The 72,089-nt window shown below is 37.3% G+C and overlaps 2 protein-coding genes and 1 long non-coding RNA gene across 3 annotated transcripts in view; 1 reads left to right on the forward strand and 2 right to left on the reverse strand.

Moving 5' to 3' along the window:
- The window catches only part of LOC311089923 (HHIP-like protein 1), a 29,143-nt gene extending 25,229 nt beyond the window's left edge, over window positions 1–3,914 (reverse strand). The window contains exon 1 of the mRNA XM_084124959.1: window positions 3,397–3,914. Coding sequence (XP_083981085.1) covers window positions 3,397–3,675 — 279 coding nt within the window. The 5' untranslated portion in view covers window positions 3,676–3,914. The remainder of the gene's footprint in view (window positions 1–3,396) is intronic.
- A 4,975-nt stretch (window positions 3,915–8,889) lies between these two features.
- LOC311089063 (uncharacterized protein C14orf132) lies at window positions 8,890–36,161 on the reverse strand. The gene is made up of 3 exons (XM_084123498.1): window positions 36,027–36,161; window positions 11,735–13,916; window positions 8,890–10,253 (listed from the first exon to the last, which is right to left on the reverse strand). The coding sequence occupies exons 1-2, from the start codon at window positions 36,108–36,110 to the stop codon at window positions 13,707–13,709; spliced, it is 294 nt and encodes a 97-aa protein (XP_083979624.1). The 5' UTR covers window positions 36,111–36,161; the 3' UTR covers window positions 8,890–10,253; window positions 11,735–13,706.
- Window positions 36,162–60,785: 24,624 nt separating this feature from the next.
- On the forward strand, window positions 60,786–67,290 carry LOC311090111. Its single transcript, XR_014607836.1, has 4 exons — window positions 60,786–60,885; window positions 60,987–61,121; window positions 61,556–61,696; window positions 67,167–67,290. It is a non-coding gene; the product is annotated as an uncharacterized lncRNA (long non-coding RNA).
- The last annotated feature ends 4,799 nt before the right edge of the window (window positions 67,291–72,089 follow it).

The raw sequence follows: 72,089 nt of genomic DNA on the forward strand, positions 1-72,089 counted from the left end.
TCGTGGCGCAACGGTAGCGCGTCTGACTCCAGATCAGAAGGTTGCGTGTTCAAATCACGTCGAGGTCAAACAATTCCTAATTTGACCATAAGTCTTTTTAAAATGAAGGAATTCTTACTGCAAGACCCTAGAATTGCAGGGCAAATTCCCATATGTGCAGGACCTCGTGGCGCAACGGTAGCGCGTCTGACTCCAGATCAGAAGGTTGCGTGTTTAAATCACGTCGAGGTCAAACAATCCCTAATTTGACCATAAGTCTTTTTAAAATTAAGGAATCCTTACTGCAAGACTCTATAACTAGCTCAGCAAATTCCCAGAATTGCAGGGCAAATTCCCATATGTGCAGGACCTCGTGGCGCAACGGTAGCGCGTCTGACTCCAGATCAGAAGGTTGCGTGTTCAAATCACGTCGAGGTCAAACAATCCCTAATTTGACCATAAGTCTTTTTAAAATGAAGGAATTCTTACTGCAAGACTCTATAACTAGCTCAGCAAATTCCCAGAATTGCAGGGCAAATTCCCATATGTGCAGGACCTCGTGGCGCAACGGTAGCGCGTCTGACTCCAGATCAGAAGGTTGCGTGTTCAAATCACGTCGAGGTCAAACAATCCCAATCATACTGTGTGTTTGTGTAATTATGGTTTTCCCTCTTTATGATATCAGGACAGTCATAGTACACTCTTAAAAATAAAGATTCCAATATATATATATATTGTTCTTGCATGGATATCATAGAAGAATGATTTTGGGATCCTCAAACGGTTGTTAAAAAGCCATTTTGTGTGAAGAACATTTTAATAATTAACCTTTTCCCACCTTCTTCATAGAACCATAAATGAAGAACCTTTATTTTCAATATGAATACATTTTGAATATGTTTTGAATAAAGAACCTTAATTTTGAAATGCATGAGTTGCATTTTTTTTAATAAATTGATAGATCCATAAAATAAAAAAATAGCGTCTTGTCATTGGCCCATAAACACTGACTTGCTGCCATCATCAATAAACCTTCAGTTAACCCTATAAATGCTCAAATAGCTAATTCATCCGAAATGTATTTGCTGTGTAAGCCTTTTCATTTCCATCCTCCTCATAGTCTGGCAAACGTGGCAGTCTTGCACGTATTCACTGCTGTCGGGATCCCGGGATTCAATCCAGCAGCTGGTGATGATGATGTGAGCTATAAATACAGTGACTTTTGGACATTTTGGACTATCCAAGCCTTCATTATGCCTTAGCCACAACACCACACCCATCAGAGGACTGAGCCAGCCTTGGCAATGAGACTGCCAGCTCGGGACTGGAAATCATCTGAGATTACTACAATGACATTAAACAAACAATGGACCAGAAAGTGGTTTGGATCGATGGGGTATCTCGCTCGTAACACATTGCAGAATTTGTAACGTAGCCGAGATGTAGATGAATAATCTTTCAGGTCTCTCTAATGATGTTTAATTGCAATTCAAATGAAATATAAACCTATTTTATGTATTGTGGGTTATGTGGTATAAATGAGTCCAGCATTTCCTAAACAACACACATGGTTATGTAATATCCTGCAAGCATAGAGAAAAAAACTCAGAGAAACTCATGATTTCTGAGGACATGTGGTAAAATATCACCCTCAGATGACTAATAACAGACTTATTCATCTGATTTTACTTCATAGATATCATATAAGATTAGTTGAGGTGTTACATTGAATGTTTAAACTGCATGCGAGGTTATAGTAAACACTTCAGAGTACAATACCAAGTGTCTACTTTTTTAAAACAATGCTGAAAAAAGCACCAATTCCCACGCTCGCTTTTCTTCAGATGTACTATCCATACATTCTGATCCTATTGTGAGTTTTTGTCCAGTCATTGCCTTCCTCTTTTTCTGTCCCTCAAATAATTTTGTTTATATGGTTCTGTAATTATGAGACTCTGTTGGAGATCACAATCTCTGTTGTTATCAAACCGCTGATGGATTTGGTTCAACAGATGGTCTCAGCAGGGTTTCACTCATCAACACATTTGCCCCACTGCATCTCAAATCCATTAGCTTGAATTGCAGCCAATATCAGCAACGTTATTGAGAGTGTGATATTGATAAACTCACTTGTTATATAACACTTCAGTAAAAAAAGAAGGTATGTAACTTAGATTTTCGACACAATACTTCCCAGATTTTCCCAGTACATCTCCAAGCAACAAACAGTTTTTTTTTTTTTGCACGAATCGGCTGAGTGAACAATTCAATGACTCACTCATTGCATACTTCCCTACTATATAGTAGGTGAAAAACTGTAAATAAAAAAATAGTTACGCCAGTCACCGCCTGCGTCTGAAATTGCATACTTTCCTTCAGACACATGGCGCCATTGACTGGCGAAAATCTGGTGTTGCAAGCAGTTGTCCATGAGGGGCTGCCACTTTTACTGTTGTTTTGTTTTTATTTATTTTAAATGTTAAATGTTTGCCGGTTATCGCCTCCTTCTTCCCTGAATTACTAACCTCGTTACATCTGGAAAGCACAAACAAGCTTTCCTACTCTTGTTCTTTCTTTCTCTCTATATATATATTTAATATCATTGTTGCCCTGACCTTTGCACAGGAATATGATACATCCTATGCCTAGTGAGAGGAAGCATATATTTCCCTTCCCTGCAGGTTGGAGAACACAAGCTCCCTGTATCTGGGATAAATGTTCCAACAAAGGCAATCATTGAGCTCAGCTTCACCACTAAGTAGTCAAATAAATCAGGTGTTCCCTTTGCCAACCTAAATCCCACTGCAATCTCAAAACCAAATGTTCAAATATCATAATTTAATCCCAGCAGCCTTGAAGTGTCAATTATGTAAGTAGGTGACTACATAATTGGCATTCAGGTGTGTCCTGAATGCCAACACTCAGATAAAGACACATATCAACTGTGAGATTTCAGTTTTGGTTGACTTCGACTGATCATGTGTGGGGTTTATTTTTAAGACTGAAGAGTAAAATTCACATGAAATTTTCATAGATATCTCACATTTTATACTGATGTCATCATTCCTACAAATAGCTCAGTCATTACTAATGCAGAAGTCATCCAGCCTCTGAAAGCAAAGTCAAAACACAAATGATGTAACTCACGCAATGGTGTAACTTCCTCTGTATACAAACACTGATGAATGAGACAAAATCTCATCACTTACATCAAAACTGCATGAATAATTCAATTCATTATTAACATTTGTTCTTAATTATCAAGTTATTTATTCAAAATTAATATAATTACGTAATTTATACAACAATCCTGTCTTATACGTTTCTACATTCTACAGAGAATTTAAAGGGCTAAAGTTAAAATATCCACATGCTGTAATTTAATTAAAGTCAGAATTACGCTGACCTGAGACTCACCTGGCAAAGAATACTGCGGATGTACTTCCCACAGGCCATGAATCCCGAATGATCGAAGTAGTCCATGATCTGGTAGAAGCGCTGGGAAATTTGGTTATCCCTGTCTAAGTCACAGCATCCAAATTTGGCATATTCCTTGCAGAAGAGCAGGGGCTCGGGAGGCTGGAATGGAGGCTTGTAGTCCAGGCACTGCGGGTGGGCATTTCCCAGTGGAGAGATCAGGATCAGGAGCACCAGCAGACTCAAGCATTGAGCTCTCCACACTGTCATTCCTCTCATTGCACAGGCGAAAACTCACACGTGTCTGCGTACAAAGGTGGCTTGTGCTGAGTTTGAGAAACACCAATGGTGTGGTGGAGTTTCTCCGTCAGTTAGCGGTTGCCGGCGGTCTGTATCCCGCAAACATGTGCAAATGCACACACACACAAACACACACACATGGACAGCTGGAATACTGCTACACAAGGCCCACTCATTCAACAGCCATGCTACACACACATACACATCTTTACAAACACACACTTCTCTATTCCCTCCCTCTTTCCACCCTGTCTCCTCCTCTGCCTTTCCCTCTTTTCCCTCGCTTTCTCTCATTCTTCGGCAGATGCATTCCTTCTTCTTGCGGCTGGCCTGAGCGCTTGCAGCCTCCCTCCCCCGAATGAACCCATGCCTCTTTCTCTTTCAAAGCATGGTAGTCCTTTCATTTCGCTAAGTAATTGTCCTATAAATCCGGTGCATGTGACTCTTTGATTGGCTGTGTGAACCTTCAACCAAGCTTCTCAACCTCTCATGTTACATTTTGTGTTAAAAGACATTTTTAGAACGATGCAACATCGCTTTCTGTGTGTTCATAGGGTTCATGAGGTTTGTCTCTACAGGATTCGGGTCTCCAGCCTTCTGATTTTACGGCTCTTTTGCAAACACACTGTCTGATTTGATTTTGCATCCTAACAGAAACTGCTACTCACTGACCCATTGACCTATTTGGAATAGCTTTCATAAACTTGTAGTGAACTTCAAATCTTTGAAGTGTATTTAAAAAAAAAACTGTGCTTGAAGATAATATAAAATAATTGAAAAAAGTCCACTTAAGTGTATTTAAGTGTAACTTAAATACACTTAAAGTACTTAGACTTTCTTAGTACACTTAAGTACACTTTAAAGAAGTGCACTTTGTAATAAGGAAGTTTTGAAATGCTTGTCAGTACATTCGCCAGTACATAGCCTACATAATAGAATAAATATAAAACTACATATAAAGAAGTCTTACATAATTGGGTCAAAAAAGCATATGATGTCTTAAAATACTGTATAATAGGCAGCTTGGTATGAAACAGAGGCCATGTTCGGCGGCTCTGTTGAAAACCTCTGCACAGATTTTCTCTCTGCCTGCACTAAATATATATATGTTACCCAGATGAAATGCGAATGTGTCTCTCATCTGTTTTTGATTCCCACGTGAGACAGCCATGAGGAGCATCTGTTCTCTCACGTATAGCACAGATCAAGAGCTCGAGGTTCCTTCACTGCATCAGCAGTGGTTACATAAATCACAAAATGACCGTTGAAGGCTGTATTCTGGTGTGGGATAAATGTTAGTTTAATTGTGATTTTTTTCTTTTCTGTTGGTGGTTTTGTATGATTCTTTATCTGACTGACAGTGGAAAAACTAGACCTTGAAGTTAATCTGTCACATCCTTGAAAAGTCCAGAAATCACTCATTTTGTTTCAGTTGAGATTATATGACGCCTTGTTTTGAGCTGTTGATGTTCAGTCTGAGAATTTTGGCACGTTAAAACCCAGTTTCTTGTTTCATATGATCAGATTGCTCTGAATACATATTAGATTTGTCTTTTGGAAATTAAAGTACGCATTGCATGCTTACACTCTTAAAAGTAAGGGATCAAAAAAAATTATTATTTTTTTTTTCAATATTGCATAGAAGAACCATTTTTGGTTCCCCAAAGAACCTTCCAGCGAAAAGAACCATTTTTCTACAACATTTTAATAATCTAAATAACATTTTCTACTATAAAGAACCTTTTGTGGAGTGGAAAGATTCCATAAATGTTCATCATTGAACCATTGATGCCAATACATTTTTAAGAGTATATGTAACTAATAAAATAGAAGACTATATCATTTTAATCCTGTTGTTCCAGTTGCTTTGAATGTCTTTGCCAATGAATGTCTGCCAAGGACTTAATAATCTTGGACTCTTGCTAGAAGAGCATAACAAAGTTTTGATCCATATCTCACTGTGTCTGTGAGAGGCAAAAGAGCATTCGTGGAAGGAAGTCCAGTAAACTGAACCTGGTGATTCAGTGCCACACCATGTGGAGTCCTTCTGGGAAACTACGTCTTATGGGTAACTTAATCACTGCTGTCAACGTGACCTACACTCCCAAACACAGCAGATAGGGAAGATGAACGTGGCAGTGGTGTGTTTTGGCCAACACTTAAAGAGCAGCATTTCAAAGAATGACTTCCTGAATAATACGACTTTTAAGAGCTGCTCAGCTTCGCATTTGTGTCCTTATATCTGGAGTATGTTCATTGTCTAGTCATGAAAAGCTTTTTTTTTAAACTAGTTTCAAATGGGTTTGCTCTTTGAAGCCACTCCTGTGATGTTATGCCAGCATTCACTTTCTGTAAGCTACTTAAGACAGGCCTAGAGTAATAAAAATCACATACATATTTTAATAAGCAAACAATGCCACAACTTTTGAGAAAACAAGGCTCCCAATAAAACAAATGATTAACCGTTGCTCTGCAATATTTCGAGATGAAATCAAATCATTCAAATCGAAATCCACGTTATCAGGAGCTTCGCGTGAGGATGAAAAAAGTATATTTTTCCCACCTATTTTGCATCTATTCAAGTTGGTCACATGAATTCGCTGCACCGACCAACAGAAAAGCTGCTTGGTTTACATCGCTACTGTAAGCCCGTCTAGATCGGTCCAAAGGCGGCATCCGATAGAACGGGTGAAGGTCTCTGCGTGTTACTGTCTTTCAGTGTGGCAAAGTAATTTAATTCCATTCAAGCTTTTATCTGACTCCATTTTATCACGACCTCAAACTTAGGTTAGATTGCCAATTGGTTATTGGTCAATTGCATAATAGTTTAGCAATGCATTTGATTGTTCTATTTAACTCTATTGTTCTAATTAGGAAGCTATGTCGCGCAGAGGTCCTCACGCCTTGTTTAACGTGGGTCTCACGATCACAATCTCGCCAGCTTCGGTCACTAAACAGCGGTAATTGCTATATACCTGAGATCAGTCGCATTCACGCTTATACGATCAAAGATACTTTGGTATAGCCCCCGTGATTGCATATACTTGATTTATGGTTGGTTATAAACCTTGGTTTCCCCACATATACTTATCTAAAATAACATTAAATTAAAACAGAGGTAAGACACACCCAGATTTAGATTGGTCAAGCAGCACGTTTGCTGCCCTAAACGGAAATTCACGTCTTGTCTTTGCAAAACACGTACACTTGAATTAGTGCCAAATATTAGTCGTTACTTATCTGACACAAAACTTGCGGTAACATACGAATCTGTTTAATCTTCTTGGGAAAACAATTTCAGAGTCAGTCAGAATAAAATCAAATGTAACAATTTATTATGCCAGGTAAATTTATCATGCCAATTGGATAATCAGTTCAAAGATAATAAATACAAAACATCAAATGCCTGCACACACTCAGCATCACGGGTTAATCTGAGTTACAAATCGGCATGTGCCTTCTTCAGCATCTCCCTAAATACTCAGACCAAGGCAGAAACCTCTTTTCAGATGTAAACATGAGTTCACAGTGGGAATTTGCATTAATCACTGTCCCAGACTTACTGGGGACAGAAGATGATTTACATGCGGGCACACCCACAGCTGTTAACAAGATATCTCGAAATCTTTGGATTGAGACCTTTGTACCAGTCGCACTGAGACATTTTAAATGATACCAAACATGTATAATACTGTATGATAATTGTTCATATTAAACCATATAGATGTTTGGGTGAATTCAGGCAGGGATAGGTGAAGGGAATGTGTAAATTGGGAGGTGATCAACTCAAGTGTGATCATGTCTTGAATGGGGATAGTAATATAGCAAGAGAGTTCAAATGTTAATTTCCTTTGTTCTCTCAGAGAGTAGCCCTCTCTTCCAGTTCTTCCAGTTTTATTGGCAATATACAACTCTTTTTGTACGCGAAATGTCACTAATGTAATCGCACCTTAATTGTTCCAGTCTGTGGGCTGCATGAACTTGAACGTTATCATAGAGATTAAAAGGCCCTGTAGAGACAGACCAACTGTTGAGTCACTCTCTATGTTATGACGAGAAGTTCAGATGGTCCTTGAGGATGGTGAATAAACAAAATATAGTGCATAATAAAAGGCTGGAGATAAAAGGGTTTTGAGGTCATGATGACACAAAGGCAATGAGTGTAGAATGGAAAAGAATCCAGCTGTTGGTTCAAGTAAGTTCCGTACTCAGATCGTTCCAAACATTCTAAAAATAATCTTTATGCATTTTTTTTCAAAGAATGAATGAAAACTCAATTAATGACAGTACAAAAAATAAATCCAAACTTTTTATGATTTTTTTTTTTTGGGGGGGGGGGGGGGGATTCACAGTTAAAACACATTTAAATAGAAATAAGTGGGTAAATAATCTCCTTCTACCCATCAATAACAGGTTAACTTGTTATGAAAATCAGATAAAGATAGTAATCCTCACAATAATCCTCAATCACGTTCAAATTAGAATTGGCTTCCGGCTCTATATTTAGTAGCCGTGTGGAAAGACAGATTCTGTGATTACACAACTCTGTGATTAGAGACAGCAGAAATGACTGTAGTTTAATGGCACTGCACACAATCAGAGAAGATTGCATCCTTCCGTTGATCCGTTACCAGATGACCGGGTCTGGTCCAGCATTTTACTCAAACTGTCATGGGTAAATTAGAAGACAAATTTGAGAAGACAATGTGGTTTGGCTGGTCACAGCACGGTCCAGTTAATCCCTGCTGACAAAACCATTGTAGTTTCTTCTGGGGCAAATGGAAATGGCTCGCTTTTCTTAGATCTTCTTTGGAGGGCAATGAATGCATCTATGTGTGAGAGGGAAGAAGAATGTGTGATAGAGAGATTAAGTGTTGCATAACTGAATGCTTCTTATCAGTGATCTCTGGCTTGTTTGTAGTGCGCAATTACGATTTTGTGGCCATTATATGCAAAGATAGCAGATGGTCAAGCCTCCCAGAACAGCCAGACACGGACACAGACGGGTCACTCCAGGTCAAAGGTGCAGTAAACACAGCACAGTATGCACTTGTTCCCAACGAACACTAGACTACTCAGTGTGTTTCAAATGTATAGAAAAACATCATCACTTAAGAGTATTTAGACACTTGATACGAATAAACAAACTGGTTCTTGTAGATACTGTAAAAAAAAAGACAAAAGGAGCCTTGATAAAACTTCCTTAAATAGTTTTTTTTTTTTTAAAGCTTTTACTACAGGTTCAAAAAATAAAAATGACAAATAAATAAGCTTTTTTGGTGGTGTCCAATATTAAATGGAAAAAAAGTACTGTACTGTGAGTATAACTTATTTTACAAACATTGGAAGAAAATACATGGAGGAATCCATTCTTTTTACACATTTTGTATGTACAGTATAGACAATGATACTTGCATAAAAATAACAGCAGAGGAGAGATATTGCCAACATGCTAGTATCACTCACATCGAAACACTGGATTCAGAAGTGGCTGGATTCATAAAAGGAAATCACATTTGTCACTTTATCGTCATACAAACAAAAATGGCATGAATTAAAAGGGTACAATTATCAAGATTTTTAAAGTGTGCATCATGTGCTATAATAATGCGCTATAATAATACTATAATATAGTTAAGGTAAACTAATGATAGAGGAGGTGATAGTTCAGATCACTTTGAATCCAGGTAAAGTGAGACACATTCTGACACTTCATGGCTGTTGTTTATAAGGTGACAGAAGTAATTTTCAATAAGTTTTTTTAGTAATTTATATAAAGATAGATGAGCTCAACTGTCCCCCGCTTTCCATGTTCTTCTCACACATTTAACAGTGCAATCTGTGATGACTTTAACTGGATTTTTGCGTGTGAAACAATGCTGTATTGTTGTGCTGGCATCAGGTATATGACAAAGATCGTCCGGTGTTACTCATTCATTCACAAATTTCAATACCAATAAGGAGCAATGAATATGCAATGTGTGAACAGCTGATGTTTGAATGAAAATCTTAATGAAACTCTTCTAATGACCAGCATAAATAAAGTGCATCTTCTCCATTCATATACAGTTTAATTTACTATGCATTTATTTCTTATTAACTTCTAAATGCATATAAAAAAAATCAACAATTAGATGTATATTATTATTATTAAAACTATATTTTGTGTCAATGACAGTCCTAAAAAAAATATAAAGTTGTCTTTTTTTTAAATTGGTTGTTTCCTCACTTTGGAAGAGATTCTCAATCAAACTGTCTCCAACACATGCAAATAACTCAAAAGTAATGCTTAACCCACATATGCATATTGTTATTCAACTGTAAAACAAACAAAACAAAAAAACATTTACAGATATTCAGAGCATGTTGAAATTATGAATCTGCTTTGTTTCCCCAACAGGAATTCACTTGATCATCAAACAAGCTCCTTCACTTCTGAGTGTCTTTAAAGCAGGTTCCCATTGTGCCGTTGCATCAAAGTGTCTCAAAGCATCTTATTATTGTGAGAATATGCTTTAATACAAGCAACCTTTAGGCTGCAACATGTTCCTTTCAATCTGAAAGACAAGAGGAGACGTGTTAAAGGGTCAGGAGAGACCACAGACATCTCCTTGCAAACACAGCCTCGGATATATGATGCATAATAATAGTGTCAAGATGTTTTGAATCATGGGCAAAAATCATAAAACAAACGCATGCAGAGGACTCCAGATCTCTCATCTCGGCCTTGCTCTTTAAAATCATGTTTTTGAACTGTGGATATCTTTTCTTTATTGCAGAATGGATTCAAGGCCAGTGCAATGGTTCAAAGCAAAAATGCAAGAAATCATTTTCATGGTCATTATCACAAATTACAGACACATGACTGTACATTATCTCTCTTGTTACACAGCTACATATCAATGGACATGAAATTGAATGGAACTTATTTTTTAAAACTAGCAAATGGCACCAATTATTATTACACAATTATTCAAATATACACTATTGGTCAAAAGTTTGGAATTTCAAAAGTTTTTGAAAGCTATTATTCTCACAAAGGCTGCATTTATTTAATCAGAAATACAGTTCAAACAGTAATATTGTGAAATATTATTTCGATTTAAAACAGCCGTTCTCTGTGTGAATATATAATAAGCTGTAATTTATTCCTGCGATCAAAGCTGAATTTTCAGTGTCACATGATCCTTCAGAAATCATTCTAATATGATGATTTGATACTCAAGAAACATTTCTGATTATTATCGATGTTGAAAACAGTTGTGCTGCTTCATATTTTTGTGGAACCAAATCAGCATATTATAATGATCACAGGAATAAATGACATTTTAAAATATATAATATATATTATATAAAAAATAAATCATATAAAATATATTTAATATATTAAAATTGAAAACAGTTATTTTAAATTATAATAACATTTCACAATATTACTGTTTTTACTGTACGATTCAAATAAATGCATCCTCGGCGAGCAGAAGAGGCTTCTTTCAAAAACATCTTAATTATTTTAAACTTTTTACCAGTAGTGTACAGTGTAGAAATCATTATGCGTAATTATGTGATGCAATTGACCAGTCAGAATCCCAGCAAACTGTGTATTAATGTTGCATATCTTTATAAGATTATAATCCTTAAAAATCCTTTAAATAAATAAATAAATATAAAAGAAGTTCCTTTCCTTTTCCCTTAATCCTCCCTTGTCTGGCTTATGCTACTCTGAGCAATGCCTGCACTTTGTATTTTGAGCACTTCTTGCATTGTTTTTCCCTCTTCACGATGACTCGCTTAATTTAGTCCTAATTTGTAAGTCGCTTTGGATAAAAGCGTCTGCTAAATGACTAAATGTAAATGTAAATCCATTCCCCGTCCATCCTTTGGTCTTTACATGAATGTAACATGCTCCGCTGTGAGTCCAAGCCGCACTTGATGTCTCTGAAAGCAGAATCCGTCTGGTTCTGCCTGAGGTCAATGCAGAAGAGCCGGCTGTAAATGAAGCTTAAAATTGACTATAGCGAATTTAAAGAAAACTCACCTCCAAAATGAGACCGATCATTCCCACTGTGTCCACACCGGAGCGCACGGATGGGCAGCATTATGTTCCCTAAGGCACATTGCGGTGTAGTTGAGTGTGTGATGGACGCCTGCGTCTCCATTGACCCCGGGTTCAAGCACACTAATGGTGTTTAGGCTGTGCCACATTTCTGAGATCAAACTATGGCCAGAAAAACACCACAGCCCTGTTCCCAAACTCCTGAAGGAAAACACAGGCAGAGGGTTTCTACCCTTCAGCCGGCTTCACCACAGAGCAAAGCGGAGCGATGGATATCTGTAAAGATGTATAGACTGGCTTCAACACAGAACTTCAAAAGTTTTGTATGCTTTTTTTAAAGACGTCTCTTCTGCTCACCAAAGCTGCATTGATTTGATCAGTAAAAACAGTAATATTGTGAAATATTCAAATTTCAAATATCTGTTTTCTAAGTGAATATACTGTAAAATATAATTTATTCCAGTGATCAAAGATGAATTTTCAGCATCATTACTAAATACAGCATCATTCTAATATTTACATTTAATCATTTAGCAAACAGTTATGAATATGCTGATGCTCAAGAAACATTTATTATTATGATCAATGTTGAAAACAGTTGTGCTGCTTCATATTTCGGTGGAAACTGATTTTCTTTGATGAATAGAAAGTAAAAATATTGTTTAACATTAAATGTCTTTACTGTCACTTTTTGATACATATAAAGTCAATACTGTGCAATAAAGGGTTAGGACTGTCAGAGAACACTATCTATATCATCTCTGAATTAAAGCCCTGAAATGAGCCCTGAAACCCATAACTTCGACTCGGGCGAAATAACACAGAGCGACGGCATGCTAAACCTCTGAACCTGAACCTCCTCCAACACAGTTTGATTAATCGTGCTGGAACAAAAGTCTCAGTTCAGAGATCCAGCAGACCATTAGTAACTGTGTGACCAGAATAAAGACTTCTGGGTGTTGAAAAATGAGCTCTGATTGAATTAATGAGGTGGCATATCTGTATCTGTAACTCATAGATGAGATTCAGCATCATTCATGCACTTATATTATCTTACACATTCTCACACACTAAACTATGAACTCGGATTGAAGCTGGCAGGGCTAATGTTTTTACCAAAAGAGACTGCATTAAAACGATTAAATAAGTGGGTTTGAGTGGCTCTGCGCAGGGAATCGGTTGGTGTTATAATAGGAAATTTACAGACGATTTGGTTTTGTTGTTAAAACACTTATCCTATCCTAGCTTAACGTGCAGAGACTATCAATAAGCCATTTTCTGAAAAATGGGAAACACTGATTTCAATGCCACTTTCAACCAAAGAGTCTAAAGGGATGTTTTCACGACAATGATGTACTAAATATGTAAAGGTTTTCCTTTTGTGTTTCTGACAAGTTTCACGTGTACGTTCACATTGCTCACTTCAGTCCTAGATTGCCTAACAGTGGGCCAAAAGAGTGTTGACTCCATTGGTAGAGGTAGAAATAAAGAGGAATGGGCAAAATCAGACAGAAGCAGTGTGAACTAATGCCAGTTAATGCATAGACTCGTCTGACAACCACCATCTGTCTAATTTAGCATGCACCGACCCTCAGAAACATGCACACGTATTCGAGTCCCATCCATGCATGTCCCAGGGATTTACTTTATCATGTTGATCAACACCTGGACAGTTGACAGATGTTACGCAATGCTGGCTTATATAACCAAGCAAACTGTAGCCGACCTATTTTATGAATAAAACTAACAAAACAAATCTATTGAAGAATAAGTGCTGTCATTAATTTAAAATAAAAATAAAATAAAAAAGATCATTCAGCTGCCTTAAAGTTCGCTCAAATGCATCTTTGGAGAAAGGAGACAGAAGGTTGTTGCTTGCATACTAAATACTGTGCTAAGGTGCAAACGGGTGACGGATAAGGAGTTCAGGATGTGTTCTTGAACACTACTGGGTCTAAAAGGCACAGGCGCACACCACTGCTACCACCACAATGTTGGAAACGGTTGCAATGACAGCCACCCACAGCCAGATGGTGTCGGTGGAGTACTTGGCCTCCTTTACCGGCTCGGCTGGTTTGGCGTTGAGGTTAGAGGTGGAAGTCTGAAGGGACGCGTTGCCATTATGTGGAGTATCCATTAAGGCCCCGCTGACGGCTGGAAAATGCTGTGAGAAAAGGGAGAAAACATGGAGCATGCAATTATTCTCAGTCCTAAAGTCAACATGACATGCTAAAATGACCCCGTTTACTTTCTTTAGGGCTTCTATCGTGCTGTTTTCCATGTTTAGAATTTCTTTAGTGTGTAATGTTGCTGTTTCAGCATGAAAAAGCTCTGCAAATCCATCCAGCGGGAGTTCCCTTTCAGTCGCTCACGTTCGACGTAACGTCTCCCGTTCCCTCCTTCAGGGAACGAGGGTTAAATCAGTAACCGAGACGTTCTTCTCTATATCAGTGTCAGTGTTTCTGAACTCCTGAAACGCCTCCATTGTAGTCTTGAGTTTCTTCCGGGAACGAACACGTCACAATATCCCTCATTTAAAAAATTCATACGCAGAATAAAGGGACGGTTATGGTGAGGGGCAGGACATTTCCCCAAACACACTCGGAGTGCTCGACCAATCACAACACACTGATCCAGCCGACCAATCAGAGCACAGTGTGCTTTTCAGAAGGAGGGGCTTTATAGAGACAGGAAGTAAACAGAGCGTTACTGACAGACTGGGAAGAGAGGAGCTGCAACAACGGAGAATATGGGGAAAACAAGGTGTTTGAAAAAAAGGGCATAATGGGTCCCGTTCCTGGTGCATGATTTAATGGTGCATGTTAAGTAAAAAAAAAAAAAAAAAAAAAAAAAAAAAAAAAAATATATATATATATATATATATATATATATATATATTCACAATCCAATCAGATTCCAATAAATAAAATAAAGTCCTACTCTCAAAGTAGTAAATTAAAATAAGCCAGATAATGGAAATAAAATTGTTGGCAAACGGCATTTTATACAGACTTTAATAGTTATGAAGTGTCTTGGATAGCGTTAACAAAAACTTGTTCCTGCTATGACCTGTTTGATAGTCAAGGTTACTTGTATAGTGCTTTACACAATACACGTTGTTTCAATGCAGAAAAGCATGATGTTAATGTTTTTAAAATTGTCATGTTTTATAGTCAAATTAGTAGATTACAATTGGGTGATAATATAGTTTGCATTCTGCCATGTCAAAAGCAATCAAGCAGTTGAGATTTGCTATATATCACTCCTCACATAGTCTGTATGTTTGCAAATAAAGTAAATACATACTTATATATCTAACTTTATATAGAGAGCTGTGCAATAATATAATTACATTTGAGGATTTACTATAGAGTTTATATTGCTTTCTGTGAGTATACTGTATGCAAAAAGATGGATGAAATATATATCCAACATTTATATAGAGAGCTGTGCAATAATATGGTTTACCTTTTGGTATGATATAAATCACATAGCCGAGATTTGCTGTATAGTATATATTGCTTTACTCACATATATTGTATGTGTGCAGGTAATGTAGGCTACAGTTGTATTCGCAATTATTCAACCCCCATTGCAAATCAGGTTTATTGGCAAAATGTACAGAATTTCAGCTGTTTGCAATTAACATATCAAACAAAAATAACTGAAATGGCTCAACACAACAAATGTTTCAAGCGGTTTCCCCAAATTTAACTGAAAATGCAACTTTTAATGACTTCTGCAGTCTCAAAATGATTCAACCCCTTCACGACAAGCATGAGCTGCTGCAAACGAGATGTACTGTATAACCAGACACCAGCTTCTGCCAGCGTTTTCTGCCGCAGGAATCTTAGCCCATTCCACATGTGCAATGGCCTCCAGTTCAGTGATATTCTTGGGTTTGCGTGCTGCAACGTCCTCCTTCTAATCCCACCAGAGATTTTCTATGGGGTTCCAGTCAGGTGACTGAGATGGCCACTGTAGACTCTTCCAGGACGACTTCTGCAACCAGGATTGATGGGATTTGAGGTATGCCTGGGATCATTGTCCTGTTGGAAGGTCCAATGACGCCCAAGCTTCAGCTTCCTCACTGATGGCATGATGTTTTCTCCTAGGATTTCCTGATACTTCAATGAATCCATCTAGTTTTCCACACGCTGCAGGTTTCCAGTGTCAGAGGACGTAAAGCAGCTGCAGAGCATCCCCGAGCCCCATCATGCTGTTCTTTTCAGCATATGCTGCATTCTTCTTCCTCCAGACATACCACTGATCCAGAGGGCCGAAAAGTTCCAGTTTTGCTTCATCGCTCCACAGAACAGAATCCCCAAACTTCTGTGGCTTATTTACATGATTTTGAGCACTTTTCTTGAGCTTTTGAGTCAGTAGTGGTGTACGTCTTGGAGTTTAGTACATGCCTTAAGGCCATTGTACACTGAGTCCGAAATTCGCATCCGAAATTTTCTCATGTTAAAAAAAAAATGCGACCTCACGTTATGTCAATCACGCTTGCACACTGTCTACGAAACTTTCGTCCGTAAAAAAAAAAAATTCGGATTGGGTTAGATTTTCTGCGTTTTTCGCATCCACAGCCAGTGTTTTGAGAGGTTTTTTGAAAATTCAGAGCCACCGTACAAGCGAACGACAAAATCCAGAATGACGTCTGACAAGTTGATACACTATTCGTCTCACAGCACAAGTACTGTATGAAAAACAAAATGCGGATTACAAAGACACTGAATAAAATATAACCTGTATACAGCTGTTCTGTCTGCCCAGCGCTTCCGCCGGTGTGTGTGTGTGTGTGTGTGTGTGTGTGTGTGTGTCCGTCCATAGACATACTGTCAGTCTCTGTTCAGGATCGATTGGTTCACGGAAATTGGTGGTCTTCTTTTTAATATGTGGTTCCAGTATCGCTAGCAAAGCATCAAACTGTTCCACTGACATTCTGAGGTAAATTTTGAATCGTTTGGGATAATTTCGCAACTCCTTGATAAGGAGGTGAAACTCTCCTTCCTCTCAGCGCAATCTCAGGATTGGATGGACCCAATATTTCCTCTTTCTTTTTTTCTTTCTCTTTTTAAGAAGAAAGAGGGCAACAAATTCATCCTCACTGCTTGATAAATCCATTTTGTATTTTTGGCGTTTTTTTCCGCAAAGGTTTAATAAATACGCATCGGACTCAGTGTGCAAGGTTTCTGTGCGTGACGAATTTTAAGGCTGACAAACACGAAAAAACGCATACGAAAATTTCGGACTCAGTGTGCAATGGCCTTTACTGTGCAAGCTGAAACCTCAGTGCCTGTTGCCACCAAGTCTTGCTGCAAGTCTTTTGCAGTCACTCAAGGGTTTTTCTGACCCTGCCTTCTCAGAAATCTGGCTGCAGCCGCTGGTAGCTTCCTTTTTCTGCCCCGTCCAGGTAGTGAAACCACTGTTCCTTTAACTTTGAACATGCAAACTATGATTCCAACTGTGTCTCTAGGAACATTGCATCCTGTCAGGGGCGGTTCTAGAGGCGGGGCCACAGGGGCCCTGGCCCCTGCTGAAATCTGATTGGCCCCCGTTCCTAGGGGTGGAGGAAAAAATAGATTCTTAGATGTATCGCGATGCGGACGTGGACGATTCTGAATCGATTCACAAATGTCAAAAATATATTTTCTAAAAATATATCTTTTTTTTTTTCTAATAACGTAATATTGACGGAACGCAAAAGGCGGAACTCTAAAGCGGATGTGCAGTGCGCGGACAGTCTGTGGCGCGCACATAACAGAGTCGCGCACATGACAGACGCATGATGGCTGAGCGCCAAATTCGAACGGCACCCTCTTCGTTAAAAGCTAACGTATGGAAAATTGGCAATTTCATTGTTACCTATTTAGTATTTTTTGTATGAGACCTGCTTTCTGTATTGTTTAGTTTTCACATCAATATGCTGTAAACCGATCTGTTATATGCAAGTTACGTTATACTGCCCTGCAATATGTGCAATGCCAGTCACAAAAAGTTACTCTCTGCAGATGTTCATTCAAAGCTGTTTTTGATCGTGGTATACAGCAAACATTTCAAGTCATATCTCTTTATTATTTAGTTGTGATTAAGAGCGGCTTTGTATGTTACTAATTATTCAGAATATGCGTATCCACAAGCATTATGTTTGTATGAGAGCTGCTGGTACATAATTCTATATTTATGTTAGTGAATTTGCTTCAGCAAAATGTTTTTGTTTTGTTTTTTGTCTTAAGGATTATATTGCTCATTGGAAATAAGAGGATGTTGGTTAGAAGTCTATTATTAAATGCTAGAGATTCAGAATATGCTGAAGTTTGTATTAATTTACTAAGTTTGCTGCTAGTACAGGCACACATTTATTTTCCTGTTGGTTCTTTGCAATGTTGGGACAAATGCTGGCAAATGTAACCTTACAGTTGACTTGCCAAATCACTTCCATTTGTTTTATAATAAAATTAATATAGGAAGTAAGTTCGTTATGGGTCATCATAAATACTTTGCTTTAAAAGTACCAAGTAGTAAAAAAAAAAAAAAAAAAAAAAACGTTAATAATCGATAATCGTTACCCTCTGAATCGTAATCGAATCGTGAGGTTACTAGACTAGAGATTCCCACCCATCAATCGTCGACGAGAAGAGCAACCGGAGAATTCTTCATAACGATCACAGATGCAATTCCACCCACAAGCAATTAACAATAATTTACTGTTTATAAGCGATGACATGATTATGAAACTTAAAAGGTGGAATTCAGAAAGAAGTGCATTGTGTCCTTTATGCACAGTATAAATAAATGAAAAAAATCATTAAGAACTTTACTGGCTCATAATTGTTTATTAGAGCGTTTGAAAAAGGAATGACTGCTGAAATGTATTTGCACCGTACTGAATAAATTATTTTGTGTGCTTGAATGTACCCTGTATTTGGCCCCTGAATGTAACATGTGGCCCCTTAATGGCCCCTGTTACAGAAAAATCCTAGAACCGCCACTGCATCCTGTTCCTTGTTTGTGAAGGGCAATAATGTCTTCTCTTAACCTTTTGGACCATTCTTTTGACTTTGACTAACATTCTTTTGACTACTTTTGACTTTCCGATATTTCATGTGTTCTAGCTCAAGCACACCTGGTGCAACTAATGAAGCCCTAGAATAGTTGCATCAGGTGTGCTTGAGACAACACCTGTTTTGCAGATGTGTGCTGTTGTGAGGGATTTTATTCAGGGGGTTGAATAATTTTGAGACTGCAGAAGTCATTAAAATTAGCATTCTGTTGAATTTGGGGAAACCACTTGAAACATTTGTTGTGTTGAGCCATTTCAATTACTCTTGTTTGATTTGTTCATTGGAAACAGCTGAAAGTCTGTACATTTTTCCAATAAACCTATTTTGCAACTTTATGTGCTATCTTTCATTTTTAACTTTAAATGTATCGCAGGGCGATAACATTACATATTTTGAGATTTGCTTTATAGTACATGCGCTTCACGTGACTGTCCTGTGATAGTAGCATCTGGTTTAAAAAAGCATCTCTATTTATCATGCAGTTTTCTGATTGCTCCCATCTGGCGTATGATGTCACCAGTCGGGAGGTGTACAGGTGCATTCTGGGTAGTGACGGTCATTATGTTCTGTTGCTCTTCATCACCTCATTGCTGCTCTAGCTCCATTCATCAGATCCAGACTCACTCATCGCTCTTGCTCTGACCTGATAGCAGCTGTTTGAAGGTTGGAGAAGAACTCACACAGTTAGTGTGAAAGTTAATCTGCTGCGTTGTGGATAAAAGCATGAGCGAACATGTAGAATCCCTCTTACTCTTAATTCAAATTAATGATGTGTCACTTTGAAACTAATTTCAAGTGATATATAGTTTTCTCTCATTATCTTATTAAGATTACTGAATACGCTTCATTACTGCTACTCAAGTTTTGATATGATTAAATTAATAGCCAAAGATATTCAAAGTTCGAATCAAGTCAATAGAATATTCCAGCTAACAGGGAGCATTGGCAAAGTTATGAACAAACGTTTTTCCAATAACGTTAACAGAACATTCGTTCAAAGTCATCTGGTATTTAATGATATTCTCGAAATGTTAGCACAAAAACATTTATGCATCATTTGCTTTCCTGAATAGTTTTAGTTGGATCTTCATCAAATTTTTTTAAACGTCATACTTGTTAATTTTGAATGTTCTTTAAAAATGTTACCATACTGTTTTTCAAAATGATCCAATGGAAAGTCCCCTTAAAGGTACACTGTGTAGTTTTTGAAGTATTTTATTAGCTAAAATCAATGTCTTTATTCATAAATATGTCCTCATTGGTGTAAAATGACCTCTGCCAATGATCCGACTTATCCTGAAGAATTTCTTATCTTTATTTACATTGTACGGGTTAGTCCAAGGAGGCTTACATGTCGTTCTGTCTATAATAGCAGGGAGGGACAAAAAGCACTAGCCTACCTCAACGCGTTTCCGAATTCAAAAAACGAGGGTAAATATCGGGAATATCCCAGGTGGAAAGATATGGAGCTTAAAATATGACAATATGATTTGAATTTGAATTGTGTAAATTTGAATTATTTACAAGTGAAATCTAACAAAATTGAATTTTAGGTGGTAGTTTAAATAGTTCTGAATTTGATTTTTTTTTTACGAATATTGAACATTTAAAATTTAACAAATTGAAATGTTTTTATGGCTGAATTTTATAGACATGTATTTTCAAACAGCTAGTTTTTTTGTTCTGAATTCGTATATTGCAAATATTCAGTTTAAAAAAATACAGCATTGGATTTGGATTTGTTGCACTGGGAAATAACTTAATACTCTGTTATTTATAGTCATACAGATAATATGACATCATCCGAAACAGTAAAATGTATATTTTTATTTGTGTACATTCAAAATGACTACAAAATATCATGTCATTGAAAAATAAATAAAAAAACATGATGCGCTTCTTTAGCGCGTCTCGGTCTCTTTAGATCTTTCTGGCGCTCACCAAAAATGAACCAAAATACAGAGAATAGCCTTCTTGGCGCGCCTACTTTTGAAAGTCAACATTTAGATTATTTAACGTTAAATGCATTATATATGCCTGAGTCACTTTGGAATAAATCACAGCGTGTTTCATGATAAAACGTGACTTAGCCTATACAGTCCAGAAAATAGGCTATAGGTTATAGCAAATTCAGACCAACTGCTGGTCTACACAAAGAAAAAGCCCTTTCTAGGCTCTTCTGTTGTACCGAGCCATTCGTTAGTCTAGTTGTTTGATGAGAAAATTAAATGTAGCCTATAGTTGCAATACACGCGTTTTGTAAGCTCCGTGCAACTGCTGCAGCGGACTATTATTACTAGAATATTATAAATTTAATACTCAAGCTGTTTTCTCATTTTTCTACTCTTAATATTAAATAAAAAAATGACTGAACGAAAGATACACGGATTCTCTTGAACCACCACCGCGTTTGCGGCAGAAAACTACTGCAGTGCAGCCAAAATGCTCTGTTCGACTTATCTGAGATCCTTTACTCTTCCCTGTGGATGACCTGTGACCTACTTTCTGTAAGATCTGAATTTCTGAACTTGAATTTTTAAGATTGAATTTTAGAAAACTTCTTCATCTTGAAAACTTGAATCTGTATTTTTTTAAACTGAATATTTGCAGTATACGAATTCAGAACAAAAAAACTAGCTGTTTGAAAATACGTCTATAAAATTAAATTTGTTAAATTTCAAATGTTCAATATTCGTTTAAAAAAATCAAATTCAGAACTATTTAAACTACCACCTAAAATTCAATTTTGTTAGATTTCACTTGTAAACAATTCAAATGTACACAATTCAAATTCACATCATATTGTCATATTTTAAGCTCCATAGAAAGAGCTAATGAAAGAGAAAGACTTTGAAAGGGACGCTGAAGTTGCCTGCTTTCTTCTCGACAGATAAGTCAATGATATGGTGTAAATTACAAGCTTTTTTTCATTGCTTGGTTGTGTAATTCATTATATAGGCAGCATAACAGTAGAACATGTACAGTTAAACTTGATGAAGTGCTATTGGAAGACATGCTGTCATAGCTTCTTGGTACATAACGGCTACCGTAGTTGCAACACGCATTTGAAAAAGTGAGGCGCTAGAGAGCACTATTCGTTTGAATGCAAAATACAATTTCACCACTAGATGGGAGAAATTCCTACACAGTGTACCTTTAACATTCATATAACCAATAAAAAACTTTTATAAATCTTTTTTTTTTTAAATCTGAGGTTTTGTGTTTGCTACAACTAAAGGATGTCAGCAGTGTTAAGCAGTGATGTCCTCTAATGAGGCGTCCTCGCATGTATCCATGCTTTAGTTCAGCAGAGATTGTAGCAGCTGATAGATATATCTGCATGCTCATAAGAACAGCCATGCTTTAAGCCTCTGTCATATAAACTCTGTGTCATGCTTCACAAATATACTGGCTGCCCAGTGAGTTCACCAGCGGGAATACACACGTCATTAACCCACAGCTCTCACAGCAAAGCCATAAAAAAAAATAGGATTTGAACCATTCAGTCTGTTATTGTAAGCCTCTGGAGTTTACAGTAAAGATCTAAACCAAAATCAAATCAAACTAATGCTGGGTGCAATCCAGAAATATAAGTTTAAATTAAATATGATTAAAAAGAATATATATATATAATTTTTATTTTTTTTTAATAACTCAACGAAGGTTATAAAGTTCTGAAATCAAAGACAATTCTGTTTATAGGCAACAGCTAATGCTCAAACTCACAGGAAAAGGACCACAATCAACAGATGATAGTAATTTATGACCGGTTTTTGCACAGTTTGCTTTAAAATCATCATGAGTCTCTTAATATGTATATTTTTAATAAATAATCAGGCCTTTTTAAATAAGATTGGTTGCCCTCCAAAGTTCCTTGTTTTTGACCTCGTCGCAGGACTCAAGCTGAGGAAGCTTTCCAGTGAAATGACTTCATTATTTCCAGCCCACTGCAAACCAAACTGAAGATGCACAAAGCAAAACATGTAAAGTAAAATAGCCAACATTTGTGCGAAGCACTAGGTAAAATGACATTATAATCAAATGAGGTGAACCAACTGAACATTTTGCTCCTGAAGTCATGTGCATAATCAGGCGTCCCGCTGCCACATGTCGGCACATTTGGATATTAAAAGGTCAACAGGCACATGTGACCCACGCTCATGTTCACTAATGTGTGCTGTCTTGACCAATGCTGACCTCACTTACAAGTATGAGCTCTAATAGAAATAATATATATTTTAAAAAATAAGATCATAAACAAATTTGTTCTAGCGTTCCAATTTAGTTATAGAAACATTATTTCTGAACATTCTCCAAACCTCCAGTTTTTAAACGTTTAAAAAATGTTAAGAAAACATTCAGTTTTTATCATTCTGCAAACATTACAGGAATGTTTTTGAATATTCTCTAAACATTCTAAAACACATATTAGCATTTGAAAAACATTACAAAAAAAAAACATTCACGAATGATGTATAGATAATGTTTTTTGCGCTAACGTTTTGAGAACATTATTAAAGGCCAGAAAACTTTTAACAAACGTTCTATTAATGTTACTGGATGAACGTTTGTACATAACTTCCCAGTTAGCTGGGAATCTCAAAAGTTATGAAAGTAAATAAATAATAAAATGTTAATTTGGGAACATGCTACTTAAATCGTTTTTTACAGCTGCTATGATAATAAATTTACCTGGATAAAACAACTTAATCACAATTTGACCATCAAACCACGTTTCCATTCAGCTTTAAATCACACATCAAGACACTGATGGACAAACACAGGAAGGTCATGATCGACTGTGCAAATATACAATTCATGAACCTGTTCCTATCAGAGCAATTTAGGCAGTATAATATGTTAGATGGATGGAAAGATTGAGAGGCACGATGAAGAAAAGACAATTAGATGTTGAATGATGTAGAAGGGGAAGAAGAAAAGAAACACATAAAGAGAAAACTGAATGAGTACCTCTAGCTTTCTGCTCCAGAGATGACTGACGGATAAATGTCTTTATAGCAGTCACATCACTCACACTTCACCCGGATTCACTTGTGTGTGTGTGTGTGTGTGTGTGTGTGTGTGTGTGTGTGTGTTAGAGAGAGAGAGAGAGAGAGAGAGAGAGAGAGAGAGAGAGTAATCTTGCTGAGGAGGATTAGAGTTGGTCTGAAATGATCTGCTTCTACTCTCTCAGCAAATCAGACAATTCATATATTATTCAGATACTGGCAATTCCAAATATTGCAAATATTTCTGCTGCTGTTCATCACTCCATCAGTGTCCGAGAACATTCAAGCGCTTGGATGTGATCAGTAATGCATACAAATGTGTGTGTTTCAATCTAAACGTAAAGCCTTTGGGTCTTTAGCATGCAAAGGATCACGGATAATGATGGAGAACATCTGGCCATGATCAGCACTGACCTCCCTTATCTCTTAAAACTCCAATTTACATGTAACATTTTTCTATGAAATCAGTGTTTATTTTAGTATTTATAATATATAGTGTTTGTTATTATTTAGAATTAGCTTCTTCTTTTTTTTTCAATTTAATATTAGTTTAAGTTTTAGTCATTTTCTTTAAAACTTCCTTCAAATTTTGTATCAGTTTTTGCTTTTTTTGTTGTTGTTTTTTCTATTTAGCTCTGATTGATATATATATATTTAAGATTATTTCACTTATTTACAAAGGCAACATTTTTAATTCCCGTTTGAGTTTTTTAAGGTCAAGTTTTTCCATCTTAACCTTTTACACAACGATTTACTAAAACTGGAAAAGTTTTTCCAATGACTGGGTTGTCAAAATGATCCCTGTTCACGCAGATCCGTGAAAACTATAAAAATACTTTTTTATTTTTCATTTTTCTGCAACCTTTTATCTGTTTATTAGCTCAGATCTCCTGAGAAGCTCATCAAATGTCATCCATCTTTCTATGGCACAACCAGAGTATTTCCATTAAGACCACAATGCACTCAGACTGCAAGAGGGAATAAGCAAAACATGAAAAATCAATCCGTCTTCAGCTGTTCTGACATTCGCATTACAGAAAATATTAGCCTTAAGTAAATCATGCAGATCTTGTGCTGCCCAGACATTTGACTGGTGCACAACATCATTAAACTCTAGATAATTCACCCAAAAATGCTAATTCTGTCACCATTTATGTTCTTAAGTCATACAGGTTTGTGAGGACATGAAAATGAGTAATAGCATCGTGAAATCAAATGCGTTGTTCTCACACTTTCCTCTTTTATGTCTGTGACAACCGTTGAGTAGGAAACTCTCACTTTCAGTAACATTTGTTTTCAGTTTCAAACAGCTGTTCTTACACACATTCCACAGCTTCTGAAGAAACTCTTGTGATATAGCTAAAGATATTTACTTTTATGGATTCAGCAGACAATTCATAGTTTTCAGTCACGTGACCAGCGTGGTGCAAAACGTCCACAGAACTGCAGCACAGGTTTGTTTTAAGCCGTTCATATTTAAATCACCTTTTAAAAGAAGAAAAACACAAATATCTGAACTGAAAATATCATCTGAAATGCAAGTTTTGGGCACTTGTGATCCATTCAAGTTCAAGTGTTACTCTTGTGGCGTAAGTCGATACGTACAGCCGTCTGCCGGAAGCTAGTTATTATAGTTGATAAAGTTTTAAATATGGATATTTTTCTTACACGAACGCATCGCTTCACTTCAGAAGGCCTTTATTAACCCTTGAAGAGCCGTGGAGGACTTTAATCATGAATAGATGCACTTTGATGGACTTCCAAAGACATACAGCCATTCACTCCCATTATAAATCTTGGAAGAGCCAGGACATTTTTTAATATAACTCTGATTGTATTCGTCTGAAAGGAGAATGTCATATACTCCTATGGCTTGAGGGTGAGTAAATCATGGGCTAATTTTCATTTTTGGGTGAACGATCTCTTTTATGCGTTAAATCGGCAGCCCTGATAGGTGTAGGGCCTCCTTTTGTGGCCAATACAGTGGGGCGCCGCTAGCAATTTTGGGCCCTATGAAAGAATATGAGGTTGGGAAAGAATGAAATCGATCTCTAGGGGCCCCAAAAAAGGTCCTTCGAATCGTCCGAACTTCCCCCCCTTAGCGGCGCCCCTGTTTGAGCCATTCCTCTTCCAGAACAGTAGCCAGATCACTATATGATGCTGGTGGAGGAAAATGTTTTCTGACTTGCTCCTCCAAAATACCCCAAAGTGGCTCAGTACTGGCCAGGGGTGGGTTTCCCGAAACCTTCTTAACGCTACGTCGTTCTTAAAGGAGAAGTTCACTTTTAAAATGAAAATTCTGTCATCATATAATCACCCTCATGTTGTTTCAAACCTGTATGAATTTCTTTCTTCTGCTGAACAGAAAGGAAGATATTTAGAAGAATATCAGTAACCAGACAGTTTTTGGGTCCCATTGACTTCCATAGTAGGAAAAAAATATACTATGGAAGTCAATGGGACCCAAAAACTGTCTGGTTACTGATATTCTTCTAAATATCTTCCTTTCTGTTCAGCAGAAGAAAGAAATTCATACAGGTTTGAAACAACATGAGGGTGATTATATGATGACAGAATTTTCATTTTAAAAGTGAACTTCTCCTTTAAGTTACACCTTAAGCTGTACCTTATCGATAATACGTGATTCCCGAAACGTTCTTAGTTAAGTATACCTTAACTAATACGTTCGGAAGGTTGGTCTGGACCACTCTTATGCTGCGTTCACACCAAACGCGAATATGCGTCTAAATTCGCGCCTGCCGCGTCTAGTTATACGCGTGACCACTTTGTGTGCATTCGCGCGTCAAGAGCGAAATTGACGCGCGTAAAATCAAAAGTTTGAAGCGAAATTTACGCGCGTCAGAGGCGAAAGTTTCGAAACCTGTTGGCGGCCATCTTTTTTTTGTTTATCGAGCATTAGCATTAATCGAGAGAATCACCGCTCGTATATACTCTGGAGAGCAGAAACAGCTGCGTAGGGGACATCGTCGCTGTACTCGGGTCCACCAAACCCTCCGGAGGGTTTCAGGAGTTTCACAATTTGCTCCAGGAGCTAGGTTTGGTGGACCTAACGGTGAGGACGCTGACGAGGACAGCGTAGGCCGTATAAGCCTCGGCCTCGAGTGGTCGCTGCCTGACGAGCCCGCGCTGTACAGCCCGGCGCGAGGTTCACCCTCGACCGCACCTAATCTGTGATTTATTTTTGTTTTGATAATAAAAGGAGCCAGCCTTCAAAAGTGAAACCTGTCCTGTGATTTTTGTTTGTTTTTATACACTAAATTGTGTTTGTTGTCTTTACATTAGATTAATAATGTTTCATATAATCTAGAATAGATATGGAATAAATAGCATTCAATACAAAATGAGTATCTCTCATATATTGAAATCGAGTTTTATGTTTTTATTTGCTTTATTGTGCATTTTAGTCATATTACAAAATAATTTATTGAGGCCAAACATAAAATAACATTATAAACTGTCACTTCACCACGTGACAGCAGCATGCAAACAGGCTCCTGATTGGTTAACGCGGCGCGAATTGACGCAGAAGTTCAGATTTTTCAACTCGGGCGGCAGACGCGAATTCGCGTCAAACGCCTGAATGCACAAATAGCACTAATAAAATCATTCGCGCGTAACGCGCTTAACGCGCCAGACGCTCAATTCGCGTCATTCGCGCGAATTCGCGTCTACCGCGCCGCGCTAAACGCCTCATTCGCGCCGCAAGATCTCCAGACGCGCGTAAACGCGTCTTACCATTGACTTAACATTGAAATCACTCGCGCCAGACGCATATTCGCGTTTGGTGTGAACGCAGCATTAGCTTTACCTTATCACTGTTGCAGGTCTATATGAATATAACTCTGAAGTTTTAATACACAGACAGTGTTCAATTAGGCTAATTCAAGCAAAGAATAAAATTGTCATTACACTGATTGTTGTTAGATTTTTAATTATATTATCCAAAGGTACATTAGCTGGCAAACCATTAAAGGCTTGATAGTCTATTTAAAGGGAATGATTGTGGTGGGGAGTTTGCTCAAACTATGGCAGCGATACAGCGAATAGTTGTGCTAAAAGACGACGCCGTCCGCGGAGCGCTTTCAGAGGCCAGTGGAAGCATAGGCTACTGTCAGTTAAGTCCTATATAATGTCAGTGTTTTTTCTCACCCAACCCGCGTAGAAATCCCCGGCCAAATTACCTATTGTTTTTTTTTGACAATCAGGTCGTGTGGTGATTTAAATGCCGTCTGAATCCACATCTCTGAGTTTACAAGAAGAGATTCAAAATTCACCTTTTAAATCCTTTTTGATCACTGCCGAGCACCGTACGCAAGATGTACAGTTTTATTACTGAAATGCTGGAAAGTATTTACAAGAACAATATTTCATCACAGCTCCACCTCAGCGAACAAAAATGGGAAAGAGAAGAAAGTATGTAAAAATTTGAAATGGTTATTATGGCAGCAATATATAATACAATTTTTAAATATGTAGGCTAGACTATTATAGTTTGGATTATTGTTTATATCCTAATAAATGCAATTTCAACTATTTCTGAAGTGCTTCTTTTATAAAGAACATCGCTTTCTCACATAACGCAGTGAAGCAGCCCCTGCACGAGAGAATAACTGATTCTTGAGCCGTCGATATCAACCAACTCAGCAGCATCGCCACGGACAGCACCGGGTAACGTCGCACGTAAGAAGGAATATCTTAAGCAGCTTCCTAAGGTATGGTTCGGGGAACACGCCTAGAAATGGTACACCTTTAGTTAAGTTATACCTTAAGAGTCTACGTAGCGCGCTAAGAGACAACGTTATCGGGAAACGCAGCCCAGATCTGGTGACTGTGCAGGCCATGGGAGATCTTCAACTTCACTTCCATGTTCATCTAACCATTCTGTCACATTATCATTGTGCATTATCATGCTGATACACGGCAGCACCTTCAGGGTACTATGTTTGAACCATTAGGAGCACATGGTCCACCAGGATGGTTGGGTGATCCTTGGCAGGTCATCAAGCACAGTCAGGAATGCCATGATACTGAAGCCCAAACCATCACTGATCCGCCCTGTGCTTCACTCTGGACACAACAGTCTTTGGCGTTTCTCCACACTGTGACTCCCACAGATGTGAGAAAGACAGTGAAGGCGGACTCATCAGAGAACAAGGTTTCACATTGTCCACAGTCCAAGATAGGCACCTCTTGGCACCAATGAAACCAACATTTGGCATTGGCACGAGTGACCAAAGGTTTGGCTACAGCAGCCCAACCATGAATATTAACTTGATTTTGGTGGAAACCGGAGAGTCGAGGTGCAAATTTAAATGTGACATATTATCCTTTTCACAAGATGTAATATAAATCTATGGTGTCCCCAGAATGTGCCTGTGAAATTTCAGCTCAAAATACCCCCCAGATCATTTATTATAGCTTGTAAAATTTGGCCTTTTTAGGGTGTGAGCAAAAACACGCCGTTTTTGTGTGTGTCCCTTTAAATGCAAATGAGCCGCTGCTCCGCCTCCGTTCAGAAGAGGCCGATCCTTTACATGTGCTTCAGATACTCCAGCAATAACAAAACATGTGAATTTCAGTCAAATTTCAGAAATAACAGTAGCGAGTGCAGCCTTACAGAGAGACTCAGGAAGAGGGTGCAACTTTTAGACGCACCTGGACGTTTCTGAATGGTTAGTGGATACATTTATGTAGTTGTTTTGAGTTACATTGATTCAGTACATGCTTAACTTTTACACAAGTTGCCACACAGTTCCCTGAGGTCTTTATAAGACAGCTGTGACATGTTTTGGTCAATAGTGTTCAGTGCTCATCTCTGCTCAACCACAGAACAGTTTCATGCTTTGCTGGATCTTCTGCCATTGCATTAGAACTGGTCTCTGTTGTCGCTTGCGAAACCAAATGCCGTGCCGTGGGTGTAAACGTGCAGATTAAGGGCCGGTAATATTATAATAAGATCCTCTTCTAACGAGCAAAATCTGATCTGCTTTTTTTTTGGCATGCTTGCAGAGAAAGACTCACCAAAACAAAGTTGCTGGGTTTCACTTTTCACGTTTTCTGGGTTGGCAGATGCAACGGGAACCCGATTATAGCACTTAAAGGACAAATCCAGTGAAAAATGAACTTTATAAAGAAATACTTTATAAAGACAGTACATTACGCGTTTACATGCAGGATCCATCTTGGAAAACAGTCTCGACTAATCAAGTCACGAACACCGTGCTACGTTAGATTTCACAAACGTAACTCCTGTCGACCAGCTATCCTATCGACGGCGTTCGTGACTCGATTAGTCGAGACTGTTTTCCAAGATGGATCCTGCATGTAAACGCGTAATGTACTGTCTTTATAAAGTATCTTCTTATTAAACTGTCTGTACACTTACAAAGTTCTCAATGCTTCGGTTTGTATGTATGGACCCTCATTATGTTACCGTGTTAGTGTGAGGCTATTTTGAGCCTTGTTAGTGGTATTAACTAGCGATTTATTTTTACTTACTCTGTGCCCCATATACTACTGCTATGAGCTATACTGTTTTTAAAGATAAAACTCTATACATTCGATTTTCATGAAAACGCATCGCAGGGAACGATCGACTCGGTAACCATGTGTTAATTACCCCTAGGTTCATTTTTCACTGGATTTGTCCTTTAAACATGGAAAAAGTCAGATTTTCATGATATGCCTTTAAATCTCTTACTGATGGAATGTAAAATCAGTGAAGATTGGCCACCAGGCCGCGCATATATAGGCATGAATCCTCCAACACTATATTGGCCAGTGTTTCAGTTACATTGTCTAAACCCTGTATATGACCCCTATATCTATACCCCTATTCTCTCTCTCTCTCTCTCTCTCTCTCTATATATATATATATATATATATATATATATATATTTTTTTTTTTTTTTTTTTTTTTTTTTTTTTTTATTTACATATGTATGTATGTATATTTATGTATGTATATGTCCACGCCGATAATTGTATTCAAGTGTTTGCACCAAAACAGGAATAATTCAGTTTTGTAATTCTAATTGAGCTATGACACACACTGTGTAAGCAAAGCATAGTATGGTAATGAAACCTCAGTACATATAATACTACTCAGTGACATGTATTAGCATTATCGTCTTTGCTTGAAGTTTGCAGCCTCCTCACCTGTGCAGAATGAATCACCTGTCAGACTAAACCCTTCCTACACACACTCCATCTCATCTCTCACTGTGTGATGCTAGTGTGTGTTCTTACTGTCGTTTCATCTCAGAGCTTGCTTAAGAAACTCTGAAGTGCCTTTCATGTAAACTTGAAGGAATGTGGCTTCTAAAGGGCTGAGTGGTGTTCAAGGCCTTGAATACGAGACACTTAATACGAGTCGAGAACCTATAACTACACTTTTGATTCACACATACACAAGAAACGCCTAACCTCACATTACCTAGCCTACTTACTGAGATTGTTGACTGTCGACTCGAAGCTGTGAACAGCCTATAAATAAATAAATAAGTAACCTAAATGGTCATGAAATATTGATATGAGTTGAAATTATTTATTACCGTATGTTTAGAGTTTTGAAAAACAGTCAGTTTCACAGGTCAGCGTCATTATACAAAAATATCTGACCAATCAGAATCAAGCGCTTCTGACAGTCGTGAAATAAAATCATGTTATTTGTATACAGTGTCACCAATGCTTCACACACACCGGCTAACAAAAAATATGTTCTAAGAAACATTATTTCTTAATGTTCCGTTTTTACAAACATTAAGGGAAGCTTCCATTTATCATTCTTCAAACATATTGGGAACATTACTTTTGAACGTTCTCCGAAACATTAACAAAACAGAACTGTTAGGGTGTACCGTCGGTGAAGGTGTAAAATCAATGACGATGGAGAAGAATTTTCAATCCAGGGTGTTTATTTTGGTGCAAAAATGATTCCCAAACAAAAATATATACAGTAACAAAAAATAAGGCAAAAGAAATATATATATAAATCCATAAGAGGTTCACACGTATTCTGGCGATGCCAATATCCAGGCCCAAAAATACAAGGAGTGATGCCAGACTCCAAACACTCTCCTGAAAATGGCTACCAGGAGCCCTTTTATAGAGTTAGGCTCCTCCCACTTCTGGGACATACCATGTATAAATAAATGATAATTTTACAGCAAGATAAAACTACACAAATATTTTAAACAAATGGTATTAACATGCAACCTATGCATCACACTATTAATTACAAAATGATGTCTCAACATTGCAAAGAAAAATGCCTGAGAAATGATAATTTCCCTGATTTCCCCCTGTGATGTCACTGACAATGAAAGTGCCCTTCCAATTGGGCAATTAGAAGCAGGGCTGCCAACTTTTGAGTTTAGCTTGGAGTGAGTTTTGGTATGTAAAAACAAATATTGCATCACAATAAGTGTAATTGTGATTGTCAAAACATTTGGTAACTAAATAGAATTTTATGAAGTTTAGTGACAACATGTTACAATGTTTACATTGTACAATGACTGGTATAGGATACAGTTTTTATTATTGCTTGACAAAAATTTCAAGATTTCAATTCCATTCTTGTGATTTGATTCCGATTTTGATTCAATATTGACTATTTTGGATACATATTTTAAATTTTATTTAAAAAAATAATCTCACCTAATGCTGTAAACATAGAGGGCCCAATCTGCTGGTATTATTAAAGGTTCAAAATAATATTAAATTAAATATAATGCAGTTTTTGTTATAATAACAATTATTTAATGACATAAGTAAAAATATAATAAATATGTAGTATATAGTGCTCAGCAAAATCTCCTCTCTAGCTATTTTTTCTATTTAATTAACATGCTATGGTCGTTAAATGGCTTTTCTGAGGTAAATGTAACGTTATGTGACATAATTGTTCTCCTGCTGTTATATTGACCTCTTTCCGTGGTTGAAAAACACTAATTGGTCGATATTATGTATACTTTCGGTAAGTTGTACTGCATCTTTAAATAAAAAAGTAACGGTTCACGTGCACTTGAACTGAGGCGCTCAGCGATCTGTCACGTCACATTTACAAGCGCCAAAGGTATTTTTGTCTGAATTTCGTAATAAAATTGACGGAATCTAAGAGCTGAGAATTAGTTTAATATTAAAAGTACCTCTTTGCTCCACAATTTCTGTGCGTGAGAAAATGGATGTGTGGCGTGAGAGCGTGTGAAAAGTGTCAATTGCGTGAGTCTCACGCTCAATGCGTGAGAGTTGGCAGCCCTGTAGAAGCTTTAAAATGGCAGCCGTTGCTGCACATGGGTTTGCCAGTAGAGAGGTGACCCACAATGTGAGTATAACAGTATTTTATGTGTACATGTTAGTTTGTTACAGGGGAAATAAACATTTGTAAAAGAGTTTGGTGTGGTTTCTTTGAATGTTAAATCATATAACAAAACAAAACATTTAGCATTGAGACAAAACAAACCACCAACAAAAGAAAAGAAAATTATATTAAAAAAAAAACATGGAACAAAGCAGAGAGCCTATCACACCACCTAAACAGAAAAATAACCACACATCTATTATACGATGTTAATTTGCCGGCATGTAGATTGTGTGTGTATATTGGTGTAAACTGTGTATGGGTGTACATGCACTTCAGCAGTCCTTTCAAAATAAAAGTCCTTTTAGTCTTAGGTCACAGGCTCTCTGTGACAAGAACTGGGGTTTTTTTTAGTTATGATCATTTTTTTGTGCTAATGTTTTGAGAACATTATTAAAGACCAGATAACTTTGAACGAACGTTCTATTAACGTTACTGGAAGAACGTTTGTTCGTAACCTTGCCAGTTCTGAGAACGTTCCCTGTTAGCAGCAACTGTTTTAGAAATCGGAGCTCTAAATCACAATTAAACGGCTTAAATGAGGACACATGGCTGTCCGTGGTCACGTATTTCCATCAGGACTGTGAGTTTTGGAACAGATGTGACCGTTGGCCAATTCTAATTAACATTTTAACACTTGATGATAAAGTGCCCAAAGAAAAGCAGGATGATTAATCCGCTTCATCCCCAGATGCTTCACTACATGACTCTCACTTTTCAGGTGTTATTTATTATTAGCAGGGTTCGACATTAACACCCGTCAATTCGCCAAATGCGTTTGAACTTTATATATAACATATACCTTTTTCAGTTGTAGTCTTTTAAAAAGTCCTCTGAAATAATAAACTAAGTGCAATGTAGTGTTGTGAAAAATGTCATTTTTTCGATACATATTGATACTGAAATATCTGAAACACTTCCAATACATTTCCCGCAGAATAGATATACGACAGCAGCTGCTCTCTCTCTCTCTCTCTCTCATCTCTCAGAGAGAGAGTTATACCCGCCTCTCCTCACACACTCGTTTCATTTGCTCCGGATGGATATTGTTGCTGTTACAGGGCATGAATTTCTGCGGGGGATTGCACATATTGCACATAATTGTACTCATTCCCGCAGATGTTGAGCTCACACCCAAAGTGCACACAAATAAAGCTGGTTTTCGCTGCTTACTGGACGATTAATCGCAATGAAACCGCACGCGATTTGGCAAAGGCTGTGATATTTTATGTGCAGCTTGTCAGTGCAGCGGCTGATCAGTAGTAAACGCTGCTCCCTCACACACACACATCATATCTCTCTGAACACCAGAGGGCGTCTCACACACACACACACACACATCATATCTCTCTGAACACCAGAGGGCGTCTCACACACACACACACACATCATATCCATCTGAACACCACAGGGCGTCTCACACACACCTGCCAAATATGCCCCACCGCAGAAGTACGATAACACACATAATTCCAGGAAATCCCCATGGGCATCATCACTGTGGCTGAATAAACAGAAGATTGAAACGCTTTGATTGATTAAACACGACTAATAAACACACGACTGCCTTATTCTGTGTCAGAAGCTCATCATCTCCCAGAAGGAGGAGCTCAACTGTCGTTATGAAGTGAGTTCGGAGTAAAATCATGTTATTAAATGTTGTCTTTTGTTGGACAAGAGGCTCATAAATGCTTCTCATGGTTTGGAAAGATGTTTGACGCGTGTTGCTTTTTCAAATGTAGGTTATAAGCGACTCAAACTCGCAGTGCTTTCAGAGTGAGCAGCGTTTACAGAGCCGTACATCAATGACGAGCTGCACATAAAAAAAAAAATTGCAGCATTTGCGATTAATCGTGCAGCCCTGAAGACAAATGCACACAAAATAATGTCAAAATGCTGGTTTAGCCAAGTATTCACGTAAGCACAGTCAGTCATGTTTTAAGTGAACGTAAACAGTTGAGAAAGAAAACACATGTGTAACAGTATATTGGATCAGTGTGTCAGGTCTTAAAGTATTATACCTGCTGCCAAATTATGAGATAATATTAAAAATATCTATATGGCTGTTTTTCCCCATGGTATCAATGTCAAAATTGTGGCCAGTGAAAAGTGGCTGGTGAGCAAAAAAAGTTAATGTCAAGCACTGATTATTATGAATAGGTCAGAAATTATTTCAAATTATTTTTCAATTTAAAATAAATTAACTGAAACTATTTAAATGAATGGAAGGCATAATATCAATCTTATTCTATTACATACAGGACTGTACTGTACATTTTTTATAGGTAATTTATCATATTTGTTTTTTTATTTTGGCTTGATTATTATTATTTTATCTATTTTAAATGGTTACTCAGACAGGGCTTAGATTAAAACAGGATTAAGCCTTAGTTAAATCAAGACATTTGAGTAGGTTTAATAATCGTGCATTAGAAAAAAAAACATTACTGATGTGCATCTTGAGACAAAACAATGTAGGCTAAGTGACATATTTTAAGATATTACATCAGTGCAAGTTGCGTTCAGTTAAAACAGCTCAGACTTGCATTTTAGTCTGGGACTAGCTTAAGCTTTTCCTGTGAAACCAAAGGTTTGTCTATAAATGTTTCATTTTCACTTTCTTTTGAAGAATATAGTTAAAACACTCGGAACACCAGCAACCAAAAGTTAGCCTCTACAGTGAGAATCAGACTGATGAGAGAGACAGTCAAGCAGTGTCGCACCACGCTATTCCACAGCAATCTGTGAGTCAACTAATTACCATTAATTATACATATAACAACATTTTATGACCAAACCGAGGTAGTTAATCCTACCTGTGCTGCCATCAGAGATAACTCCATTCCCTTCTTCTCTGCAGATGTGATGTTGTTGTGTTGAGCTGAACTGAACTCTCTCATCCTCGCGCCCGTCGCTGTTGTGCGCGCGTAACTGTGCTCGGCTCGGCGCGCTTCTGCTGACGAATTCAGCTGCAGGCATGCACGTGCACGCAACCCTTAAAGAATTATGTATGCAACTTTTTTTTAATCTTTTACAGTCAAACACACTGACACTTGAACTGCCTACCACCTATTAACTATTAGTCTGTAAACAATATTCCTTTTTTTAATTTTGAATTATAGTTAAAGCACAAAGGGCTAAATCTGACTGACTATAAGGTTTGGAGACAAAAGTCCAATCACACAAATATCTGTGTGCGGTGAGGCTGATATCTAATCAATAACCGATGAAACTAAACTATTGCGCAGTTAACCTATTATGAAACACCAATGAGAACACCCTGAAATCTTAAAATAGCCTTGATAAATATTGACCCAATTAGACTTAATCTATCCAAACACTATAACACAACTATAACACAACACTCGTCAATTTTGTAAATCAACAGAACCACGATATATGAGGGAAGTTGCCCCCCCCCCCCCCCCCCCTTAAGAATAATGTGCATTTACTTTTAAATTGTAACATATTTATATATAAATATGATTTAGATATAAATATTTAGATATAAATTTAATATATTTAGATATAAATTTAGAAGTTTAGCATGTCCAGAATGATGATGCATCAGCCGATGTGTTATTATAGTAAATGAATAGAAAAAAATGCTATTTAAAAAATGTAGAGGTTATAGAACAAAATGTAAAATTATTCCAAGAGGCCAGATGTCTGAAATGTACATCTTATTCATGGAAATACTGCATAATAACCCCATTAATTACAATACTTTTTACATATAATAACAAACATTACACTTGGTGCCTTCTGTGCCAATTCTGAGTGGCTCATCTTACCCCAAATGGTTCTAATTGTATATTTTTACTTCAAAATAATAAATAAAAATTATAACTTTTACTCCACAAATCTAAAAACATGAATGTGTCCACAAACCCCTCATTAACAAATAGACACAAAAAACTTAGACATTCAACATAATACAATGTCAATCTCTTTTTTCCAGAGACACAAAATTAGATCAGTTAACCACAAAACTATTTCGACTGACTAAATCTCACAAATGTTGATATTCAGATGAAATGACTCTTCATCTGTTTTCAGAATCAGGTTGAATGACGCACTAGTGTTTTTATTTTATTTATTTTTTATGATTTTTAACTGATTGCTTGCTTGAATTACATCTTATTTGGCTAAAAGCTCTTTCTGGACACAAGAAAATGCGTCATCTGACACATTCAACCGATGCAATGACGAGTAATGAGATGAGCTTTTATGCAACACCCTCGGCTATTGCACATGTATAGCCATAGACCTATATTTTTACATCATGTGCTTCTGAAGTATGCACATTACTATGCAAACTGATTTAAACAAACAAACAAAACATTATTTAACAATAAACTTGATTTAAACAAAAGGTGGCTTAATTTACCAGATGTTAACACCTGAAACTCCTGAATAATTTGTGTGCAAACAGTTAGAACAGTTAATAAAAAGCAATAATGATAATAATATGTTTAAGAATGACTGTTCAAACAGTCCCGGTTTCACCGCATCAAGATTCATCGTCCAAGATGACATTTCTACTGAATTATTCACTTTCTGAATGTTCTCGCTTCCTCTTTAAGGGCCAGAACATCATATTACGAAATCTTTCAAATTATTAAAAACATACCATTACCAGAGATATTCAGAACTCTCTGTCAGGCAGTATTGAGTCGATGCACTGTGATAAAAAGTGCTTTTTAAAACATATGGCACAGAAAAATAGAAATACTCCAATATCGAGAGTACCATTCTGAAAATGATTAAGTACGTAGGATGTGCATTGATGCTTTTATTTAATAAAATAAAGCTTCTTCTGTGCATGAAGAAATGATCAGTCTCTTTGATGCAATCTGTCATTCACTGACGTCGTATTGCTCCCAGCCTGAAATCACTTAAAACTGTTAGATATTATTAACCTTCTGGCTGAAGCTATTTTTGAACATTTGCTATATTAAGTGATAACAAAAGCTGAGGATCTGCTTGAGGCTGATGAGAGCAGATGCATCACGTGCATCATAAAGCCATGATGAGTGTTGAAATGCAGTGAAGAGAGAAAGACTCACATGTCCTGCCCCAAAGCACAGGAAAAGCCGAACACAAACTTTAGACTTTTGTCACCCTTTATTAGTTTGCTTAATGGCTTAAATGCACAATATGTAAGATGTTTGGATATAAATATCCAAAAACCAGTAATTTTTGTTACTGTTATATATTTTGTACATTATCCCAAATGTTTCCAATAAGGTTTAAAGGGACTATGTGTAGGAATTTCTCCCATCTAGTGGTGAAATTGTATTTTGCATTCAAACGAATAATGCTCTCCAGCGCCTCACTTTTTCAAATGCGCGTTGCATAGGAGTTGTACACTTTACATAATATATTTATATTTAGTTTACTTATAATAACTGTGTTTGTTGACTTGAAATGTTTTTTTCTATTAAGGTCCACGTAATTATGTCTCAACTTAACAGTACAAAATCCTAACGTGTGGTCTAAACACAAACCATTTATGTTAAGTAAAAAAATTCTTACATCCAGAGGGTGGCAGTATAGTGCGACGCCAACTGCCATTTTGCCCTAACTTAATTTGATTGTGTTCAATCTGCTTAATATGTAAAATTTAAGTTTACTTAATCCGTTTGTGTTGGAATACATGAATGATTTGTGTTGCATTAACTGAAACTGGGCAGTGCTTGTTAGTTCCCAGCATGCTTTGCATATGGTTGAATTAAGAGAGAATAAATGTTAAAATTAAGTGTTATTTTATGTTTTTTTGAGAAAATGAGAAAAGGGGAAGACTTGATAGTGTGCAATTGTGTTTAATGTTCAATTACGTTGGAATTATTAGAACCATTTAAAATACAGTGGGTTACCATTGTGGAGAAGTGTGGAGCATTTTGTTTGGCTGTGGACTGATTTGGTTATTTTTAACTGCTTTGGTTGAAGGAGCATGTAAATCTTAGTATTTAAGATGTTAATATGTGCTACTGCTAGCAAATAGCTAGCTATAGTCTATTCATTTAATTATGTGCCACTAAAATAAATAAAATATGAATGGGTGAATGAAAATAACAAACACATAAGTTGAATGCAAATTAAGTAAATTAGTTGGGCTGACACTATTAAATTAAGCTGTGTCCAACCATAGTAAATAAGTTGAATCAACCTTAATAAATTAAGTTGACCCAACGTAAGTACATTAAATTGGAATAACAGAATTGCATAATGCTGAAATAAAGCAAGTTAATCATGTGGAAATCATTTCCATGATTTTTTTATGTTCATTCAAAGAGTTATTTTTTTGAGTGTATGTACCAAAAAGCTATGACAGGATGTCTTATAATAGCACTTCGAGTTTTTCTTCGGGTGAACAGGTTTGTTATTTAAAACAAACTGAAACTTGAAACAACGAAAAAAAGAATATTACAGTATGAATTACTGACTGTGACAAACATTAACTATGGTAATTAGTAGTAATGCCTTCTTTACTTGTTATATTTTTTGAAGTACGTGCATTGTTAGATATCATCATCATCATCAGAGCCTTCTCTAACGTTACTTTACTCAATAGCTGCTTTTCATCAAAGAGCCTGTTTAACTTTTAACTATAAATGTTGTACTGTCTATATAATAAAGTACACAAACAAGCAGTGAAAAAAAAAGCTTAATTAAGACCGTAACATTGACTTTCCTGTCGAGAAGAAAGCAGGCAACTTCAGCGTCTCTTTTGAAAGCTTTCTCCTGCATTAGCTATCCCGACATTAACCCTTGTTTTTGCAATCTCCGGTCACGTTTCCTTTTACGGTCTATTCTGGACTTTTTCGACGACGAGGACTCCTTATCCTGTGACTCAGCATATGTATGAATGAACGGTGTATAAATAACCGTGCAGTGCATCCTTTTAAACTTGCCGGGGCAGTGACAAGCGCCTCTCTCTGCTCTGCTCCTCCGCTTCTGCTGGCTTCAGTCACGTGACGCTGGATCTGAATGCTATTATAGTCCCTCTCTGCTATTATAGTTTTTCAAGATGGCGGAACTACATGGAAGCCTCCGTGGACCTACCCGTCCCATGTATATAAAGATAATAAATTCTACGTTTACGAGGATTAGTTTGATCATTGGCATAGGTATTTGTACACCATTGAGGGCATATTTATGAATACAAATATTGATTTTAGATAATAAAATACCTAAAAAGCTACACATAGTCCCTTTAAGTCTAGATAAATCAGATATTTTAACCTGTGTCAATGTGTCTCCTGTCAATGACGTCATAACCGCGTTACCCTCGATTTCTGGTTTCAAGATGCTTTAGGCCCTGTCCCAAATGGCACACTCCGGACTTGTGGACTTCCTCAGAGTCCACACTTTGGTGACGTCATGTAGTGCAGACTCATAGGGCCCTTGGCACGAGTCCACGAGGGCACGTTGAGAGGTATTTTTGGGACAGACTCGATCGCCACGCTGGAAATAACGGTCTGGTTGTTGTTGGACAGGAGAAGTTCACATTTCAGATGAATTTACAGGTTTCAATATTCATACTACGTTTACATATGACTCAGTAAAGCCTTGACGTTCAGTTCTATTTATTTAATGAATCATAATGGGTTCGTATTATTCAACGCACTATTATTATGTTTGAGACATCAACCACTGGTCGATGACCATAATGTTTGTATAAACTGTCAGTAACAACTGGTAAAATGTACATCTAGATCATAAAAGCCGTAATATTTTCTTCTCAGCCATGTCAACAATTGTCCGTGAGTGAAATCTCCTCCCATCCGTTGTCTGACTGGCCTTTCGCAAGGATTCCTGGGTAGTTAAAGTGTGTGGAGCCTGCATGTGTGCGGAAGACCGCTTCAAGGGTATGTAGGGGGCGCTGCTGAGCACACTCCAGAGCGTTAAAATGCTGAATGGGACGGCCTACGGACTCGTAGACTCAGCGAGCACACGCAATTTAAGTCCACGAGATCGAAAGTCCACATGAAGTGTGCCATTTGGGACAGGGCCTTAAAGGGATACTCCACCGTTTTTTCATATTAAACTATGTTATTCCCTTAACTAAGACGAGTTGATACATACCTCTCTCATCTCAGTGCGTGCACTTAATCGCTCTAGCGCGCGGTGACACTTTGATAGCACTTAGCTTAGCCCAGTATATTCAATGGTATCTAACAGCAATGCATTTAGAAGTGACCAAACACATCAACGTTTTCCCTATTTAAAAACAGTTACACGAGTAGTTATACAACCAAGTATAGTGACACAAAATAAAACGTGGCGCTTTTCTAAGCGGGTTAAAAAGGATAACTATAATGTATGGCGTAATAGCACTTTTGCAAGTACTTCGACTCTGCGCAGTAAAAAGTCACGCCTGATCCTCTTCCTCTCACTTCTGTCAATAGTGGAAAGAGGATCCGGCGTGACTTTTTACTGCGCCGAGCCGAAGTACTTCCAAAAGTGCTAGAGTGATTAAGTGCACGCACTGAGATGAGAGAGGTATGTATCAACTCGTCTTAGTTAAGGGAATAACATAGTTTAATATGAAAAAAACGGTGGAGTATCCCTTTAATATATTACGGCCTGGTTTCACAGACAACGTTTAGATTAAGCCATAATGGGCCTTAGTTCAACTAGGACATTTAATTAGCTTTTATAAATGTGCCTAAGAAAAAAAAAACATTACTGGTGTGAATTTTGTGACAAAACAATGGCAGTGATATATTTTAAAGATATGCTTTCCGTTAAAACAGCTCAAACATGCATTTTAGTCTGGGACTATAGGCCTAAGCCTTGTCTGTAAAACCAGGGGTTTGTGTTTTACTGTAAGCAACTGTTTGGATCAACAGAAAACTAAGCTCAACACGGTTAGTCCCTTGTTTTATTGATTTACTGCAAGTAACCTGTTTGAACCACACCTCAGAGACAATGCTATTTTGTTAAAGGGCTAACACAGCGTAATCAGAAAGAGCTTTATTTATAGTAACAGTAATACGGCATTTACCATACAATATATTTTAAAATCAACTGCATGCCATTTAGCCATCCAGCAATCCAGCTTTTATTAATGTGATATTCTAATGTCAATCTAGCTTACTGCTATGTGCAACAAGTGTCTCATAGTAGCCACCGAGTGACATTATATCATAACTTTCAACACACTTAAATGTATATTTTAGTATAATTGTTTTGATCAATTACAACAGCACTGAGTTACCTCACAATTTTAACTGGTCAAGTGAACTGTATGAGTATACAATTCAGCACTTGCGGCTATTTCATTAGAATGAAATAAAATAATGCGAATTAAAGTGATCAAACGTAACTGTAACAAAGTTCAAGTTCAGCGAAGAAGGAGGCGGACGTTAAATATAACTTTAATTGTTAAATAAACATCAACAACAAAACGAAAGGAGCAGCTCTGTCCGACAGCGGCATATAAACATAATAAGCCCCGTCCTGCTTCATTCCACTGTAACGTTAATAAAGCTTTAATACATTAGCTCAGTGGTCGTCACTATTTTTTTCATGAGAGCCGCACTGATAGGACAAAGTCAGTAGGAGAGCCATTTTTACCGCAAAGTATAAAAAGTTACATCTAGTCATTAATACCATGCTTATCAATCTGTCATCCCTGAACAGTCAATATGCAATGCAATAAATACAAAAGGGTGAAAAAAAAACAAAACATTCTTTATGATTTACCAGTCAAATTTGTAACTGAGACAAGATGATTTCCCTTAATGACAAAAAAGAAGGAGGATTTCCAGAATATATTCATCACAGAATGACCTTTAGTTATTTTTTTCTACATTAACCCATCATGTATCTAACCATCCGCTGGAAAGATCGCCATAACTGGCATTTCCGCAGAGACTGGATATGTTTACATGCACAACTTTTGTTTCAATCGGACTGAATTCATTCCGATTGATGAATTTGAATGTATTGTAGTTTACATGAACGCTAAACATCGTGATGTGATACATGATCGGGTTTATGTGCGCGTTTATAAGTCAAAAGATTCAAATCGGAATAGATTTTTTGACATGCGCACACTGCACAAATATACAAAGCTTCCCGCTGTTGTCGCTTATTCTCCTACATTGGTTCTTTATTTGTTTTAAACAGCAGACTTAATATTTATCCAATTTTGGTCATAATTTGGAGACTATGAACATATGAACCGTTGTGCCGCGCTGTTTGTATTTATCCCGCAGTAAAAATGCCCAAAACCAGTGGTCTGTGGATGAGAATCTGAAACAAGGACTGGTGAGCCGCTGTCCTGCTTCACTTCACAGATGCTGAGTGAAAGGAGAATTAATGAAAGACAGGACACTCATTTATGTGACACTTTATTCATCAGGAGAACAGCTCGTTCAGCACGTCATACGTCCTTTCAGTTTCGGTTTTCAGTCGATCAAGTGTTTACATGTTCTCTCGATAAACCACCCCTTTCAATCCGATCAAAATGATTTGTAATAGAGCTGACACTTTGAGTTTGTAATGGGTTATGTTATAGCCCTACTTGTTTTTAATATTTTTATGAAATATCTGTAGTGACTGCATGATCATTTCACGTATTTTTTACCGCCATGCGAGCCACAAATTAAAGCTTGGCGAGCCGCACAATGAGTAACACTGCATTAGCTCATCCATTAACATGATTTCTGCTTGAGTCATGATCTGATTGCTTTCCATCAGCTGTGGAGGTGAAGACAACAACTCCCATGATTCCACGCTCACTCACAGACGCCTGTTATTGTTTTGAATAAGCGACCTCTAGTGGCCAAACTTACACACTGTGCCTTTAAGCACTAGAGGGCTGTACGTCTATACACGTCTGAACTAATGCATGGATAAATAGTATTCAAATTCAATAATATACAATAAAACACACTCTACATTATATAATGTAACAGTTGGCAATAGATTTATTTTGTTAAGGACAGAATTAAGCCACACTTGTGTCCCCATGCTCACTTCCGTCTGTATTGTCTCGCAGTGCGGGTCGCCTGAGCTGTGCTTCACCTTCACAGCGTTCATTCAGATGTCATACAGTTTTAATCTCACGCTCAGAGGTTCTGGTTTTGAACATGACAGCGACGGCTTCAGGCGCCGGTGTGTGTTTTGATCCCGCATGAGGAGACCAACTCTGGTGTGTGAATGTGTGTGTGACAGAGATAAATGCACTTGTAACCTCGCTGGTTCAGGTCATTGCAGGACTTCTTCTGACAGCAATCCTACTTGCCTGACAGCTCCATCGATATGTCTGTCACAAGAAAAAACCCTGCTTACAAAAATATGTTCTAAAAACGTTTTTCTAATGTTTCAATTAAGTTATCCTAATGTAATTTTTTTATGTTTTTAAAAAATGATTGGTTACAACAAGACCTTTAAAGGCCCTCTAATCAATCATTTTATTCCTTAAAACTCATCTCTGATCAAAAAAATTACATATTAAAAAGTTTTTTCCTTGAAAAAAAAAAAAAAAAAGTCTTCATGTATGGAGGTCCGTGTACTTTTTCGTTCATTCATTATTCTATTTCGGAATGAAAGATGAAATTTAAAAAAAAGTGCAGCTTGGTTTTTTGTTTAAAAGAAAAAAAGCAGAAATGGCTGTATTTCGTTTTCCAAATGTTGTTGTCATCAAATAATAGTAGCCTAGCCTATTAGAAAAATGGACGACATTTCCGATCGTTTTTTAATTTGTAATATTTATTTGTACGTTTATTGTATTTCATTTGACTGATCCTATCTTTACCCGGAAGTAAATTACACCGTCGTGCGAAGTCTTAACGTGTAATTAAACGTTGCATTCATATTCTGTGCTCATCTGATTTTTTGTACATAGCATAGCCTACTTTGTTATGATTTTAGTATCATAATGATTAATAAATGCACGCACAATTATCCGTGAACTTGATTTGAACAAATGCCTTTCAACTTGTGTGTGCAAAATTCAGAATTAAATGAATGTGCAGCAATTTGTACAAATAGAGAGTCTGTAGGCCTACTATACTGTTGTAGCCATTAAATAGGTAAGCGCATTTAGTTTCATATTTGTTTAAATATTAATGTTATTTTTTTTCCATTTATGTTGATTTATGAAAAGTGAACAGCACGAGTTATGCGCAATATATATCGAGAGACATGGAGCGAGTCAGACATGATTTTGACCACTTCATTACGTTTTGTTTTGTAGAAAGCCTTTCTTTAAAGTAAATTTCGTTTTGTATAAATTGTATCTTAATTTTAATACATTTTTCATCAACCAATTTCCTGGATTTAATAAATAAAAATTATCAAACAAATATAACAGACAATAATAATCATGGAGGCGCCCGCGCGGTCAGTTGCATTGCAAGTGAACTGGAGCGCATCTCATCATACATCCTGAGCGAAACTCAGTGTATGCCTCACACAGACATGAGAAATACATCAAATAGCCTACACAAAGCTTGAAATGTCTTTAAACGTAAACTAAATAATTCAAAACGACAAGAAAAAGGCTACTCTCTGATTATGTAATCCATTATGTGCATTTCTCTCTAGGCTATAGGCGCGTTCACTACGAATATGGCGATCGTCAACTTCATCTTTGCAGCCGAGTCGACACTGTCATTGAAAACACTTGTTTATTAATAAAAATCAATACACGCGTCACCGATTTATAAATGCACATCTTGCTTGTTGCACGGTGTAATTTACTTCCGGGTAAAGATGCGATCAGTCAAATGAAATACAATAAACGTACAAATAAATATTACAAATTAAAAACCGATCGGAAATGTTGTCCAATTTTCTAATACTATTATTTGATGACAACAATACATTTGGAAAACAAAATACAGCCATTTCTGCTTTTTTTCTTTTAAACAAAAAACCAAGCTGCACCCTTTTTTAAATTTCATCTTTCATTCCGAAATAGAATAATTTCACAGACCACTATGCACTGCAAAGATGGATTTTCATTTGATGATTTAAAGGAACACTCCACCGTTTTTTGAAATAGGGCTTATTCATATTCTTTCATACATTTATGAAATATATATTAGGGGGAAGCACAGGCGAAGCACGGCTACTTAGGCGAAGCACAGCTACTTGGGCGCAGACATATCACGCAACACATGAAATCCCACGACTTCTGTCAACATACCGGTGTGCAAGGAGTCAAAACACAGAAGAACAACACGCGTGATCTGCACCGAGTGTCTTCGCTTTTGGATTGTTTTTTTTGAGAAGTTACAGCTACAGTTACAGCAAACATGGTAATTATCTGCGTAGGACATAGAACAAGCAAAGGACATACACGAATGTAATGTTTCACAGAATTCCATCGAATGTGGAACTGAGAAATAAATGGCTAGCTGCTCTGGAGATCTGTACTTCAACGCCTCTTTACAAAATCAAACAGTATCGTGTTTGCAAAGAGCATTTTGCACCGGAGGACTAAGTTACTTTGAAAAAATGGAATATGGGCCCAGAAAGACGGTACTACGTATGAAACATACGGCTGTCCCCATCCCATCTATTTTCAAAGCACAGGCAGAACAAAGTGCACATGTAAGTTGTCTTTTATTACTCTTCCTTATGTTAATCTGTGTCTTTATTCGGTTGTAAGATAGATGCTGAGAAGCTGTATATACGGTTCAAATAACGTTAGCCTCCTCTAGTATAACCTCATGTTGAATTCAACCCATGAACAACCAAACTAAAATAAAAATCGCTGTTATCGTTACCTGTAAAATGAAATGACTGAGGGCTAAGTTAGCTATATTTCTCTCACCGAGTTAGGCTCAGGAGTTTTAGTATAACTACTATGAGGAGAAGGCTACAAGCAGTTTACTATACATGTGTCATGTTTAAAATAATCACTTACTCTGTGAACAGCTGTCCATTTGGTCATTCGGCGTGGGGCGTTTTTTCCAGTTCACTTTATCACACCGGAAAAAAAAATCGAGTACTGCCGGATGGATCAGCGCCGTGAAATCCTCGGTAGCTGTGACACAACTGCGGGCACGCTCATCTTGATCTGACACGTTGAGCCTGGTTATCGATGGCAGTAACTTGTCCCACTCGCCACAGCACAGACACTCTATTTCAGTCGGCATATTCCCCCACATTCACACCACCAGTTCGTGTTGGCTCTCATCCTCACGTCCTCGGGCTGTTGAGCGATCGCAACCTCCGCCTGTCGTTCTATTTCCACTCATTTTCTGTAAACTCTTGTATATAGGTATGGTTCTGGCTCACACAAAATCAGCCATGTTCATCGCCATTCATGTACTGTAGGGAAAATAGCCAGGCAGCTACTATTCACACCGGTATGTTGACGGAAGTCGTGGGATTTCATGTGTTGCGTGATATGTCTGCGCCCAAGTAGCTGTGCTTCGCCTAAGTAGCCGTGCTTCGCCTGTGCTTCCCCATAATATAGTCCCAAGTCAATATCTGCCTAAGAAATCACATAGTGTTAATCTGCATCGCTATTTGTACTCCTTGTGAATACGCAGGCCACAAGAAGTAATTACGTGGGGTTTTTTTATTTTTTTTATCACTTTTACTCAGGACATGCTAGCTGGCAACAAAGGATTCCATTCATTGTGCTAAGCTAAGCTAGCGCCGACCCTGTCAAACTAAAACAATGCATGCACTGAGACAAAAATGCATTTACCCACCTATCTAAATGTATGAAAGAATGTGAATAAGCCCTATTTCAAAAAACGGTGGAGTGTTCCTTTAATTTGACTGGTAACAGTGGTATTGTGTAATTATTGATTGAATTCATTAATTAAATAAAAAAAATTTTTTTGCCTCTGTCACAGTGTATTCTAAACCTGAATTAGCACTGTTCATATAGAGGTACCACCAATAGGTATCATGTAACACAAAATAAACATATTTTTTCTTCATGCTATACAGGGCATAATCTGTAAGTAATCTCTAAAGAAGAAAATGAAAGATTACAATTCAGGCTGTTTATAGAACGGCGGGCGACTCGGGAGACTCCATGCGGGCTAGCAGGTGCCCTTGGGCACCCACCATGTTGGAGACCACTGGTGTACAGTATACATTTCTTGGACTATTCAAATAAAATGAAAAAAGAAAAAGAAAAAAAATCAATCAATAAAAAAAAGAAAAAGGTCATCGAGCTGCGACGAGAGCTCACCCGCCCAGATCAGCCAATCCATCTAGCGATCAATGAGACGAGGCCAGCCTGCACGCTCTAAACGACAAGTAAGGAGAGCGCGCGACGGCTATTTATATGGCAAACTCGACCTGTCTTTCTCCTGGACGGTAACTTGAAATTCAAGCTGCGATTTTTCACGCTCGATATATACTCGCGCGATCAAATATATGGATGTGCTAAACACGATAAAAACACAAATGCTACGTTTATTCGTTAAAACAGTCGGTATTTCCCACAAATGCTTCTGCTTTGCAGCTGCTATTGGCCTACGTCACGATTACTAAGCGCTGCTATTGGCGGACGTAATGTTTACGTCCCGATCATTAAGTATGTAAGGCGAACGGAACGGAACAGTTCAATTGACAATAAATTAACATTGTGAGTTACATTTTATGAACAATATTGTCAATATTGTTTGTTTTCCCTCTATTTTGCTGACGAGAATTTCAAAATAAAGCCATACCAGAGTCTCAATGCAACAGACAGCGATTGAACCGAACCGTGAATTTTGTGAACCGCTACATAATCCTATATAATTCTAAATTCAATTGTTATAATATTTTACAATATTAGCCTGCTGTTTGTTGTTGGATTTTTCAAAACTTGAAACTTGTGTGCGTGTCAGTTGGATTTTTAAATGTTCTTGAAATAGGTCTCTTATATGCTCACCCAGCCTGCATTTATTTGATTCAAATATAGTAGCCTAGCCTAGGCTACAAACAGCAGTATTGTAGGCTAATATATAATATTACAATTTGAAATAACAGTTTCTATTTGGACATATGTTAAAAGTATTTTCTTTTTTTCTTTTTCTTCCTGATTTCTAATTTTAACGATCTCACAGCTTTATTTATGCAATAGTAAATGCAGTGAAAATATATTAATGCCAGATCGGATGCCACTTCTGTGTCACCTATGCACTGCAAAGATGGATTTTCATTTGATGATTTAAATTGACTGGTAACAGTGGTATTGTGTAATTATTAATTGAATTCATTAATTAAATAATTATTTCTTGAATTCATTTTTATTTATTTTTTGCCTCTGTCACAGTGCATTCTTAACCTGAATTAGCACTGTTCACATAGAGGTACGGTAGGCAACACCAATAGGTATCACGTAACACAAAATAAACATATTTTTTCTTCATGATATACAGGGCATAATCTGTATATGCCGTTTTTATTTTGTTACCATCTGCGGACATCACTGGGTTTTAATTTGAGGTATAAATTAATTTGAGGTTTAGTTCGACTGCTATCTACATTTTGGTCGGCAGGACCGAAACCGAAATCCAATAACGGTTCAGTACGAATATATAATTATAATTTATTTCTGTGATCAAAGCTGAATTTTCAGCATCATTACTCCAGTCTCCAGTGTCACATGATCCTTCAGAAATCATTCTAATATGATATATGAATAACGGTCAAAAAGCATTCATTGTTATTATCAATAACAATGATAAGAACTATTTAGCTATTTCCCTTTTTTTTTCTTTTTTTTTTTGGATTCTTTGATGAACAGAAAGATCTTTTTTTTTTTTTTTTTTGTAGAAAGCCTTTCTTTAAAGTGAATTTCGTTTTGTATAAATTGTAATCTTAATCTGAATCAATGTTTCATCCACCGGTTGCCTGCATGGACTTAATAAATTAGAAGGCAAATATAGCAGATCATGGAGGCGCCGGCGCGGTTGCATTGCCTGTGAACTGAAGAACTGAAGCTGGTGAACTGAAGCTCATCTCGACGTGCGTGCAGATTGAAAATAGTTTAAATTATTGAACGGCTATATTGTTGTTTTAATGTTATATGAAATGTTACCAATAGTTATTTTCTCATTTTATGTCATCATCATGAAAAAGAAAAAAGAAAAAGAAGAAAATGAAAGATTACAATTCAGGCTGTTTACAGAACGGCGGGCGACTCGGGAGACTCCATGCGGGCTAGCAGGTGCCCTTGGGCACCCACCATGTTGGAGACCACTGGTGTACAGTATACATTTCTTGGACTATTCAAATAAAATGAAAAAAGAAAAAGAAAAAAAAATCAATCAATAAAAAAAAGAAAAAGGTCATCGAGCTGCGACGAGAGCTCACCCGCCCAGATCAGCCGATCCATCTAGCGATCAATGGGACGAGGCCAGCCTGCACGCTCTCAACGACAAGTAAGGAGAGCGCGCGACGGCTATTTATATGGTAAACTCGACCTGTCTTTCTCCTCGACGGTAACTTGAAATTCAAGCTGCGATTTTTCACGCTCGATATATACTCGCGCGATCAAATATATGGATGTGCTAAACACGATAAAAACACAAATGCTACGTTTATTCGTTAAAACAGTCGGTATTTCCCACAAATGCTTCTGCTTTGCAGCTGCTATTGGCCTACGTCACGATTACTAAGCGCTGCTATTGGCGGACGTAATGTTTACGTCCCGATCATTAAGTATGTAAGGCGAACGGAACGGAACAGTTCAATTGACAATAAATTAACATTGTGAGTTACATTTTATGAACAATATTGTCAATATTGTTTGTTTTCCCTCTATTTTGCTGACGAGAATTTCAAAATAAAGCCATACCAGAGTCTCAATGCAACAGACAGCGATTGAACCGAACCGTGAATTTTGTGAACCGCTACATAATCCTATATAATTCTAAATTCAATTGTTATAATATTTTACAATATTAGCCTGCTGTTTGTTGTTGGATTTTTCAAAACTTGAAACTTGTGTGCGTGTCAGTTGGATTTTTAAATGTTCTTGAAATAGGTCTCTTATATGCTCACCCAGCCTGCATTTATTTGATTCAAATATAGTAGCCTAGCCTAGGCTACAAACAGCAGTATTGTAGGCTAATATATAATATTACAATTTGAAATAACAGTTTCTATTTGGACATATGTTAAAAGTATTTTCTTTTTTTCTTTTTCTTCCTGATTTCTAATTTTAACGATCTCACAGCTTTATTTATGCAATAGTAAATGCAGTGAAAATATATTAATGCCAGATCGGATGCCACTTCTGTGTCACCTATGCACTGCAAAGATGGATTTTCATTTGATGATTTAAATTGACTGGTAACAGTGGTATTGTGTAATTATTAATTGAATTCATTAATTAAATAATTATTTCTTGAATTCATTTTTATTTATTTTTTGCCTCTGTCACAGTGCATTCTTAACCTGAATTAGCACTGTTCACATAGAGGTACGGTAGGCAACACCAATAGGTATCACGTAACACAAAATAAACATATTTTTTCTTCATGATATACAGGGCATAATCTGTATATGCCGTTTTTATTTTGTTACCATCTGCGGACATCACTGGGTTTTAATTTGAGGTATAAATTAATTTGAGGTTTAGTTCGACTGCTATCTACATTTTGGTCGGCAGGACCGAAACCGAAATCCAATAACGGTTCAGTACGAATATATAATTATAATTTATTTCTGTGATCAAAGCTGAATTTTCAGCATCATTACTCCAGTCTCCAGTGTCACATGATCCTTCAGAAATCATTCTAATATGATATATGAATAACGGTCAAAAAGCATTCATTGTTATTATCAATAACAATGATAAGAACTATTTAGCTATTTCCCTTTTTTTTTCTTTTTTTTTTTGGATTCTTTGATGAACAGAAAGATCTTTTTTTTTTTTTTTTTTGTAGAAAGCCTTTCTTTAAAGTGAATTTCGTTTTGTATAAATTGTAATCTTAATCTGAATCAATGTTTCATCCACCGGTTGCCTGCATGGACTTAATAAATTAGAAGGCAAATATAGCAGATCATGGAGGCGCCGGCGCGGTTGCATTGCCTGTGAACTGAAGAACTGAAGCTGGTGAACTGAAGCTCATCTCGACGTGCGTGCAGATTGAAAATAGTTTAAATTATTGAACGGCTATATTGTTGTTTTAATGTTATATGAAATGTTACCAATAGTTATTTTCTCATTTTATGTCATCATCATGAAAAAGAAAAAAGAAAAAGAAGAAAATGAAAGATTACAATTCAGGCTGTTTACAGAACGGCGGGCGACTCGGGAGACTCCATGCGGGCTAGCAGGTGCCCTTGGGCACCCACCATGTTGGAGACCACTGGTGTACAGTATACATTTCTTGGACTATTCAAATAAAATGAAAAAAGAAAAAAAATCAATCAATAAAAAAAAGAAAAAGGTCATCGAGCTGCGAGGAGAGCTCACCCGCCCAGATCAGCCGATCCATCTAGCGATCAATGAGACGAGGCCAGCCTGCACGCTCTCAACGACAAGTAAGGAGAGCGCGCGACGGCTATTTATATGGTAAACTCGACCTGTCTTTCTCCTCGACGGTAACTTGAAATTCAAGCTGCGATTTTTCACGCTCGATATATACTCGCGCGATCAAATATATGGATGTGCTAAACACGATAAAAACACAAATGCTACGTTTATTCGTTAAAACAGTCGGTATTTCCCACAAATGCTTCTGCTTTGCAGCTGCTATTGGCCTACGTCACGATTACTAAGCGCTGCTATTGGCGGACGTAATGTTTACGTCCCGATCATTAAGTATGTAAGGCGAACGGAACGGAACAGTTCAATTGACAATAAATTAACATTGTGAGTTACATTTTATGAACAATATTGTCAATATTGTTTGTTTTCCCTCTATTTTGCTGACGAGAATTTCAAAATAAAGCCATACCAGAGTCTCAATGCAACAGACAGCGATTGAACCGAACCGTGAATTTTGTGAACCGCTACATAATCCTATATAATTCTAAATTCAATTGTTATAATATTTTACAATATTAGCCTGCTGTTTGTTGTTGGATTTTTCAAAACTTGAAACTTGTGTGCGTGTCAGTTGGATTTTTAAATGTTCTTGAAATAGGTCTCTTATATGCTCACCCAGCCTGCATTTATTTGATTCAAATATAGTAGCCTAGCCTAGGCTACAAACAGCAGTATTGTAGGCTAATATATAATATTACAATTTGAAATAACAGTTTCTATTTGGACATATGTTAAAAGTATTTTCTTTTTTTCTTTTTCTTCCTGATTTCTAATTTTAACGATCTCACAGCTTTATTTATGCAATAGTAAATGCAGTGAAAATATATTAATGCCAGATCGGATGCCACTTCTGTGTCACCTATGCACTGCAAAGATGGATTTTAATTTGATGATTTAAATTGACTGGTAACAGTGGTATTGTGTAATTATTAATTGAATTCATTAATTAAATAATTATTTCTTGAATTCATTTTTATTTATTTTTTGCCTCTGTCACAGTGCATTCTTAACCTGAATTAGCACTGTTCACATAGAGGTACGGTAGGCAACACCAATAGGTATCACGTAACACAAAATAAACATATTTTTTCTTCATGATATACAGGGCATAATCTGTATATGCCGTTTTTATTTTGTTACCATCTGCGGACATCACTGGGTTTTAATTTGAGGTATAAATTAATTTGAGGTTTAGTTCGACTGCTATCTACATTTTGGTCGGCAGGACCGAAAATAATAAATTAGAAGGCAAATATAGCAGATCATGGAGGCGCCGGCGCGGTTGCATTGCCTGTGAACTGAAGAACTGAAGCTGGTGAACTGAAGCTCATCTCGACGTGCGTGCAGATTGAAAATAGTTTAAATTATTGAACGGCTATATTGTTGTTTTAATGTTATATGAAATGTTACCAATAGTTATTTTCTCATTTTATGTCATCATCATGAAAAAGAAAAAAGAGCCTGCACGCTCTCAACAACAAGTAAGGAGAGCGCGCGACGGCTATTTATATGGCAAACTCGACCTGTCTTTCTCCTCGACGGTAACTTGAAATTCAAGCTGCGATTTTTCACGCTCGATATATACTCGCGCGATCAAATATATGGATGTGCTAAACACGATAAAAACACAAATGCTACGTTTATTCGTTAAAACAGTCGGTATTTCCCACAAATGCTTCTGCTTTGCAGCTGCTATTGGCCTACGTCACGATTACTAAGCGCTGCTATTGGCGGACGTAATGTTTACGTCCCGATCATTAAGTATGTAAGGCGAACGGAACGGAACAGTTAAATTGACAATAAATTAACATTGTGAGTTACATTTTATAAACAATATTGTCAATATTGTTTGTTTTCCCTCTATTTTGCTGACGAGAATTTCAAAATAAAGCCATACCAGAGTCTCAATGCAACAGACAGCGATTGAACCGAGCCGTGAATTTTGTGGACCGCTACATAATCCTATGTAGTTCTAAATTCAATTGTTATAATATTTTACAATATTAGCCTGCTGTTTGTTGTTGGATTTTTCAAAACTTGAAACTTGTGTGTGTGTCAGTTGGATTTTTAAATGTTCTTGAAATAGGTCTCTTGTATGCTCACCCAGCCTGCATTTATTTGATTCAAATATAGTAGCCTAGCCTAGGCTATAAACAGCAGTATTGTAGGCTAATATATAATATTACAATTTTAAATAACAGTTTCTATTTGGACATATGTTAAAAGTATTTTCTTTTTTTCTTTTTCTTCCTGATTTCTAATTTTAACGATCTCACAGCTTTATTTATGCAATAGTAAATGCAGTGAAAATATATTAATGCCAGATCGGATGCCACTTCTGTGTCACCTATGCACTGCAAAGATGGATTTTCATTTGATGATTTAAATTGACTGGTAACAGTGGTATTGTGTAATTATTAATTGAATTCATTAATTAAATAATTATTGCTTGAATTCATTTTTATTTATTTTTTGCCTCTGTCACAGTGCATTCTTAACCTGAATTAGCACTGTTCTCATAGAGGTACGGTAGGCAACACCAATAGGTATCATGTAACACAAAATAAACATATTTTTTCTTCATGATATACAGGGCATAATCTGTATATGCCGTTTTTATTTTGTTACCATCTGCGGACATCACTGGGTTTTAATTTGAGGTATAAATTAATTTGAGGTTTAGTTCGACTGCTATTTTGGTCGGCAGGACCGAAACCGAAATCCAATAACGGTTCAATACGAATATATAATTATAATTTATTTCTGTGATCAAAGCTGAATTTTCAGCATCATTACTCCAGTCTCCAGTGTCACATGATCCTTCAGAAATCATTCTAATATGATATATGAATAACGGTCAAAAAGCATTCATTGTTATTATCAATAACAATGATAAGAACTATTTAGCTATTTCCCTTTTTTTTTTTTTTTTTTGGGATTCTTTGATGAATAGAAAGATCTTTTTTTTTTCTGTAGAAAGCCTTTCTTTAAAGTGAATTTAGTTTTGTATAAATTGTAATCTTAATTTGAATCAATGTTTCATCCACCGGTTGCCTGCATGGACTTAATAAATTAGAAGGCAAATATAGCAGATCATGGAGGCGCCGGCGCGGTTGCATTGCCTGTGAACTGAAGAACTGAAGCTGGTGAACTGAAGCTCATCTCGACGTGCGTGCAGATTGAAAATAGTTTAAATTATTGAACGGCTATATTGTGTTTTAATGTTATATGAAATGTTACCAATAGTTATTTTCTCATTTTATGTCATTATCATGAAAAAGAAAAAAGAAAAAGAAGAAAATGAAAGATTACAATTCAGGCTGTTTACAGAACGGCGGGCGACTCGGGAGACTCCATGCGGGCTAGCAGGTGCCCTTGGGCACCCACCATGTTGGAGACCACTGGTGTACAGTATACATTTCTTGGACTATTCAAATAAAATGAAAAAAAAAAAAAAAAAAAATCAATCAATAAAAAAAAAGCGTCGAGAGCTCACCCGCCCAGATCAGCCGATCCATCTAGCGATCAAATGGGACGAGGCCAGCCTGCACGCTCTCAACGACAAGTAACGAGAGCGCGCGACGGCTATTTATATGGCAAACTCGACCTGTCTTTCTCCTCGACGGTAACTTGAAATTCAAGCTGCGATTTTTCACGCTCGATATATACTCGCGCGATCAAATATATGGATGTGCTAAACACGATAAAAACACAAATGCTACGTTTATTCGTTAAAACAGTCGGTATTTCCCACAAATGCTTCTGCTTTGCAGCTGCTATTGGCCTACGTCACGATTACTAAGCGCTGCTATTGGCGGACGTAATGTTTACGTCCCGATCATTAAGTATGTAAGGCGAACGGAACGGAACAGTTAAATTGACAATAAATTAACATTGTGAGTTACATTTTATAAACAATATTGTCAATATTGTTTGTTTTCCCTCTATTTTGCTGACGAGAATTTCAAAATAAAGCCATACCAGAGTCTCAATGCAACAGACAGCGATTGAACCGAGCCGTGAATTTTGTGAACCGCTACATAATCCTATATAATTCTAAATTCAATTGTTATAATATTTTACAATATTAGCCTGCTGTTTGTTGTTGGATTTTTCAAAACTTGAAACTTGTGTGTGTGTCAGTTGGATTTTTAAATGTTCTTGAAATAGGTCTCTTGTATGCTCACCCAGCCTGCATTTATTTGATTCAAATATAGTAGCCTAGCCTAGGCTACAAACAGCAGTACTGTAGGCTAATATATAATATTACAATTTTAAATAACAGTTTCTATTTGGACATATGTTAAAAGTATTTTCTTTTTTTCTTTTTCTTCCTGATTTCTAATTTTAACGATCTCACAGCTTTATTTATGCAATTGTAAATGCAGTGAAAATAATGCCAGATCGGATGCCACTTCTGTGTCACCTATGCACTGCAAAGATGGATTTTCATTTGATGATTTAATTTGACTGGTAACAGTGGTATTGTGTAATTATTGATTGAATTCATTAATTAAATAATTATTGCTTGAATTCATTTTTTTTTTTTTTGCCTCTGTCACAGTGCATTCTTAACCTGAATTAGCACTGTTCTCATAGAGGTACGGTAGGCAACACCAATAGGTATCATGTAACACAAAATAAACATATTTTTTCTTCATGATATACAGGGCATAATCTGTATATGCCGTTTTTATTTTGTTACCATCTGCGGACATCACTGGGTTTTAATTTGAGGTATAAATTAATTTGAGGTTTTGTTCGACTGCTATCTACATTTTGGTCGGCAGGACCGAAACCGAAATCCAATAACGGTTCAATACGAATATATAATTATAATTTATTTCTGTGATCAAAGCTGAATTTTCAGCATCATTACTCCAGTCTCCAGTGTCACATGATCCTTCAGAAATCATTCTAATATGATATATGAATAACGGTCAAAAAGCATTCATTGTTATTATCAATAACAATGATAAGAACTATTTAGCTATTTCCCTTTTTTTTTTTTTTTTTTGGATTCTTTGATGAATAGAAAGATCTTTTTTTTTTTTGTAGAAAGCCTTTCTTTAAAGTGAATTTCGTTTTGTATAAATTGTAATCTTAATTTGAATCAATGTTTCATCCACCGGTTGCCTGCATGGACTTAATAAATTAGAAGGCAAATATAGCAGATCATGGAGGCGCCGGCGCGGTTGCATTGCCTGTGAACTGAAGAACTGAAGCTGGTGAACTGAAGCTCATCTCGACGTGCGTGCAGATTGAAAATAGTTTAAATTATTGAACGGCTATATTGTGTTTTAATGTTATATGAAATGTTACCAATAGTTATTTTCTCATTTTATGTCATTATCATGAAAAAGAAAAAAGAAAAAGAAGAAAATGAAAGATTACAATTCAGGCTGTTTACAGAACGGCGGGCGACTCGGGAGACTCCATGCGGGCTAGCAGGTGCCCTTGGGCACCCACCATGTTGGAGACCACTGGTGTACAGTATACATTTCTTGGACTATTCAAATAAAATGAAAAAAAAAAAAAAAAAAAATCAATCAATAAAAAAAAAGAAAAAGGTCATCGAGCTGCGTCGAGAGCTCACCCGCCCAGATCAGCCGATCCATCTAGCGATCAAATGGGACGAGGCCAGCCTGCACGCTCTCAACGACAAGTAACGAGAGCGCGCGACGGCTATTTATATGGTAAACTCGACCTGTCTTTCTCCTCGACGGTAACTTGAAATTCAAGCTGCGATTTTTCACGCTCGATATATACTCGCGCGATCAAATATATGGATGTGCTAAACACGATAAAAACACAAATGCTACGTTTATTCGTTAAAACAGTCGGTATTTCCCACAAATGCTTCTGCTTTGCAGCTGCTATTGGCCTACGTCACGATTACTAAGCGCTGCTATTGGCGGACGTAATGTTTACGTCCCGATCATTAAGTATGTAAGGCGAACGGAACGGAACAGTTAAATTGACAATAAATTAACATTGTGAGTTACATTTTATAAACAATATTGTCAATATTGTTTGTTTTCCCTCTATTTTGCTGACGAGAATTTCAAAATAAAGCCATACCAGAGTCTCAATGCAACAGACAGCGATTGAACCGAGCCGTGAATTTTGTGAACCGCTACATAATCCTATATAATTCTAAATTCAATTGTTATAATATTTTACAATATTAGCCTGCTGTTTGTTGTTGGATTTTTCAAAACTTGAAACTTGTGTGTGTGTCAGTTGGATTTTTAAATGTTCTTGAAATAGGTCTCTTATATGCTCACCCAGCCTGCATTTATTTGATTCAAATATAGTAGCCTAGCCTAGGCTACAAACAGCAGTATTGTAGGCTAATATATAATATTACAATTTGAAATAACAGTTTCTATTTGGACATATGTTAAAAGTATTTTCTTTTTTTCTTTTTCTTCCTGATTTCTAATTTTAACGATCTCACAGCTTTATTTATGCAATAGTAAATGCAGTGAAAATATATTAATGCCAGATCGGATGCCACTTCTGTGTCACCTATGCACTGCAAAGATGGATTTTCATTTGATGATTTAAATTGACTGGTAACAGTGGTATTGTGTAATTATTAATTGAATTCATTAATTAAATAATTATTGCTTGAATTCTTTCTTTTTTTTTTTTGCCTCTGTCACAGTGCATTCTTAACCTGAATTAGCACTGTTCATATAGAGGTACGGTAGGCAACACCAATAGGTATCATGTAACACAAAATAAACATATATTTTCTTCATGATTCACTCTAAAAAATGCTGGGTTATTTTATCTACCCAACCGCTGGGTTATGAAATGTTTTACCCATTATGGGTTATTTATATGGAAGTTGGGTTATTTTGTGCAACTCATGTGTTGAGTCAAAATCCATCAACCCAACATTATATCGTTTGACCCAGCACGTGGGTTGTTCGTGCTTCAAACGTCATCACATCGTCACCAGAGTCCACACACCGAGCGCTCGTCACAGCAGAGAACCTGACTGATCATCCAGCGAGGCAAACAAATAATAAAAGGTATGTGTACACTACATGTCTTTCACATTGTCTGTGTTGCGTTACTTATTAAAGTACTATCTGTATATTGTCGATGTCGAGGCTAGTTGGTTGGTTTGGCTAACAACGTAGCTAACGTTAGCCATTTAGCCGTTATCAGCACGGATAGCCTGCTTATTTGGTCTTAATTACATTTTTGTAAGGTGTTATACATTAAGCAAAAGTTTATTTTTATTCATGCGGAGATGTGGGACTTGAAAGTAAATCATTACAGGATTAGTGTAAGAATATAGTCTTTTGTGGTGAGAAACCGGGACAATTTTGAAAACTGAAAGGAGGACTCTGTGCGCGCCTGCGCCCTCACATCTGCTGAGGATTTGGTGCGACGTGACGCGGTGTCTCCTGTTTCATCTATTTGTCCTGTTATTTTGCAGGTACTATTGTTACAACAACTTGATAATATGCACACGAGATCTGTAATGTAAATGTATATGTTCATACCGCAGATATTTCGGGTAACGTTAATGACATTCGGGGTTGTGAATATGTTGAATATAGGTCTATGCAGACTGTCCGCCATTTTGTGAACGCTGTAACACACGAGGTTATTGTGAAATGCGTTTAATTCGATTCAAATTGACTCCAGTTACAAGGTTATAGTGTTCATTATGAGTTTACTTTTATTTGTGTTTGGTTTAAGTTATGTATAAAGATCGGATGCACTTATTTTGCAGAACTGTCTCTCTAACGTTACTTGGCCTTCTGCGCGGGGCCTGTAACATTAAGAAATATATATTTCTGTGCCCTATGCAGTGAGCAGCCACAAATATTATTGTGCAGTAAAAACATAGACAATTTACATGTAACTTTATGCAATTTGTCATATGAATTGTAGAGAGGGAGGATTGTTTTCTCTATATTTTGTATAACTTAAGTTGATGGCGCTCTTGCAAGGGCTCTCATACCAGGTAATTATTAAACGGAATAATTATTTGATGAAGCAAAACAATCATATTTCAGTGACTGACAACTTTGTTCTTTTTTACAGAATGTACCATATCAGACGAACATGCAGAACACGCCGTAGTCTACAGGGCCAAGTGGATTAGGGACAACAATTGGACCATCGATCAGATCCTCGAAGAGTTCCCTCGCCTGATGACCAAAGGCATGGTAGGTATAGGGAAATATGATCTTGAATATGAGGATGCATTGTTTAAAACGTTTTATTAGTGTGCTACATTGAATTTAAAAATGTGTTTTCCATTTTATAGATTGCACAGAACTTTCTTGTCCTGCATTGGGATGCTGCATCAAAGTTGTTTGAAACATGGCTACCCATCTATGCTGAGAAGATCCTGTACCTGGCAAGACAGAGCTGACATTGCCCCTGGATGGATTAACACCAGGTAATATATTCGTAATATAATATATTAATATATTAGCATTCCTCTTTCCAACATTTTTGAAGTTTTTTGACCAAAAACTTTTCACATAATTTTGGCCAGAATAGTGACTTAGTGGATAGAGAATAGTGAGTGATATCATCATAGGAATAGTTAAATAAATCTGTCAGCCTCTTTATGCTAATTGGGTACAAAAAATGGCAAGTTTTCACAGCAGAATCAACACAGCGGTACCGGTGTAACTAATAACATTAACCAGTCCCTCCAGAAAAACGCAGAGTTTTTTTGTGATTGTTGCGGGCAAAAATCCTTGATTATGTGGCACGTTTTCTTAAAAAATGCGATGGAATATGCAGGATATTTATGCGACGATATTGCGGGGATTGTGAAATCACAGGTATGCCATTCCACATTGTATTGACGCCTATGTCTTACAGATGGTGTTGGGGAACTCGCCCTGAGGCAGCTGCCAGCCTTGCTTCCACCTATAACTTGGAGAGTTGGCCATGGCCGCGGTAACGAAAGTGGTTTGCTACACCATTCAGGAATGCAGCTTGGCCTTCATCGACCATAAGCCTGTAAGTCCTCGAGCACATCTAAAGGGGGAAACTTTATTCATTTTATCAACATATCTGAGCTCAAGACTTTGCACGCACACATGCATATCCAGGTGTTTTTTTACTATACTTTTGGGGACAGGCATCAAATATAGCCTGACAGTATTCGGAAAATGGCTGTTCTATAAGCTTAAGTTGGTCACTATCAAAGCATCCTGGGCTTCTAGAACTCCTCAGCAGTGCCACAGGCTGGTAACCTCTGTACCACACCGCACTGATGCAGTAATTTGTTCTAAAACAGGCACCAACAAAGTATTGAGTGCAGAAATTAACATAATTATCAGAAAGTTGACACTTTTGTATTTTAACCCATTTGGATCTGACTCTATGAGGTTGACTCTAAAGAAGTCTTCTAAATCTACAAAGCATTTGCGGCCCATCTATCTGACCACCTAACCCCGCTCCCCATCGGCCAGATAGGTGGGCCACATTCGTTTTCTGAGCATGTTTATTGTAATGATATATCATCAATCAATTTATGGCTTTTTAGGTCAATTGAGGTCTGAATCGTTTTTTTAAATTGTTTTCTGTAATGTGAGCTATATGGTCTAAGACTTAATCAAAAAATATTTTGTTATGTGCAATGAGATGTAGACTATTACAGGTCAAATTTTTGAATTAAAAATGCACCGAATCTTTTCCAAATTGTAAAGCTAACTAGACTTTATCATAAAACAATTTCTCTAGTGAGGACCAGGAAAATGGTCCTCACAATGTCTATATTTTAATTATACTATATAGAGCCCGACCGATATATCGGCGGGCCGATATTATCGGCCGATATAAGGCATTTTCCGACTAACAAAATTTTGACTAACAAAATTACTGACACAGTAAAGGGTAGATTTAAATAAAGAAAAACGAAATTTAAATAAAGAAAAACGAAATTTAAATAAAGAAAAACGAAATTTAAATAAAGAAAAAACGAAATTTAAATAAAGAAATTAAACGAAATTTAAATAAAGATAAACAATTTAAATAAAGAAAAATGAAATTTAAATAAAGAAAACGAAATTAAGTTAAATTAAAAACGAGATTAATTTAGATTGATGATAACGGGTAAAAAGGCTAATACATTTTGTTTCTATTATTCTATTTTCCACAATGTCAAAGCAACACAGCTTAATCCAAAACACAAGCTCAGACATGCACTTCGTCCATACAAACTCCGGTGTTCTGCGCTCTAGCCAGAGAACACTCCCGTTGCTGGAACACTTGCGCGTCGGTTCTATTTCTAGCTTGCATGCGTTTTCCGCGTGGCTCGAGCCGCCTGAGAGACGCGTCTCACGCAGGCAGTGTGCAAACTCCAACCTGTTAACATGGGAGCCGAAATAAAAATGGCCATGCCAAATGGAATATCAACCCACCGAACGAATATTCAAATATTCGGGTCCAGCCCTATAGCCTAGTTTCACGTTTAGTACATTTTGCTTACTACTTATTTAAAATAGTATAAAATTATATATCAGCGATTTAATTTTACTTACTCTATGCCCCATATACTACTGCTATGAGCTATACTGTTTTTAAAGATAAAACTCTATACATTCGATTTTCATGAAAACGCATCGCAGGGAACGATCGACTCGGTAACCATGTGTTAATTACCCCTAGGTTAATTTTTCACTGGAGTTGTCCTTTAATACAGCATCAGAGTACACACAGTATGCCTATAGACCTCGCTCAGAGACTGGCAGTGACTTTGAAGATTTTATCTTCAGGTGCAAACGAACAGATCACCAGGTTGGGCTACAAAATGGGTGCGACCACGGTGTCCCGCATAGTATCGGAGGTCTGCAAAGCGTTGTGGACTGTGCTGCAGCCCGAATTTTTGCCCTGCCTTTCAACCAGCCAGTGGGAAGCTATTGCTTCAGATTTTTGGCGACTTTGGAACTTCCCAAACTGCGTTGGAAGCCTCGACGGGAAACATGTTAACGTCAAGGCACCACCAAACGCAGGGAGTGACTATTTTAATTACAAGGGGAATCACTCCATTGTTCTCATGGCAACCTGTGATGCCAGGTATCGGTTCACGATGGTGGACGTGGGAGGATATGGACGGGAAAGCGATGGTGGCGTTTTCAAAGCGAGTAGATTTGGGTCGATGCTGCTGGACCACCAGTTGAATCTGCCACAACCAACTGAACTGCCTGGGACCAGAGTCCAAATCCCTCACGTTATCGTTGCTGATGCTGCCTTCCCCCTACACTGCAATCTCATGCGTCCCTTTCCAGGTATGTAAATGAAATTAATTAAAACATAGTAGGCCTGCATTGTGTTTTCTTAACGTGTTTGTTATGCCTATGATTGTGGTACAGTGATTAATACTCTGTGTTTTCTGAAACGGGGGGAACATGACCAGGGACAAGGAAATATACAATTACCGCCACTCCAGAGCAAGGCGGGTGATTGAAAATGCCTTTGGCATCATGGCTGCACGGTGGAGAATTCTGGGAAGACCAATTGAGTTCCATCCAGACAAAGCTGTGAGTGTCGTTAAAGCGTGTGTTGTCCTGCACAACTACCTCACCTACACAGACGAAGTGAACACCCCAGAGAGCCGATATGTACCACCACAATTTCCAGACTGTGACTCTGAAGGGACTGTGCAGCCTGGAGAGTGGCGAAGAATGGTGGCAGACGACACAAACTTTGTCCCCATAGAACCAACACGGATGTCCAGGGCCCTTTCCACCCGAGCTGCCATAGCTGTTCGGAATGACTTGAAGGCTTTTTTTCAGTCTCCACATGGAACTGTGCCATGGCAGGATAATATAGTGTCCCGTGGCAGACTTGGTTAATTACTGTATATCCATGATGTAACCGTGAACATTGTATTGTAAATAAACAAACTTTTTTTCAAAACAAACGTTGATTTATTGATTGATTGATTTAAGTTTATTTCGAACAAAAAAAAAGAATATATAAATATATACATATATTAACAATAAATAAAAAAACATAAAAAAAACAACAGTTTATCACCGATATACATACATATGCATATGCATATATTTTTGTGGGCTTTATACAAGAATTGAGCAGTAAAAAAATCAACTAGATCAAAAAGTTTTAAAATTTTATATTGCAGAAATATGTTTGTGTGATCAAAATATCCCACCTTGTGTATAATTCTAAGTCCTAATTTTTGGAGTAAGAAGACGGTATGTAGTGAACTTTTATAATTATTGCCCCAAATTTCTATACGAAAAGTTAAATAGGGCAAAACCAGTGAACAATACAATATATATAGTGCATTATATTCCAAGACATTTAACTTTATTAATTATAGAAATACTTTTAGAAACTTTACCTTGTATGTATCTGATGTGTGGTTTCCAGCTTAATTTACTATCAATAGTTATTCCCAAGAATTTAATTTGATACTATTTCTAAAGCAACACCATCAATACTTAATAATATTTCTTCATTTTCTTTATAATTACCAAACATCATTACCTTAGTTTTATTTAAATCCAAAGATAATTTATTATCATCCATATTTTTAGTTTTACTAATTTTTTATTTACTATCTTTATAAGTGTATTATAATTATCAGTACGAGGGTGCAAATGTTCAGTCTCATACAACATCTTGTGAACACTTGAAGGCTTTGAAGGTAACTGAATATTGTATTGTAAATAAACAAACTTTTTTTCAAAACAAACGGTAATTTTTTAATGTGCAATGAGTAAAAAAGTGCCAAGAACAAAGGGCAAAAGTTTAAGTACAATAAAAAATATAAGAGTAATAGGCACAAGAAACACACAATATAAAACACAATATAAGTTAACTGTAATATAAAACATTATCTAAGAAAATTAAATATTTACAAATATTTAAAAAAGTGCACTGAATCAGTACGAAGGTGCAAATGTTCAGTCTTGCTCTCATACAACATCTTGTAAACATTAAGTTCTATTTAAGTACAATAAAAAAATATAAGAGTAATAAACAAAAAATAACCATTTACAAATATTTACAAAAGTGCACAGAATCAGTACAAGGATGCAAATGTTCAGTCTTGCTCTCTGCTCTCATACAACATCTTGTGAACATTAAACATAACATCAGCCCTGCGCCCCTCTGGCACTCTTCGCAGGAGATCAGCCACTGTCTGGCCAAATCGGCTACACTCGTCGCTGGTGTCCTGCACCAGCTCTTCTTGAAGGTCCATGCGGCGTTCGTCCAGCTGCGTCATCTGCTTTATTAGCCAGTCATCCTGGTTCCTCTTCCGTTTAGACCCCACTCTGGACACAGGTGACTCGGCAAGGATTGAAGATGGTGGGCTACACGCAGCAGGCACAGGTGGTGGTTGAGTAGACAAAGAGAATGGCCGTACAGGTGAGGTTGGTGGCTGGGGGGACACAGAGGATGACTCAGAAGATGAAGTGGATGGCATGGTGTCGGAATCAGAAGATGGTGAGGTCTGTTCCTGTTAAAGACAGAGCAGATTAGATTAGATTCAACTTTGTCATTGTGCAGAGTACCGGTACAAAGACAACGATGATTTGTTGGTTGGTCTTTGTCTGTGCAGGTAATTACAGTGTGGTCTATGCAGTCTGATTTACGACCAGAGGTCTGGTATAAGATATGGAATTAGCAGCGCCATGCAGCAAAGCAAAACAACATTTTCAGCATGTTATGTTACATTTTGTTTGCACAGACGTTACAGACTATACATGACGACATGCATTAATTTTGTTTGCACAGACGTTACAGACTAGACATGACGACATGCATTCGGACAACCTGTTAGCTAGCTAGCTTAGTAACGTTAGCACACACAAAAAGAGGTACAACAACAAACTTATATTTACCTTAGGTTCGAAATTCGACTCGGTTTCTCGGTGTTAGACATGGGGTGCCAGCCAGGACAGAAAATGGTAAAATGCAGGCACCTTTTTGCCGCCTGGATCACCGCTTCTTGGCGCCAGCTTTTTGCGGAGACGGACAAATCTGTCTCGCAGGTTTTTCCACCGCTTCATGCAGTCGGTGACGTCCAAGCCAACATTTTGAGCAATCTCTTTCCATGAATTGTTTGCCATCTGGCAGTCTTTGTAGTGCGCTAAAGAGGAATTGTACAGATGGTCATACTTTCGTACTTCCTCGATCAAACGTTCCTCAACTTAAACCATCGTTGAACACAAACATTGCAGTGGTCACTTTAAAAAAGGCGCTGTAGCGGGAGGGGGAAACCGGAAATACTACACTCCGGAAATGATGTATAATCTGACCAATCACAGCCCTTGTGGTCTGCGTCGCCTCGACGCGTAGTTAAAATTTTTTGGAGGTGCACGTCGAGCTACGGCGGAGGGGGCGGAGAGGGGTTTGCGTCGACGCAGAAGGGTCTGCGGGGGTACGCCGTCGATTCGACGCAGAAGCATAAAACAGGCTTAACTCTCGCTCTCTTGTATTCTTTCTTTTTTAGCCTGGAATAAACATGGAGTACCTTCATGAGGCCAAGGCATGCAAATCTCCACTGCACCAGTTCCACTATATTTTTTATATGAACTGCACCAGTTCCACTATATTGTTGCAATTAATTAATGCTATATAATGATGCGCAATATATATCGAGAGACATGGAGCGAGTCAGACATGATTTTGACCACTTCATTACGTTTTGTTTTGTAGAAAGCCTTTCTTTAAAGTGAATTTCGTTTTGTATAAATTGTATCTTAATTTTAATACATTTTTCATCAACCAATTTCCTGGATTTAATAAATAAGAAGCAAATATAACAGCCAATAATAATCATGGAGGCGCCCGCGCGGTCAATTGCATTGCAAGTGAACTGGAGCGCATCTCATCATACATCCTGAGCGAAACTCAGTGTATGCCTCACACAGACATGAGAAATCAAATAGAAATCATCAAATAGCCTACACAAAGCTTGAAATGTCTTTAAACGTAAACGAAATAATTCAAAACGAAAAGAAAAAGGCTACTCTCTGATTATGTAATCCATTATGTGCATTTCTCTCTAGGCTATAGGCGCGTTCACTACGAATATGGCGATCATCAACCATCTTTGCAGCCGAGTCGACACTGTCAGAGAAAACACTTGTTTATTAATAAAAATCAATGCACGCGTCGTAATTACATTTTGGATAGTTAGGGCCCGAGCACCGATGGTGAGAGGACCCTATTGTTTTTGCTCCGTTTATTATTATTCTTCTCCAAAGTGAATCGCTTTTTAGAGGGCCTTAACATGCTCGAAAACTCATGAAACTTTGCACACGCTTCAGAAGTGGTGAAAATTTACGTGTGATATGGTTTTCAAAATTGGGGGGGGGGCAAATTCGGTAAATTATTGCCCCCACATTTTGCCCCGGCTCTAGGTTTCACGTACAGATATGAAATTTGGTACATACATGTAATGACCCAATACCTACAAAAAAGTCTCTTGGAGCATAGCCCTAAACACAACAGGAAGTCAGCTATTTTGAACTTCCTCCTAGATTTTGTGCATTTTTCGTTATTTCCTGATGTTGTACTTTAACAAACTCCTCCTACAGTTTTGATCTGATCCTCTTCAAATTTGGTGAGTGTAATCATAAGGCCTTTGCAACGTTAAATTGCGAAGATCTTGAGTTTTCGTCGAAGGGTGTGCCCTCGGCGGCCTGACAAATGTTCACCCAATTTCGGCCTTCTGGTGATGTATGCATGATCAGATAAGTTCTCTGTCAATATTGCTTGCAGTTCCAATGTTGCTAGGCAACCACAGACAGCCTGCAGTAACTCAGGCATTCAATGTCCAATCTGCCCCAAACTTCACATGTTTGATAAGAGTCCTGTCCTGAACACATGACCATGCTCATATTTGGTTATAGCAATAGCGCCACCTGCTGGTAGCAGGAAGTGTGGCAAATACAAAACGTGCTCGAAAAATCATGAAACTTTGCACACGCTTCAGAAGTGGTGAAAATTTACGTGTAATGTGGTTTTCAAAATTGGGTGGGGCAAAATGGCTTAATTATTGCCCCTACATTTTGCCCCGGCTCTACGTTTCACGTACAGGTATGAAATTTGGTACATACATGTAATGACCCAATACCTACAAAAAAGTCTCTTGGAGCACAGCCCTAAACACAACAGGAAGTCAGCTATTTTGAACTTCCTCTCAGATTTTGTGCAGTTTTTGCCATTTCCTGATGTTGTACTTTAACAAACTCCTCCTACAGTTTTGATCTGATCCTCTTCAAATTTGGTGAATGTAATCTTAAGGCCTTTACTAAAGGCGCCGGGTGGCGGTGGCAGGGGTGCGAGGGCCCTTTTCATCGCTGCTTGCAGCTTTAATTGGAATTGTAATTCAAGATATCTGTAACGTAATTGTGACTAGTCGAAACGACAGATAGAGATATCTGTAATTCAGTTTTGACTAGGCAAAACTGAATTACAGATATCTGCAATGACGTCATTGAAAACGACATTCAACTCGTCACACATCTTAAATGACAATTGCAGATATCTGTAATTCAGTTTTGACTAGGCAGAATGAAAGTTAAAGATATCTCAAACATCATTATGACTTGTGCAAATTATTGTGCATGACGTTGCTCTATTTTAGATATCCATAAATAAGTAATTTCCCCTCCCCGCCATAATCAAAGAAGAAGTGGGTTAATTTCCTTATTTCTATGAATGGAAGAAGAAAGAAGCAGTCATGGCGTTGGCTGTAATCGAAAAATCGCCAGAAAATGTTTTTTATATACAAATAAAAAAAAATTATATACAATATTTTATATACAAAAAAAAAAAATGTTGCAATGCTATGTTTATGATCATGCTTAAAATTACGTAGGTTATTGTTGCCGTAAGATTTATGCGTGAAAGAGATTCACACTAATTCACTTTAATAAAGATGCTGACATGCATGCTATTCTTGCCATGGAAGTACAATAACATTAACTTCCTTAGATGAGAAAAAAAGTTCTTAGTTCAGATTAGTTCTTATTTTTTATTTTATTTTTTCAGTTTGAAACAGTATCTAACAGCATTAAAAAGACTATTAAAAACTCTGGTTGCTGTGCTAATCAGTGCTAATTACAAGTTAACAGTTAACAGGTTCTATGTGATTTGATGATTTGAACAACACACTCTGCTTCCGCCTAAAGTGTGATGCGGGCCTAATTTACAGTCATTTGGCCTAGTCAAAACTCTAATTCAAGATATCTGTAATTACATTTTGACTAGGCAGAATGAAAGTTACAGATATCTCAAATTTCAGATATCTCTAATCAAAATTAATTTCAAGATATCTATAACTTGATAATAGATATCTACAATTAAAATATTGCTGCGAGCAGCGATTACGGGCCCAAGCCGGTGGCACCGCCACCCCGGTGCCTGGGTGGCGGTCCCGCCGGCTTTGGCCCTTCATCGCTGCTCGCAGCTATATATATATATATATATATAAATATATATATATATATATATATATATATATATATATACAGTGAGGAAAATAAGTATTTGAACACCCTGCTATTTTGCAAGTTCTCCCACTTGGAAATCGTGGAGGGGTCTGAAATTGTCATCGTAGGTGCATGTCCACTGTGAGAGACATAATCTAAAAAAAAAAATCCAGAAATCACAATATATGATTTTTTAACTATTTATTTGTATGATACAGCTGCAAATAAGTATTTGAACACCTGTCTATCAGCTAGAATTCTGACCCTCAAAGACCTGTTAGTCTGCCTTTAAAATGTCCACCTCCACTCCATTTATTATCCTAAATTAGATGCACCTGTTTGAGGTCGTTAGCTGCATAAAGACACCTGTCCACCCCATACAATCAGTAAGAATCCAACTACTAACATGGCCAAGACCAAAGAGCTGTCCAAAGACACTAGAGACAAAATTGTACACCTCCACAAGGCTGGAAAGGGCTACGGAGAAATTGCCAAGCAGCTTGGTGAAAAAAGGTCCACTGTTGGAGTAATCATTAGAAAATGGAAGAAGCTAAACATGACTGTCAATCTCCCTCGGACTGGGGCTCCATGCAAGATCTCACCTCGTGGTGTCTCAATGATCCTAAGAAAGGTGAGAAATCAGCCCAGAACTACACGGGAGGAGCTGGTCAATGACCTGAAAAGAGCTGGGACCACCGTTTCCAAGGTTACTGTTGGTAATACACTAAGACGTCATGGTTTGAAATCATGCATGGCACGGAAGGTTCCCCTGCTTAAACCAGCACATGTCAAGGCCCGTCTTAAGTTTGCCAATGACCATTTGGATGATCCAGAGGAGTCATGGGAGAAAGTCATGTGGTCAGATGAGACCAAAATAGAAATTTTTGGTCATAATTCCACTAACCGTGTTTGGAGGAAGAAGAATGATGAGTACCATCCCAAGAACACCATCCCTACTGTGAAGCATGGGGGTGGTAGCATCATGCTTTGGGGGTGTTTTTCTGCACATGGGACAGGGCGCCTGCACTGTATTAAGGAGAGGATGACCAGGGCCATGTATTGCGAGATTTTGGGGAACAACCTCCTTCCCTCAGTTAGAGCATTGAAGATGGGTCGAGGCTGGGTCTTCCAACATGACAATGACCCGAAGCACACAGCCAGGATAACCAAGGAGTGGCTCTGTAAGAAGCATATCAAAGTTCTGGCGTGGCCTAGCCAGTCTCCAGACCTAAACCCAATAGAGAATCTTTGGAGGGAGCTCAAACTCTGTGTTTCTCAGCGACAGCCCAGAAACCTGACTGATCTAGAGAAGATCTGTGTGGAGGAGTGGGCCAAAATCCCTCCTGCAGTGTGTGCAAACCTGGTGAAAAACTACAGGAAACGTTTGACCTCTGTAATTGCAAACAAAGGCTACTGTACCAAATATTAACATTGATTTTCTCAGGTGTTCAAATACTTATTTGCAGCTGTATCATACAAATAAATAGTTAAAAAATCATACATTGTGATTTCTGGATTTTTTTTTTTAGATTATGTCTCTCACAGTGGACATGCACCTACGATGACAATTTCAGACCCCTCCATGATTTCTAAGTGGGAGAACTTGCAAAATAGCAGGGTGTTCAAATACTTATTTTCCTCACTGTATGTATACACACACACACAGACATCAGGATTCAACTTATGAATCTCAACAATGGTGACAATAAAAAAATAAAAAAAGCTTTGTTGATTGTCGGCACTGTTGAGATTCATATGATGAATCTTGATGTTCCACATTTGGAACAGATGATCACTGGATTGATCTGGATCACACTCCCCTCTCCAACAATTGACCCTCTTTTTGGGAATTGCAATTATCCCCAACACTCCTTCATTATGTGGAAAATTAAGAGAAATGGTTGCTTTTTTTAAGAATTCAGAATTAAACATTT

Source organism: Abramis brama (assembly GCF_963993115.1).
Source record: "Abramis brama genome assembly, chromosome: 9".
Classification (NCBI taxonomy): Eukaryota; Metazoa; Chordata; class Actinopteri; order Cypriniformes; family Leuciscidae; genus Abramis; species Abramis brama.

Coding starts and splice junctions, on each gene's coding strand:
- LOC311089063 (XM_084123498.1), bottom strand. CDS start 36,110: ATGAGAGAGTTCAGTTCAGCTCAACACAACAACATCACATCTGCAGAG. Junction 13,917..36,026: donor TATCTCTGATGGCAGCACAG/GTAGGATTAACT, acceptor CTTTTCTCACAG/CATTTTCCAGCCGTCAGCGG.